Source organism: Mus caroli, unplaced genomic scaffold (genome assembly GCF_978045245.1).
Source record: "Mus caroli unplaced genomic scaffold, Mus_caroli_1 scaffold_18, whole genome shotgun sequence".
Taxonomy (NCBI): domain Eukaryota; kingdom Metazoa; phylum Chordata; class Mammalia; order Rodentia; family Muridae; genus Mus; species Mus caroli.
This window is the reverse complement of record NW_028227273.1, coordinates 125,263-197,351: the sequence shown is the minus strand read 5'-3', so window position 1 is coordinate 197,351 and position 72,089 is coordinate 125,263. Positions and strand designations below refer to the sequence as shown.

General features: G+C 39.9%; 1 protein-coding gene and 1 pseudogene across 6 annotated transcripts; one reads left to right on the top strand and one right to left on the bottom strand.

Moving 5' to 3' along the window:
• The first annotated feature begins 24,640 nt into the window (after positions 1–24,640).
• Positions 24,641–25,115, top strand: LOC147000343 (large ribosomal subunit protein eL29 pseudogene; annotated as a pseudogene).
• A 19,081-nt stretch (positions 25,116–44,196) lies between these two features.
• On the bottom strand, positions 44,197–70,972 carry Mettl4 (methyltransferase 4, N6-adenosine). Of its 6 annotated transcripts, none has more exons than XM_021149996.3 (10): positions 70,617–70,970; positions 69,208–69,416; positions 68,626–68,871; positions 65,072–65,134; positions 61,495–61,864; positions 60,593–60,662; positions 56,299–56,473; positions 54,506–54,612; positions 54,057–54,148; positions 44,197–48,832 (listed from the first exon to the last, which is right to left on the bottom strand). In XM_021149996.3, the coding sequence occupies exons 3-10, from the start codon at positions 68,836–68,838 to the stop codon at positions 48,687–48,689; spliced, it is 1,236 nt and encodes a 411-aa protein (XP_021005655.1). In that variant the 5' UTR covers positions 68,839–68,871; positions 69,208–69,416; positions 70,617–70,970; the 3' UTR covers positions 44,197–48,686. The 6 variants fall into 6 exon arrangements, with proteins under 6 accessions (XP_021005655.1, XP_021005650.1, XP_021005651.1 ...); XM_029471507.2 differs by adding an exon at positions 53,431–53,498 and having other exon boundaries at positions 48,690–48,832; positions 68,626–69,416; positions 70,617–70,972; XM_029471509.2 differs by adding an exon at positions 50,154–50,208 and having other exon boundaries at positions 48,727–48,832; positions 68,626–69,416; positions 70,617–70,971.
• Positions 70,973–72,089: the final 1,117 nt, after the last annotated feature.

The following is a 72,089-nucleotide window of genomic DNA, read 5'->3' as shown; positions in this document are numbered from 1 at the left end:
GCATCTATAAGGATGTTGCTGGGTGAAGTGAACATTTGAGTCAGTAAACTGAGCAAAACAGACTAATCTTTGTAGTTTTAATGAGCTTTATCCAGTCCTTTGAGAGAGTTCACAGACAGAAAGGCAGAGTGTGGTAGAATTTATTCTTTCTGCATACTACCTAAAAGCTAGGACATCGACTCTTTTCTAAAAATATATTTTATTTCTATTTTATGAATATGAAGTCTTTGCCTACCTATGTGTCTATGTACCACATGAATGCACTGCCTATGGAGGCCAGAAGAGGGTGACAGATACCATGAAATGGAAGTTACAGGTAGTTATGAGTCCCTATATGGGTGCTTATAACTGAACTTGGGTCCTCCTTGAGAGTAAAGAGTACTCAACAGCTGAGTCATCATCTCTCTAGTGCCTTTTTCTCTTTTTTACAGCTCTTGTGTATTCTGTAGTTAGTCCCTTTCATACAGTAGATATTTATTAAATTCTTCTCTGTGAGATTGGGGGGGGCACAGAGGAATGAAATAATGTTTATTACCTCACCCCTAATAACTACTTCATATAAATGTCATTGATGCAAACAAAAGAGATGATACCGAAATTAAATCGTAAACACCGGGGCCAAAAAACAAAAAAACAAAAAACAGATCTTACAGTATTCATGGCTCTGTGTGACATGGTCCCCTTCTCTATTCCTTCCAGTTTCTGCTTTGGGCTTTCATTTTAGTCTGCTGTTCATCTGTGCCATCAGGGCTTGGGGTCAAATTCAGGATTGCTGCTGTAAAATGGAGCTTTTTCTCCTCATTTATCTCCTAGGAAAGATAGTTCCTCTTTCACTGAGTCAAATAGTACACTCTGCCTAGACATTGGTCTCTGAAGGTTTGGGCTCTGGAAAGTGGAAGGGTCACATTTGTCTTCTCTGAAAAGGTTAAACCGCATGCTACTGGGGAGTGATTTATTAGAGACTTTGATTCTGGATGAAACAAAGTCAGGAAGTCAAGCCTGGGGATCCTGGGAAAAGGGCAGGATAGGGCAGAATCTCCTTCAAGGCTCATTCTGATTCCTAAAAAAAAGATGTCAAATGAACGGAGCAGAAGAAACACCAGATGTGTGCACAGTGCCCAAGGACCAGATGTGTGCACAGTACCCAGGCACCAGATGTGTGCACTGTGCCCAGGCACCAGATTTGTGCACAGTGCCCAACGACCAGATGCATGTGCTATGTTCTGGCACCAGATGTGTGCACTTTGCCCAGGCACCAGATTTGTGTACTGTGCCCAAGCAACACTGCATTACATCACCTCCAGGGTCTTTCACCATATCACAAAGACACTCTGTCACATTCTCCAAATACAACAGCACAGGGGCAAATTAAAGTCAGTAGTGAAAACAGGGAAAGAACACAGAAGGATCCTTGATTTATCTGTGAGTAGATACAAATGGCATCTTTTCCAGTGAGGGGTGTTTATGAAATTGATTTTTTAATGAGAACAAACCTTTTATTCTTCTACCAAAAAAAAAAAAAAACAAAAAAAAAAACCTTAAAAGTAAATATGACCCAACCATGGTGGGGCAGCCCTTTAATCCTAGCACTTCAGAGTCCAAAGCAGTGGATCCCTCTGTGAATTGGAGACTAACCAGGGATTAAAAAGCCTGACTCAAAAATGTCAATATTCAAACAGAAATAAGTCCATGTGTTATGAGTAGATGTTAATGATATTCTTTCCTAGTGGCAAGGATATATATTTTTTTCTTTGTGTGTTTCTGTTTGGTTCTTTCTTTGTTGGTTTCATTTGGCTTGAGTTTCCTGGGGATGTTGTTTGTTTGGTTGGGTTTGTGTGTGTGTGTGTGTGTGTGTGTGTGTGTGTGTGTGTGTAATGTTGCCAGAATTGGTCTTAGACTCCTTATTTCAAGTAATTCTCATGCCTCAGCTTCCCATGCAGCTGGGACTACAGGTGTACTCCATACCACCTGCCTCAAGAGCAGGCCTGGATTAGGGTTCCCAGAAGGCATGGGTTATTAATGAAAATCTAAGTGCCAGGCACAGGCTATCTCCTTATGAATTATTTCTCAGTGAAGTCCAGCACCTCTACAGGTTATCACCATTGCTCTTAGTTTCCCACATTAACTGTGTGGTAAGACTCTATTGTTTCCATTCCTCTGTTGAGGGGCATCTGGGTTCTTTCCAGCTTCTGGCTATTATAAATAAGGCTGCTATGAACATAGTGGAGCATGTGTCCTTCTTACTGGTTAGGACATCTTCTAGATATATGCCCAGGAGAGGTATTGCGGGATCCTCCGGTAGTACTATGTCCAATTTTCTGAGGAACAGCCAGACTGATTTCCAGAGTGGTTGTACAAGTTTGCAATCCCACCAACAATGGAGGAGTGTTCCTCTTTCTCCACATCCTTGCCAGCATCTGGTGTCACCTGAATTTTTTATCTTAGCCATTCTGACTGGTGTGAGGTGGAATCTCAGGGTTGTTTTGATTTGCATTTTCCTGATGATTAAGGATGCTGAACATTTTTCAGGTGCTTCTCAGCCATTCAGTATTCCTCAGGTGAGAATTCTTTGTTTAGCGCTGATCCCCATTTTTAATGGGGTTATTTGATTTTCTGGAGTCCACCTTCTTGAGTTCTTTATATATTTTGGATATTATTCCCCTATCTGATTTAGGATAGGTAAAGATCCTTTTCCAATCTATTGGTGTCCTTTTTGTCTTATTGACGGTGTCTTTTGCTTTACAGAAGCTTTGCAATGTGGTACATTTACACAATGGAGTACTACTCAGCTGTTTAAAAGAATGAATTTATGAAATTCCTAGGCAAAATGGATGGACCTGGAGGGCATCATCATGAGTGAGGTAACCTAATCACAAAAAAACTTACACAATATGTACTCACTGATAAGTGGATATTAGCCCAGACACTTAGAATACCCAAGATATAAGATACAATTTGCGAAACACATGAAACTCAAGAAGAACGAAGACCAAAGTGTGGACACTTTGCCCCTTCTTAGAATTGGGAACAAAACACCCATGGAAGGAGTTACAGAGACAAAGTTTGGAGCTGAGACAAAAGGATGGACCATCTAGAGACTGCCATATCCGGGGATCCATCCCATAATCAGCTCCAAACGCTGACACCATTGCATACACTAGCAAGATTTTGCTGAAAGGACCCTAATATACCTGTCTCTTGTGAGACTCTACCAGGGCCTAGCAAACACAGAAGTGGATGCTCACAGTCAGCTACTGGATGGATCACAGGGCCCCCAATGGGGGGCTAGAGAAAGTACCCAAGGAGCTGGGGGGATCTGCAACCCTATAGGTGGAACAACAATATGAACTAACCAGTACCCCCGGAGCTTGTGTCTCTAGCTGCATATGTATCAGAAGATGGCCTAGTCGGCCATCAGTGGAAAGAGAGGCCCATTGGTTGTACAAACTTTATATGCCTCAGTACAGGGGAACACCAGGGCCAAGAAGTGGGAGTGGGTGGGTGGGGGAGTGTGTGGGGAAGCGTGTGGGGGACTTTTGGGATAGCATTGGAAATGTAAATGAAATAAATACCTAATTTTAAAAAAAGACTCTATTGTTAAAGACACCACACATTTTAGTTATTGGATACAGGGAAATAAATCTTGAACTGACCCCACTGAATATCCCAGTGGCAGAAGGTGCTGCCATGCAGGTTCTTTGAGGACAAAAGACATCAATAGTTTTATCCAGCACTTTAATACCAACCCATAATACCCTATGCACTTTAATACCAACCCACCAGGCAAGAGCTGCCCACTGGTATGATAGTCACATGACTATGTAACCACCTGTTTTCTTTATTGGATTTGAGTCACACTCGTAGGGCAAGAGTTTATGCATAATATTATAAGCAAAGTCAAAACTCATGGCTAGGCCCTAAAGAAGAACCTATTGAAGTTCTTTTCTAAGTCACCGTATTATCAAACTACCTCCTAAATACATACGTGCATGGATTTGTGACTTTCCTAGTTTGAGAAGCTTCTATTGAAGTGATTAATGCAGAGACTCTTACTGTTGAAAGTCCTGGGAAAACATGACAAGTGAATGTTCAGCCTATAACATGCTGTCCCCTTGATATAACATAACTGCTGTACACATGAACTCACAACACTATGGTTATCTACACAAGATAAAGCCAGTTAAAATTCCAGCACAGAATGGAAAAGAAATTTCTAAGACATGACTCCTAGTTGAGAATCTATTTGCAGTTGATGGTTGCTGAGGAAGGGAGAGTCATTTTTCTTTGGGGGTGTGTCCACTGCTATGTTCTTCAAAACCCCCCTTATAACTCCTCACCCATAAGCATACAGACATCACTAATGAGACTCAATAGATTAATTAATTTGTTAAATTTTTGAAGATGATTTTTGTTTCATTGATAATATTGTTTTTGCCTGCATGTATGTAAGTGCACTACATGTATGCAGTGCCCATTGAAGCCAGAGGAGGATCCCTGAATTCTTGGAACTGAAGTTCCAAATGGGGTAACATGTCTACTCCTAGTTAATGTTAAGACGATATGAAGTTTGGACAGAGATGAAACAGCAGGACAGGAAATTCCTAGAAGGATTTAGGAACAAGTGAACAGTGGATATGATCAAGATTCATCTTGTAATGATACAAGATTATATACTGTATAACATTTTCAAGAATTAAAAGAGAGCATGTGGCCTGTCCTAGGTATAAAAAAATCACCTTTACTCTTTTGGAAAAAATAGAAGAAATGAGAAAAAAAACTGATAGACTGCAACAATATATGAAAAGGTTTCCTTACAGCAGGGAATGTGCTTGGTGATCAGTAGTCCAGAGTGTTTGGATTTCATGCTGAATTAGTCCATGGAGACGAAGAAGCAGCTGGTACTCAGTACATGCAGGGAGCAGGTGCTGATGAGGCTGATGATGCTGTGAGTAAAATGGCATCCCAAAGGATGCAGGCAAGACAGGTATTACATAGACAGCCATGCAATTCTGGACACACACACTTCATATAATGATGAGAACCAACTAATGGTGAAAAGGATGTCGGATAGCGAAGAGGACTGAGAAGAAAATGGAGCCATTGGGCCATTCTTCTTGATGAAAAATTCTTTTTACTGTGGAAGATTTAGATGAACTAGAAGAAGAATTTATCTCACTGGAGTTAGAAGAATAGCACAAATTCAACATGAGTAGAAACTAAACATTAATCTCTTCCCCACCAAGAATGAACAGGATGCTTTTGTCTTGTGCCAATTGTGGGACTATTGCTCTCCTCTAAAATAGAAATCATTTCCCTAGGTCTTCCTTCTTGAATCTGGATACATCTCATAGTAAGCCCAGGGTAGTTCGTGATCAATTAAAAAATGGCCATAACAGAAAATGACTGATTATTGTGATTGTCAGTCGTTGAAGACTGTAACTGCTTTTCTGGCTTTTGGTTTTCAGTAGGCATGTGCTGTTAGGAACAACATACAGGAATATGAAAATTCTGTTTTAATGTTCTTTTCTTTTAGTTTTATAACTCACTGAGTCCAGTTGTGCTGCCCATAAGCACACACGTGTAGATTCATTCACTAGAGCATGGGCAACCTGTCAGTGGTCACAGTGGTCATACCCCTGAAGAAAAATTACTCCACCTCCCCAGCATCCATTTAACTTCCACTAGCTCCTTAGCTAGAAAGGAGTCCCATTAAGCCCTCTCCAATTCATTAATACCAAAAGATCCAACTAACTTTTGACAAGAGCAAAGTCAATTCATTCAAGCCATTAGTGATTTTCAACAAATAGTTCTAGAATAATTTGACTTTCACATGAAAAAAATCTACACACAGACTTTATGCTAAACAAAATTAACTCAAACCCTTCATATATTGAAGTCAGCCTGAACTACTTTAATGAGTTCCAGGCCACCCTAGACTACACAGCAAAATTCTGTATTTTATTTTAATTATAACTGTTATGACTTCTAGAATAAAGCATAAGAGAAAAGCAGGGCAAGCTGAAGTTTATCAATGAAATTTTTGTTGTTGTTGGATATTTAATAACTATTGTTTTTATTATGACCCAATCACCCCCCCCCAATAATCAAACAGAGGCCTATCTGTTTCTTTAATCAGCTTTAACACAATTACTGGACAATTGCCCCTAAACTATGCCAGCCTGGCTCTTTCCCAGCTGCGTTCCCCTGGTTTCTTGCCAATAGCCACCATATCTGTGCTGGATTCACTCCATCAGGTCATTTCCTGGTTCTCCATTCTCTTTTTCCCTCTCTCCCTCTCTCTCCCACTCCCCAGCCTCAAGGTCCCTACATGAGTCCCACAGCCCAGTAACTGAAGCCCTGTCTATATTTATTCACCTCAGGAATTGGCTGTCAGACACTTTAACCAGTCAGAGAAATTGGCAAAAGTTTACCCAATATCATTTGGTGTGCGTGAGAATGTGTTCATTGAGACGGCAAGTCTATCTTGGGGCCAGTGTTTAGCATGTGAATATACAGCAGCACCAGACCAAACACAATGGTTTTTAGTACAGTGAAACTACAATGAGAGAGATGTCTCAGTGGCTATGAGCATTTGCTGCTCTTGTAGAGGACCCAAGATTGGTTCCCAGCACCTACATTGGGTGATTCACACCTGCCTATAACTCTGGCTTCATGGGTTTAGTGCCTCCCTCTTCATCCAGGGATACACACACAATGAAAATATTAGACAGACTTTGTTGAAATTACAAACTTCTCTATAAGAGAAGCAGAAAGGGGCAAGGGGCTAAAGTTTGCTCACCTCATAGCAGCTGGAAGCAGATAGGGGCAAGGAGCTGAAGCCCCAAGAGCCTTCTCAAAAAGCTAACTTCCTTCTGCTAGGCTATACCATGTGAATACCCCACCTCATCCCACCAGCTTAACTATACATGGACTGGGGGGGGGGGCATTTAAAATCTAAGAAGAATAGCCCATATACAAGGAGAAACTCTTGTGAAATGAATAATTGATAAAAAGCCTGGAGTCTAAAACACATGGGGGATTCCTAAAATGTAGCATAAATAATTCGATGTTGCAAGTGTTTCAGATGGGCAAAACAAGCTGAACACGTGTAAACACATGAAAAACTGCCCTGCATTGTAATAAAATGTCACAAGTATTTCAGATGAGCATGAGAACTGAATAGGTATAAACCTATGAAAAACTGTCCCGCACTGAACACCATTAAGAAAACTCAAACCAATCTTAAGGTGTCACAACATGTCTCTAAGAGACATGAGACCATCAAGTGCTACACTTGACATGAAGCAACTGGTCAGCAGAAAGAAGAAACAAAATGTCAGGCCCTGAGAAATGGAAAATCCTTCAAGGCACCAAGTGAAAGAAGCCAAGCTGAGAAGGACTCACCATGTATGATTACAACCAATCATACTCCTTATGATTCCATACTCCCAGATGGAATTCTGGGAAGGCAAAACTAAGTAGGGAAAGAGCAAAAAGACTCTTGGCTGTCATGGGCTGAGGTGAACAGAGGGATAAATACATAAAAAGCAGGGTATTTTAGAACAGTGAGAGCATGCTATGGAACTGTAACAGAAGGAATGTGTCATGCATTTGCCAAAATTTATAAAACACAGTGAAAGACTAAACCATGGAGACTTAATTAATAGTAAGACAACAATATTGGGCCAGCAAGATGGCTTAGCACAGTAAAGGTGCTTGTTGCACAAGACTGCTGGCCTGAATTAGTTCCCAAGAAGAAGGGGGAGAACCAAAAATGACTGGCTCCCAAAAGATATCTCCTATCCTCCTCATCAGTGCCATAGCACAGACACATTCAGGATTGCAATAAATAACTTTAAAAGAAAAATACTGCATCAGTACTTGTGGAGCAATTTTAATCCAGCATCATGGCTGCTCTGACCATATCCAAAGACCTTCTAGGTCTCCGAGATCTGGGTAGAAGACAAACATGCCCTTAGAAGACACCTTCAATCCCAAACAATGAAGGTAAAGTTAGTTTGTAGACGGAAGCACCCATATTTGAAAGTAATGTCTAATTGAAAGGTAGACAAAGTGACAAATCAAAGAACAATTTGACAGAATAGGATATCCCCAACTCTCATGAAATCAGAGAAGAAAGAAAGGCAACAAAGGGGAGCAGCACAGAGGGAGAGAAGGAGGCAGTTTTACTGGAACAGTTGTTCAGAGACAGGGTGCAGAGACAACAAACTAGACAAAGATGAAAGCAGAACAAGCCAGAAATGAGAAGGAGCCAGAAGATTAGAGCATATTGCCAAAGTTAGTATGAGGCCAAGCAGAGCAATTCAATCAAAAGCCAAAAGAAGCCAGGTTGAAACAGTCAGCTTGGAGAGGAGTTTGAACTATAACAGCTGAACTGACCAGCCAACAGATTTCAAAAAGGACAAGAAAGAGTGCCATATTCAGCATTAAGTCTCAAAGGCTGAAAACATGCTAGGCCTAGATATGATTGCATGGAGGCTAGAAGATTCCAGGACTTGTTCTAGGTGAGCAGAGGCTTGGGGAGCTTAAGTCTGGAGGTGACAATTACATCAAGCAAATAAAAGTTACTTTAACAAACTGGCTCACAGGTTGTAACAATGTATCACAGCAATGCAACATTGCTCTAGAGGGAGACAACCAGGCAAGGAGGAGGCCTATGGCAAATACATAATTTCTGTGAAATTTTTCTAAAAAACAAGTAACTCTAAAAAAAATCGATTAATTTTTTAAATCTCTGATAAAGGCAGTGCTCTTATGTTGAGTCTCAGAGCAAAACCATTGATCAAGCCAAAGGGTGTCTATGTGTAATTTCCCAGCAGTGGGTTTCACTGAATAGCGGTAAACACTAAATAGTGTTTTCTCGGACTGGAGTAAGTAAATAAGTCGACTTTGGGCTGTGGGCTGTGTTTCATCCTGGCCTATTTTCCTTAGAAGAAAAATCTCCCTGCCAGCTCCTTCTCTGTGTCGTTTCTATGTCTCCACATCCCCAGAGTCCTCGGAACCAGATGCTTTCAAGCTGTATCTGCCTGGCATTCATCCCTCCACTATCCTTGTTTTGTTAGCACAGTGTTTTTCTCCTGAAAAACCCAGCTCCCAGTCTCTTGAGCCCTGGGTGTCCCTGTGTGTTCCTAGGATAGCCCTAAAAAATTTCATGCTCCATATCTTCCTTACTGTCTTGCTACTCTAGTTTCCAGAAATCACTTCTCCTTTCAAATCTTTTCCTAAATCCTTTCTCTCTTTTATGGACTCTCAAACGAGTCAGCTCATTGAGCAAGGATCAGACATCCAATTTGGGATATTACTAACAAAGAATATAGACCCAAAATTTACTGCTGGGTTATGTAATTCTTGTTTTAATATTATTTGGTTATTTATTACATTTTACTTAGTGTGTGTGTGTGTGTGTGTGTACGCACGCGTGCGGAACACACATGTGTTTGGATGGTCTCTAGGAACAACCCCCTCCCCAAGAGGATATATATATATATATGTATATATATATATATATATATATATATATATATATATACATAAAAAGCATCTGGTTCCGATATATATATCACACAATGTGTGCTTTGGTTTGGGGTCAGGACCCCCAAGAGCTTGTCCTAACACTCTCAGTAACTAAATGAAGAGATAAAAACTACTTAGTTTGCCTCTAGCTGTTCATCTATAAAGTATACCTGTGGGTATATTTTTATCTGCATAAATGTGTATGTGCATGAGTGTATTGAAATGAGAAGAATTAGCATTCTCTAAAGCCCTGTCTATATCTAAAACAAAAGTGTTCCACTATCCAACACTTTTATTTTGGAGTCATTAAAAAACCATCCTGCAGAAAAGACAGACCAAGGCCAAACAGCACAGCTGTTCTGTACAGCTCCCTTAGTTACAAGAAGCTATACCACCATTTAATGATGTCATTAAAAATACATTGTCACCATAGTAACCACAACACTATAGATACCAAATCTCTCCCTGCAATGCACACACTGCATGGCTTACCTTTGCACATTTCCTTTCTTATTCATCATGCATACTGCTTCCTCCTCCAACCCCCAACTTTTCTATAATAAAAAAAAAATCATCAAGAGTCTGCTTTTAAAAAGTAAAGAAACTGCCTGACACCTGGAAACGTGCATCCTCAGTGGTTAAAATGCCGCTCTTTATGGACTGAGAGGCAGAAATGATCCCACCGAAAACAGAACTGCTGTCATTCTGCTATGACCTGTTCAGACCTTTCTCCCTTCCTGGTATTTTCTCTCCGAGGTGACCCTTTGGCTCTGTTGTATCACTCACCCACTTATGACACCAAACTGCTTTACATATTCTGTATCTTTCTTTGAGAAATAAATTCAAAGGACTATTTGCACTTCAGGTGGGGGACCTTGGAAGCTACACATTTTACAAGACTTGAAAATGCCAATGTTCTAAGTCATGGTGTGGGAACTAGGATTAGCAAATAGAAGCAATTTGCAGTACATACAGCAGCTCAGGCCCAGGCTCTCCTCAACTCGCTTCAGACAAACTTTTCTCAATACAATCTAGTTTGCAGGTCTCTCTGTTATCCATTATGCAGAGTTTGCTAGGTGTGTACTAAATTTTGCCTTAGGCATAGAAGATATATTAGCGAATGATTTTTAAAAAAAATTAAGCACCCATCCCCTTGTCTAGTTCAAAGTGTTTTGTTGTTGTTCTAGAACAAGAACAACAACAAAAAGTATGGAAGGAAGAGGAAATTCTCACAGTCACCAACCTGCCTTCTGAGAATTGGAAAGAGCTTTCCATGCACAGGAACTTTCCTGTACCAAGTTCTGAGATAGTGAAGATTTTCACAAACTTTTGAAACAACAAAAAGCCATGTGTCTGGTAGGCAGTGCCTTAAGTAGAAAAGTGTTCAGAGAAGGAAATTATATATGGGCCAGTTCAAGTAAGATCTTGAAGAGAAAAATGGGGAATTTGGATTTCACTCTCAATGTAATTGAGTTACAAGCCAAAGTAAAAACTGTATTCCTTAAGATGCATTCTTTAAAGAGCTGTCTTCGTGCTATATGGTGAATCACTATAGAACAAAAGGAAGAAGGAGATGGTGAAGTCTGCTACAGTGAAGGTTGAGTTGCATCAGAAAGAGTGGTCACTCGGGCGCTGGAAATGTCTTCACTATTGCAAAGAGCCTTTTGCTGGGACATTTTAAATTTTTATTTGCTTTTATAGCTCTCCAAAATACCATTGTAGCTGCTGTTATTATACCCAGTTCTGACAACAGATGAAAGGAATACAGTCCTTCCTCTTCTACTCCATGGCTTCTGGTCAGGCTCTGCTTTAGCCAAATATTCAAGTGAAGCACAAATTGTGAAGTATCTCAGAACTTTTAACAAGCCACAGGAAAAGCAATAAATATGATATTACACAACAGGGTTAGGGCAGGAGCAGAAACCCAGCATTCTCTCCTCCCACTTACGGTTTCACCTGCTAGCCCATAGTGCCAGGATTCCAGATTTGTTTCATTTTATCTCTTAATACTTCCTCTAAAAGTACTGATCCGTGTAGCAGTCATCCAGAAAGAATGCAACAAACAAGTGAGGGAAATAATTAGTGGCTAATTAGCCTTAAGAGGTTGTAAGAAACCTTAGCAGAAGTTTTCCTGAATATTTTGTGCTAATTGAACCTGTCCCTCATTAGTGTCTGTGTTGCCTGCTACTTCTGTGATGAATCATGGGGAGCAGACAATGGAATCTTAGTGTAAGACATTGGTAGAAACATATGATTTATTCTAATCTAACTCTCCAATTGTATAAGATACATATTTAGGTAATTCTCCCCCACACACACATAACTTAACAGTATCTGATACAAAGGAAGACACCTGGGTTACCTTACTTCACAAGGCTAACTGGGGTGCACTTGTCTGACAACTGTCTCCAACTCCTCATCTCCTCAATGTCAGCACCCCACACACACTTCAGGGGTTCTTATTCTTGCAGTCAGTGATTGTCTATTGCAACCACTCCCCTGCATGGGTGCTCAACTACCTTGATCTATTATAATTTACAGTCTCTATCATGAGTAAACAACCTTCTATCTCTACCATGCCTCTACTCTAATTATGAATGAGGAAAAGCATATGATTGACAAGCTCCATTAAGTGTGAAAACACTGACTTCCAAGACCTCTGGTTCTTTCCTGTAATGCTGCTAAATTGCTTTCTCACTCTTGAACTGCCTTCACCTTTAGCATCTACCTCTGCAGGTCCATAACACTATAGTATCCTCATACTAAGGAAACAGAAGCCACTGGAAGAAAATTACAGAACTTCCCACCAAATCTCCTCTCCCACCTTCCAAAATATCTGTAGAATACACAACACTGGCAATTCTCTATTTAGACTTGTTGAAAGTGGATTCTGGGAGCAACAAGGCCCTCCCCAGTCTCAGCCTAGCGGATGTTTATGTCAAGTGCCCTCTAAAATCCACAGTCCTGGATCAGACTGGCCATTGCCTCTGTAACAGAGAGAAAAGAAGTTAGATGTCCTTGAGAACAACCAGAAGACACCCCATCTTTAACAGACATAACTGTAGTTTACCCCTGGTATAAAAACGCCCATATGGGAACAGGAAGCACAAAGCTCTTGATCGGGAAATCAAGCTGACCGCCTCAATGCAACTTCCCTGGTTAATTTTTGAAGGATGTTATACATCTTGGTGACATCATCTCTGTTTGCTCTCTCAGTCAGACCACCCCATCCCTTGGTTCATGATTTGACTATGTTGACAGGACCACCTACCTGCTACTTGCTAACTTCTTTTATATTTGTTTGCTGCATGCTTAACAAATTCATCTGAAACTGTACACATATCTTAGATCATTCTCCAGGCCACACAAAGCAATGCCACACACACCTTACTTACATGCTTCCCTGCTATGAAATAGTTCCCTCCCTGTGTTCCTTTATGGGGTAGACTTCTCCAGCATTTCTTTCCTATTGTGGAGTATGGTTCTTACATGGGCCCTATACCCTCTAGTATCTATCTTCTCCTCCTGGTAAGTAGCAGAGAAATTTTGTTGATGATGCTGGGATCTGAGCTGATTTCAGTGGGCAGTTTTTCACATTCTCTCTCTCTCTCTCTCTCTCTCTCTCTCTCTCTCTCTCTCTCTCTCTCTGTCACTCTTATGGATGCTACCATCTGACAGTTCATTCAGCTTCACTTGTGGTAACCAAAGCTACTGGCTAGAGTTACTCTGTCTTCTTCTGTACAGGATTTATGACCGGGAAGATCCAAAGTTAAGCATAGTAAAGACCATTCCAATTGGGAATGAGCAGAAACTACAAGATCTGTGGAGACATTGTGGAGAAACTGCATCATCACTTTTGATGCAAGATACAAAGCCAGCTCAGATTTAGGAGATGGAAAAGAGACTCCAAATCCTTTTTAGAGAGGCTGCAAAGAATTTGTGGCCATGCTGTGTATGCTTAAAGTCTACTATATCATCTAATAAGTTTACATATTTAGGGAGCATATCCATTATCTTACTTTGACACCTTGGTGATCTTTGATATGACAACAATCAAGAGAAATTGAGAACAAGTAATGTCTTATTTGCTGAAAATCCAAAGAAGCCTACTTAAACTCTATACTGATTAGTTCATGGTGCTCCTGTGTCCATGTCAAGTGTTCTGAGTAAGAGCTGGGCCTCTTGCTGTATTGTCTATTCTAACCAACGCTCTTCAGAGTTCTCCTCATGTAACACTGGAAATCATCTAAGAAAGATTCTTCCTCCTAGCTTCTCACATCTCAATTTTGACAGCAAAGTCATTCCTGAGAATATCTGTGAAGGGTGAGGAAGAGGGGAGTGAGAGAGGGATGGCTGAGCACTGAGCGCCTGCAAGAAGGACATTTATTCTGAGCAAGATCACACATCATTTCAAACACTCATTCAACTAAATTATAAAGTATGTGGAAGTGGCAGGGTTTCAAAAATTCTTCAGTGGATATAAAGGAGGATTTAGATTATATTAGTCAGCTTTAGAAGTAACTGGGAGAATCTGAAGGGAGGTATCTCTAGGTTTACCTAGGAAATTGGGTAGAAAAAGAAAGTATTAGATAACAAATTAGCTATTTAGAAGAAAAGGTGCTGAGATGGGGGCTTTGGAAATGTCAGAAGGCGGCTTAGCTAATGAGGGGAAAGATCTAAAATAATGTACATATTCTAATGTGGAGAAAATTGTCTTCTCTTACTGGTCTGCTAAAAAATGTCTTTGTAGAGAGAGCATTGCCTTCAAGATTCCATTGTAAACTTGTTAACTGTAGGAACAGGTTAACTGGGCTTAGGTTTGTTTGAGGAAACATATTTTGTTTCAGCATATTTTTTTTGAAATGAAAAATGTTTTATATGAACAAAAGAAAAGCAGAGGAGACTTGGTATATCTAAGGAAGACACTAGACTCCTAAGGAAGGGAAAACAATGGTTGAAAAAACTGCATATTGGTCTGAAGAGATGACTCAGCAGTTAAGACCACTGACTGCTCTTCCAGATATCCTGAGTTCAATTCCCAGCAACCATATGGTGGCTCATAACCATCTGTAATTGTGTGTCTGAAGACACAGCTACAGTATACTTATGTAAATAATATAGATAATTTTTTAAAAAAATAAAGTATAAAAAACTGCATGAGGGCAGCCCCATGCATACATGTACACATACATCTATACACACATGTATACAAAGAGAGCCATGCATAAAAACACATACATACATACATACCTATATGTATGCTTATGAACATATGCTCACAAAAATCTGCCTAAGTGTACCAAAATTCATGAAATCTTGAATACAAATGAACCTTCCTTATAAATTCCTCCTTATATGTGGGGGAAAAAAATCAAGTAATGTCAGAAAAATAAGGAAGCATTCCAGAAAAAGGGTTGGAACCAAGAATCATAAGGTCTCTGTGCTCTCTGTTTCTCTGTTACTAAACACTGTCCTTGGCACCTCAACTTGCTTGCTGGTGGCATAGAACTTGGCACCCAACACTTCCAGGCCTCACAACCCTTATCTCTACCACACACTGAGCCAAAAAAGACCCTGCTGCTGAGTCAGCATGAGCCACATGGCCACTCTCCCACAAGAGGTAGTCATCAAAGAGATGGTACCTCTCATTACATGAGAGAGAATGGTCCAAATGAAAAGGGGAAGGATTCTGACAAATAAGCAATCAGTGTCAGAAGATGGAATGTTTGAATCCCTCTACTGAAACATCACTCACACACGAAAGTATTTGAAGGCAAGGAAGACTCAGCCCTCAGGAATGGGGTTAGTACTAGATGTGGCACCTTAATCTTGGACTTCTCAACCTCCAAAAGCAATATATTGCTGTTGTTTTAGTAATTTACCCAAATTAAGGTATCTTATTATAGCAGCAGAAACATGCTAAGAAAATGTACATTACAAGTTGTGTGAGGAAAATACTAAGGGGCCTATCTCTGCAGGCCAATTAGAGACAGAGTAAAATCAAGTCACCCACCATTCCAGTTACAGAGCCAAAAATACAGCTACATTTTTTTTTCTGGTGCTATGAATTGAACCCAAGGCTTCACATTAGCTAGGCAAGAGCTCTACCACAGAGCTGCCCTGCCTCCATCTCCAGTAACTTTTGAGAAACAATTTAACCACATAATCACTACTTTCTCCTTTGTCACCAAGTACGTTATATCATTTGTTTCATTTTGTTTGTCTGTTTTCTGAGGCAGAGCTCATTATATTGCCTAGGATGCCCTTAACCCTGAGAGCCTCCTACTAAGCCCATGAAGTACTAGAATCACAGTCTTTTTCTCCCAGAAGGGTTTTTAGCAAACAGATTAGGGTTCCATATGAGTAAATATTAACCAATAAATTTGAAAAATTAATTCATTTTCATTTCTTTTCTATTTATATGTTCACTTTACATCCCAATGACAGCCCCACCTCCATCCTCTCCTCTCAGTTCTACCCTCAAATGTCCCTCCTGCATTACCCCTTCCCTTCTCAGAGAAGGGGAAGCCCCTCTCAATGGGAAATCAAGTCTCAGCCAGATTAACCTCATCCTCTCCCACTGAGGCCAGACAAGGGACCTCAGCTAAGGGAAGGGGATCCAAAGGCAGGCAGCAGAGTCAGAGACAGTCCTCTCTCCAATTGTTAGGAGACCCACATGAAGACCAAGCTGCACATCTGCTACAAATATGTAGGGGCCTAGGTCCAACCAGTGCATGTTTTGTTACTAGTTTAGTCTCTATGAACCCCCATGAGCCCAAGTTAGTTGGTTCTGTAGGTGTCCTTGAGTCCCTCTCCAGGTCCTTCAGTCCTTCCCACACTCTTCCACAAGACTATCCAGGCTTTGCCTAATGTTTGGCTGTGGGTATCTGCATCTGTTTCTATCAGCTGCTGGATAAAGCCTCTCAGAAGACAGTTATGCTAGGCTCCTGTCTGCAAGCACACCAGAGTGTCAGGGGTTGGCTCTCTCCCATGGAATGGGTCTCAAGTTGGACCAGTCATTAGTTGTTCATTCCCCCAGTCTCTGTTCCATCTTTATCCCTGCATATCTGTCTTAGTTAGGGTTTTACTGCTGTGAACAGACACCATGACCAAGGCAAGTCTTATAAAAAACAACATTTAATTGGGGCTGGCTTACAGGTTCAGAGGTTCAGTCCATTATCATCAAGGTGGGAGCATGGCAGTATCCAGGCAGGCATGGTGCAGCAGGAGCTGAGAGTTCTATGTCTTCATCCAAAGGCTGCTAGTGGAAGACTGACTTCCAGGCAACTAGGGTGAGGATCTTATACCCACACCCACAGTGACACACCCATTCCAACCAGGTCACACCTATTCCAACAAGGCCACACCTTCAGATGGTGCCACTCCCTGGTCCAAGGATATACAAACCATCACATTCCACTCCCTGGTCCCCATAGACTTCTTCAAAAACATGAGTCTATGGGGGCCATACTTAAACATTGCATAATGCAAAATGCATTTAGTGCAACTTTCAAAGTCCTCATAGTCTATAGCAGTTGCAACAATGTTAAAAGTCCAAAGTTCAAGGTCTCTTCTGAGATTCATTCAACTTAATTAACTGTAATCCCCAAAGCAAGGCAGGAAAACAGCTGGGCAAACTCCAAACTCTGCATCTCCATGGCTGATGTATGTCAAAGTGGTCTTCAGATCTCCACTCCTTTTTCATCTTTTTTGACTGCAACAAACTGCTTCCTCCTGGGCTGGTTCCACTCCCTGTTAGCAGCTTTCCTCTGCATGTATCCCATGGCTCTGGCATCTTTAACATCTTTGAGTCTCCAAGGCAAGTTCAATGTTACAGCTTCTTCTTTCAGTGTCTGGGATTCCACTTGATCTTTTGGACTCCTCCTAAGGGCTGGCATCACTTCTCCATCTCTGTCCTCTGTAGCACTCTATGCTCAGGTTGATCCACTCCACTACGGCTGATGTTCTTGGTGATCATCCCATGGTACTGACATCTCCAATACACTGTGGTGTTCCACTCCAATTAGGTTTCACCAATAGCCTCTCATAGGCTCTCTTCAGGGTGCCAAGCCTCAAATCCTTTGCATGACCCCTTCAATCCTGGGCCATCAACTACAGCTGAGGCTTCACCTTCTCCAATGGGCTTCCCTGGCCTCTCACAGTGCTAAGCCTCAGCTTCTTTCCATGATCCCTTCATTCCTTCAGAAGCAGTACCACCTGAGTGACTCTTACACATTACCAAGTTCAGCCGCAGCATGAGCTACAACCTTATCTTTGTGCTCCCAGAAAACAATTTCCAGAAGATTTCACCTCAACGATGCTGGTCTCTTCTTAATCACCGCTAATTCCTTAGCTCCAGCTAACCAGCATCAATTTTCCCAGTAGTTCCTTCCATTCTTAACTCTAGAGCCAGAGGCACAATGGCTGAAGCTGCCGAGTTCTGCTGCTTACAGGAACTAGAACATGATCCCCTTGTATTATTACATTATCACTAGCTTTATGTTTTCTAAATCCTTCATTGCCTAAGCTTGGCTATCCTGGTTCTTGCTCTGTAGATTGACCCTGAATATAGAGATCAGCATGCTTGTCTCATGGGATTAAAGGTGTGTACCACCATGCCTGGATCTAATTTAGCTGGGTAGGATCTTGCCCCAAGGTCCCACTCCCTTAATCTTTATCTCCTAGAACACAAGATTTTGCTCCATTTCACTTCCTGGTACTCCTTTAATACTCAAACCATATATTTTATATTTTGCCTTTCTAAGCTTGCTATGCTTGTTCAAACTTCTCTTCATAAGACTTAACCAGAGAACAAAGTCTCTGCTGGGCTTTTTTGAAACTTCTTTTGTCAATGCAATTAATCCAAGTCTCTTCACCTTAGCCTCAGGCAAACTTTTCAGACAAGGGCAAAAAGTAGCCACATTCTTCACCAAAATACCACAAAACCAGTCTTTATGCCACATTCTGAAATTCTTCTCCTTTGAAATCTCTTGGGCCAGGTCAACACAGTTCAAATTACTCCCAGCAACAAAATCTTCCATATTCCTACTAGGATGACCCATTAAGCCCCATTTAAGGCATTCCACTGCTTTCCAAATCCAAAATCCCAAAATCCACATTCTTTCAAATAAAAGCATGGTCAGGCCTATCACAGCAATACCCCACTCCCAGTACCAACTTCTGTCTTAGTTAGGGTTTTACTGCTGTGAACAGACACCATGACCAAGGCAAGTCTTATAAAAAACAACATTTAATTGGGGCTGGCTTACAGGTTCAGAGGTTCAGTCCATTATCATCAAGGTGGGAGCATGGCAGTATCCAGGCAGGCATGGTGCAGCAGGAGCTGAGAGTTCTATGTCTTCATCCAAAGGCTGCTAGTGGAAGACTGACTTCCAGGCAACTAGGGTGAGGATCTTATACCCACACCCACAGTGACACACCCATTCCAACCAGGTCACACCTATTCCAACAAGGCCACACCTTCAGATGGTGCCACTCCCTGGTCCAAGGATATACAAACCATCACAATATCTTATAGGCAGGATGAAGTTTGGATCAAATATTTTATGAGTAGGTTGGTATCCAGCTCCATCCACTGAAAGTCCTGCTTGGCTGCAGGAGGTGGCCACTTCAGTCTCCATATCCCTAGCTACCAGGAGTCTCAGCTAGGGTCACCCCTATAGACTCCCAGGAAACTCCCCCATCCCAAGTATCCGGCTCTTCCAAGAAATGCTTCCCACTAATTTCTGTTCTATCTAAGCCTTCTCCCAACCCCCTCTTCCCACACCTGATCCCTATCCCCATTCCCCTTCCTATTCTGTCTCCAATTCAGTTCCTTCCCTCTATCTACCTCTGGTGTCTCTCTTATGTCCTACTCTGAATGAGATTCAAGCACCCTCTCTTGGGCCCACCCTTTTACTTAGCTTCTTTAGGTCTGTGGACTGTAGCATGATTATCCTGTACTTTTTGGATAGTATCCACTTATAAGTGAGTACATACCATGTGTGTCTTTCTGGGTCTGGGTTGCCTCACTCAGGATGATACTTTCTAGCTCCATCCATGTGCCTGCAAATTGCATTATGTCATTGTTTTTAATAGCTGAGTAGCAAATCATTGTGTAAATGTACTACATTTTCTTTATCTATTCTTCAGTTGAGGGACACTTAGGTTGTTTCCAATTTCTGGCTATTAAAAATAAAACTCCTATGAACATACTTGAGCAAGTGTCCTTGTTAAGGTATGTGGTCCCTGTCTTCAAGTTGTACTACAGAGCAATAATAATAATAATAATAATAAACCACTTGTTACTGACATAAAAACAGACAGGTTGAGCAATGGAATAGAATTGAAGACCCAAAAATAAACCCATACACCTGTGAACACTTGATTTTTGACAAAGAACCCAAAACCATACAATGGAAAGAAAGAAAGCATCTTCGGTAAATGGTGCTGGTCTAATGAGATGTCTGCATGTAGAAGAATGCAAATATATCCATATTTATCACCCTGTACAAACTCAAGTCCAAGTAGGTCAGGTATCTCAACAGAAAACTAGACACACTAAATCTAATAGAACAAAAAAATGGGAACTGCCTTGAGCACATTGGTACAGGAGACAAAAGAACACCAATAGCTCAGGAACTGAGATCAACAATTAATAAATTGGATGTCATGAAACTGAAACGCTTCTGTAAGGCAAAAGATACAATCAATAGAACAAAACAGCAATCTACAGAATAGAAAGAGTTCTTTACTAACCTTATGTCTAGCAGAGGTCTAATATCCAAAGTATATAAAGTACTCAAAGAGTTAGACTTCAACAACCCAAATAACCCAATTTTAAAATGAGGTACAGAGCTAAACAGAGAATTCTCAACAGAAGAACCTCTAATGGCTGAGAAGTACTTAAAGAAACGTTCAATGTTCTTAGTCATCAGGGAAATACAAATCAAAACAACTCTGAGATTCCATCTTACATCCATCAAAATGGCTAAGAACAAAAACTCAAGCAACAGCACATGCTGGTGAGGATGTGGAGCAAGGGGAACACTTCTCCATTGCTGGTGGAAATGCAAACTTGTACAACCATTGTGGAAATCAATCTGGCAGTTTCTCAGAAAATTGCCAATAGTTCTACCTAAAGACGTAGCTATACCACTCCCGGGCATATGCCCAAAATATGTTCCACCATATGTTAATTTTCTTATGGAGCCTTAATTGTATGAATGTATACATATATTTATTTCATATTGTTCATACCCATATATGTTCAAAGAAAATATTTTGGAGAAATTTATTGGCATCTGAATGAATCCCAAAAGTGTAGGAATCTTCTTTTATACAGTTAAAACAAATGCAATTAAAATGTTGCCAAATTAGTAAATTTCTGACCTAGATGGTACAAAATCATTTAAGTATTTTTCTAAGTTTATCTACTAAACCCAAGCATTTAATATTTACTTTTTTTTTTTTTTTTTTTTTTTTTTTTTTTTGGTTTTTCGAGACAGGGTTTCTCTGTATAGCCCTGGCTGTCCTGGAACTCACTTTGTAGACCAGGCTGGCCTTGAACTCAGAAATCCGCCTGCCTCTGCCTCCCGAGTCTTAAGAGAGAAACCACTTAGTTCTGGAAATCTGCTAAATATTTAAAAGAAGCAAAGTCAACCAATATCTGTCTTTGATAGTGATTCCATGTAACAACCATCACTAAAAGATATCCCTCCAGCTACGAGCTTTGTGTCCTCCATAACTCAGTATGAATTTCTACACACCATACTGTCCAGGAAGAGAGGAATCACCTGTGTCTTATATCTTGGTCTTACTGCTTAGAATAGGGAGGGCCATAATCACAGGTGGCACTTGTCGTTGCTGGAAAAGTAGCAAGGAAGACAGGTTACCTTTTTTAGACTTTCCATGTTGGGAGCAGTTAGGAACTCTTCTTGTTCTACCCTTGTTGGCTCTTAGCAAAGGAAACCAAAGTGAAAATAAAATTTTACTGTGAGAAAATGAAGAAAGACTGTTTAGATACATTTCAAACTGGGTCTGTATGCAAGTCTGCATACAGACTTGTCTTATCCCCATCACATGAGCCTATCACCCTTTCCCTGACATCTGTCAAGTGGTAGCTTTCAAGAGGCTCCAAACACAACACATATCAGCCCAGAGAGTCCTAGGAAAGAAGCCCATATGCCTGCAATACTATCCCATCAGATGGCAGCCTGAAGATCCGAAACAATGTTTCCTACACGTCTGATGTCATCTGGCCTTGTCCTATGTGATCTTCATTCTCAAGCTCAGGCACTGTTGAACACCAGTTCAACATGAATTAGGGGACAACTATTTGCTAAATAAATCAATCCTGTTCAATGATGATACCCATTATATGCCAAGGCTCTTCTTTAATTTGAAACTTTTTAAACTTCAGGACTAGAAAATAGAGAATAGTAAACCGTATACATCCAGTGCCTGTAATTAGATAAACATAACATATTTTATATGATTTGACTTAGACACACATTTTCAGGACAATGTCTACTAAATGTGATGGGGTGTGATTAGGCTGATGTCTCTGAAGAGATACACTGCTCTGTTAAACTCTTCTAAATTCTACACAACTTGGGGAAATTAGTTGTTATTTAATTTCTCAGTGTTTTGATGATGAAGCTGCTAAAGGATTATAATCTGCAATTTTTGTATTTTTCTACTAGTGTCATTTCCTCGAGTTTCCTTTAGAGATTCTACTGATGTTAGCAGGGATTCAGCACATGTTTGCTCATAAGCCACCCAAGAGGGAGAAAACAGAGGCCTCTGTCTTCCCCCTTCACCACAGCTTGTGATGATTTACCTAGTGGGTTACCTTGGCCATTCTTCACACCCATTATTTCTGAGAACAGTTAAGCTAGAAAAGCTTCCAGAACCTAAATTTTAAAATAAAAAAGGACATCTTCCAAGAAGAGGCATTTGAAAGCAGTACTTTGATTGCAAATCCCTATCAGTGGCCGAGGGAAACATGAAAACTTCTGGATTCATTTTATAAATTCCATTTTTCAAAAGGTTTTGGAACCTTCTCTTTACAAAGGAAGTGTGGCCCCTGCTATATACAGTTAAGGCTTTATATTGTTCATGAAAATAGTTTATTTCTTTCCTTGAAGTTCTTGTTGCTCTTTTTAACCTTCACTTTCTAAAAACACCAGACCACCTAAAAAACATAGTCATTTTTATGTTAATGTTGACTATACTACCTCAAAAATCAAAACTTGATTCACAACTATGTACTATGTCATTTAACAATACTGGCAAGTGATGGAGCTGTATGTAGCTCAGGGATATAGAGCATTTGATTGGCTGAGCCAAGGCCCTTCATTTGATCTTAAAAAAAAAAAAAAAAAAGGCAGCAAGGAACACTATCTTTTGTCTCCAACAATGACACTTAGCTAGCACAAGATGCACAAAAACTGAGTACCAAAGGATGAAGATCAAGTTATCAAGCTTACAGTACCTCTAAGAAGATGTGGCTATTCTTATATCTGATGTATCCCTCAAAACTAATCAGAAGAGATGAAGAGAGCAGCATATCTTTAAAACGAGGACAAGACAACAAAAAGACATAACAAGTGTGAACATTTATGCACCAAATATGAGAGCCCCCAATTGTGTAAACAAACACTAAAATCCATAAAAGATTACATAGGTCCTGACATAATAATAATTGAAGATTTCAATTTCCCAGTTTTATGTGAGAGTCTATCTTTCAAGCTAAAAGTCAGCAAAGAAACTTCAAAGTTAAATTACACTGTAAACCAACTAGACTTAACATCTATATACATAACACTCTAACCAACACATAAAGCACACACATGTTTCTCAGAAGCGCATAGAACTTTCTCCAAAATTGATCTCATGGGTCACAAAGGAAATCCTAACAAGTGAAAAAAGAAAATAAAAAAGAAAGTCAAGATAATTCCTTGCATCCTATCAGATTATAACATAAAACATTAAAAATCAACAGTAAAGAAACTATTACAATACAGAGATGAGTGGAGACAGGACAGCACACTTTTGAATGAATAGTGTGTCACTTAAAAACACTATGGAAGAAAATTTAAAAATTCGTAGAGTCAAGTGAAAATGAGAGTAAATCTACCAGAACCTCAGGGATACAGTCAAGATAGCCCAAAGAGTACAGTTTCTATCAAGTGCTCATATTCACAAAGAAAGAGAGATTTCAAGTAAACAACCTAATAATGTACCTCATAGCAGATGACGAGAAGTAACTGGCTAGGGTAGAAGTTAATGAAACAGAAACTGAAAGAAAAGTATATAGGAACAAACACAGAGTAAGTAATTTGAAAAAAATAACAATATTAACAAATCTTTACCCCCAAAGGAAAAGACCCAAATAAAATATAATATAAAACAAATAAAAAACAAAAGATAAAGATAAAAGGGGGTGTTAGTATAATGAATGCCAACGAAATCCAGAACATCATTACTTTGGGAAACACTTTGAAAACTTATATTTCAAAAAAGTTGGAAAACCTAGAAAAAAATGGGTGAGTTTCTAAATGCCTGTGACCCGCCAAAATTAAAGGCATCAGAAATAAATAACTTATACATAATCATTAGAAGCAATGAGGTTTGAGTCTACAGAGGCTCAACAGGTAAAGGTCACATATGTTTAATGACCTGAGTTCAATCCCTAGAACTTACCTAAAGTGGGAAGGAAGGAACCAACCTGATGGAGTTGTCTTTTGATCTCCACATGTGTCCTGGCATACACACACACACACACACACACACACACACACACACACACACATTAAAAAAAAAAAAAAAAAAAACTGAATACAGTCAGCTAGGTCTACCCACATGACTAAAGAGAGCTTCCAGGATTTGCTGCTTGTACCTAGCAGCAGATGTATCTGAGGTTTTTAATCAACCCAAAGGACTCAAAGCAGAAAAACAAATTGTATCACTGGTTATCATGAGCTCTGTTCTCTTGTTTGAATCCCCAAGACTTAGGTATAGTATGAAGAATTAAGACACTCACCCTGGCAGGAGCTGAGGGTTACCGTGCAGACATGACCAAGTCTAAGAACCACACCACACACAACCAGTCCCGCAAATGGCACAGAAATGGCATCAGTCGCAAAGATACGAATCTCTTAAGGGGGTTGACCCCAAGTTCCTGAGGAACATGCGCATTGCCAAGAAGCACAACAAGAAAGGCCTGAAGAAGATGCAGGCCAACAATGCAAAGGAAGTGAGTGCACGCGCAGAGGCCATCAAGGCAACTGGTGAAGCCTCAGGCCATCAAGCCTGAGATGCCAAAAGGCCCCAAATTCAAGCTGCTGGCTTTCATTGCTTACACTAAGCTTGGTAAGCGGATTCGAAGCTATATGGCCAAGGGGCAGAGGCTCTGCAAACCGAAGCCTAGGGTTCAAACCAAGGCAGGGCCCAAAGCTCCAGCTAAGGCCCAGGCTTCAGCTCCAGCCCAGGCTCCCAAAGGTGCTCAGGCCCCCAAAGGTGCCCAGGCCCCTGTGAAGGCCCTTAGAAAAGGCTCCTGCCAGTGTGAAGACAGATGAACTGCTGTGACACACCTTCCCACACACTATTTGCAGATGACCAGTGTCCTATGCTGTTCTTACAAATAAACTCAGGCAAGATCTGTTAAAAAAAAAAAAAAAAGACACTCACCCCAGACTCAGGACTAGCCTCACCACTATTGAATACTTTACCAGATATTTTTCTTTTTCTTTGAAATGGAGTGTAGTACCTAGCACAGAAGGTACTGTAATGATTAAATCAGTATAGCAAACACCCATTGTGCCTCAGCCCACATTCTTTTGGAACATTTTGGATTTTTTGCTCTGGCCATTACATGATAACCAACTTCCTGCAATAGAATCTTATAGCCCAGTTCCATAACTTGGAAAATCTAGTGAAAATAAAAAGCCAGTCTCCAGTAATAAAATCATTTGAAATTTCAAGACACAGAACCTTGTGAGGTTGTACAGGTTGTGTATCTGACACAAGCCTCTCCCCTTTGCTGTGCCAAAATCATCTCCCTATTTCTGTTTCAGGGTTTCTTTGAGAACATGAGTGATTTTGACCTATGAGTCAAGGTTGGTGCAACAGAGGAAGGAAGTCAGTGAATAAATATCACTGTCTGCTCTCATATGGATGGACAATTTAGAGGAGTTATATAGGAGTTCTCAGTCAAGTAGGGTTGAGCTTCAGCTGTCCACAGCCACAATGAGCCTGCTGATGTCAGGAGTCAATTTCCCTTCTCTCTCTGACCCGCACTCAGGTTTTGGTCTTAAACACTGTCTCAGGCTTAAGTAGCATACTATGGCAAACGATGTGGTACTATGTGGTACTTCTCATCAACCTCATCAACATGATTTTTATCTCCTTCTGTATTGCAAGAGCCAGTGACCAGAGAAGAGAAGTAGGGATCTAATTCTCACCATAAGAGTGAAGAAGAAAACAAGATGTTCACCCTCTCTTCAGGTATACATGCCTTTTGCTTCAAAGTCATTTACTCATTTTGTCTTTACACTCTCTGATAGAGATTGCAGACATTCCATTTATTGAAGTTCTGTTCTCTCTGACATCCAGTTGGCCTTGATCCTATAATAATCTCACTGGAAAAGAAAGGATGATCATGACTCAGGCTCTGAATAGGGCAGGAGAGCAAGATTCATGATCTTACCAATAACACAGAAAACTAATTTAAAGGAAGTAAAGTACTCTCAAGACATCACTTTAAAAGAATAAAGGACAATTGGATACTTGACCAGCTGAGAGCCTCATTCTGATAGCTATTAAAAATTTATAAATCCTACTAGCTTTATATCCTGTGTTACAGGATTGTACTTTTCTTTCTCAAAATAGAATCTTTTATCTTGTGTCTTTAATTCATCAGCATGCTTATCCAACAAGGTATCTCAGAAATGACATTAAAGCAAGAAAACTACATCAAACTCATTTGCTAGTTCAGATCTTGCTACCTGCTGGATGTCTACCCTCAGACTTTAAAAGTTCAGTTCAGAGAGTCTAACCTGAGTTCCCACTAAATCATTAGGTTTTTCTGCACCACTGGTCATCAGGCCAATCACTTTGGGCTTGGGAAATTGATCACAAGGCTTGACCCTGAAGAAAACTGACTTTTGATCCCATAGCAGCTCTTTAGCTGGAGTACGGTCCTTATGAGCTCTTCCAAGATCTTCACTGGAATGTTGATTGGGGTGGCCTTGTATGGGTCTTGTGCAGGCAACCCTAATGTTGAGAGTTCATGGCTACAGCATCCCTGTCATGTCAAGAAAACATTACACATTTTTAACACATAAAAATGGATTATTTACTTTTGCTGAACTATATAACACGTATGTGGTAGAAATTTATACAGGACAAGAGAGATACATATTAAAGCAATACTAACCATCAGTTTACACACTAGCTGGACAATAATCAAGAAGTTCTGGAACACTCTGTTAGTATATGTAGAAATATATAACTAAATAAATCTTCCTGCAGTAAAATTTTGCAATAATATATACCATATAACCTACCTTTAAACAGAAAGTTCCTTGTCTGGGAACTTATCTTTTATATACATTCAAACAACTACTCTGTGTTGAATGAATTACCTAGGGATCCATCCCATATACAGTTACCAAACCCAGACACTATTGTGGATGCCAAGAAGTGCATGCTGACAGGAGCCTATTATGGCTGTCTCCTGAGAGGCCCTGCCAGAGCTTGACAAATACAGAGGCAGATGTTTGCAGCCAACTAGGGGACTGAGCACTGGTCCCCAATAGAAGAGTTAGAGAAAGGACTGAAAGAATTGAAGGGGTTTGCAACCCCATAGGAAGAACAACAATATCAACCAACCAGATCCCCCAGAACTCCCAGGGACTAAACCATCAACAAAGGAGTACACATGGCTCCAGCTGCATATGTAGCGGAGGATGGCCTTGTCGCACATCAATGGAAGGAGAGGTCCTTGGTCCTATGAAGGCTCGATTGATGCCCCAGTGTAGGGGAATCGAAGGCAGGGAGTTGGGAGTGTGTGAGTGGATGGAGGAACACTCTCATAGAAGCAGTGGGAGGGATGATGTGATAAGGTGTTTCAGGGAGGGAGGGAAACCAGGAAAGGGGATAACATTTGAAATGTAAATAAAGAAAATATCCAATAAAAAAAAGAAAAGAAAGGTATTTACTACAGCACTATTTGACTTAGCAAACTTTTGAAAACAACCTATATGTCAATAGATGACTAACTCAGTTTTAATATATCTATCCAATGAAATATTCTGTAACCATAAAATTTGGTGAGTTTTTTTTTGTAACAATATGTAATAGTTTTAAAGGTTAAGTGTTTTTAATCCACAAGGTGTTTTAAGGGGTGAGTATTTTTTTTAGTTTTTTTGTAACTATATGTAATAGTTTTAAAAGTTAAGTGTTTTTAATCCACAAGGAGTGAGTATTTTATCATGTGCCTGAAGAAGATGAGTATATCCACACACACATATTTGTTTGTACATAATTAGATAATTCCGGAAGCATATTATCAAAGCTAATAGCAAAGTTTGTTTCTGAGGAGGAAGGCTAGATGTTCAAGAACAAAATGGAATGTAGATTTTCACTACATGCTTTTTGTAGCTTTTGAAGCATGTGAAGCATTATATGCTCTAATTCAAAATAAAAACTGGAGGTGCTGGAGAGACAGCTTAGCAATTTAGAGCACTGACTGCTCTTCCAGAGGTCCTGAGTTCAATTCTCAGCAACCACATGGTGGCTCACAACATCTGTAATAGGATCCAATGCCCTCTTCTTGTGTGTCCGAAGACAGTGATAGTGTACTCATATAAATTAAAAAAATAAACCTTTAAAAAAAATAAAACAGGGCTAAGGAGATGACTCAGTGCACATGAGCACTTTCTGTGGAAACAGAAAGACCAGAGTTCAAATCCCCAGTCCTGGCCTCTATGTGCACAAATGCCCATATATACAACACATACACACAAAAATAACCACACATGCACATACATTCTTTTAAAGACAGAGTCACACTATATAGTCCTAGCTGGCCTCAAATTCAAAAAATTACCTGTCAATATTTTTTCTTATTTTAATAAGGAAGATGGGTTAACAAATCTTTAATGTCTTACTTTTAGATTTGGGGGGGGCATAGAAAACAATCATGATTTTTTTTTACATTTTGCATAAAAAATTGAAGAGAATAAAGGCTGAAAGGGCCAGAAAAGGTTTAGGCAACAGGGCTTCAGGGAGGAATCAGGAATCATGTAAAATGGGCGCCATATGCTCCTGAGGAACCATGAGAAAACAATAAATGAGACTGGTAAGTAAGTTGTTTTCTAAACAGCTCTAGCAAGAAGGCACTTCTGTGTGGTTCTCTTTAAAATGTCCTTGGAACTGAGGGCACATTTGCCAGTGGCTCCTCGAATATTCTTTCCTCTCCCTGTTCCTTTCATCCTCCATCCCTGACCTTTGAACTTGGCCCTGTCAAAGCTTAATGGTGGCCTTGGTCCATACAGTTGACTTTGCAATCATATAGCAAAAGTCTGAGCTCTGAGACAGTTTAATTTGCTCTCACAAGCTCACAACATTAACACTGTCTTTATAAAACTAGACATAAGCATGCATGATGCTATGATCACATGCCAAGCAAAGAAATCCCTTCAATTCTCTACTTCAGAACTCCTGAAGACAATTAGTTCTCTTACCACACTTAAGCAGTGTTAAAGACCCTAAGACCTCTCAATGCAGAGAAAAATCTGCCTCATTCATATAAAAGTATCTGAGAATGGGGCTGGAGAGATGGCTCAGCACTGGAGGCTCTTCCAGCGCACCTGAGTTCAATTCCTAGCACCCACCTGGAAGCTCACAGACTTCTGTAATGCCTGCCGCAAGAGACTGAAGATCCAGAGGTTCTAATGTGCTCTTCTGGCCTCCATGGGCACTACATGTATGTAGTACACTAACATACATGCAGGTAAAATACACACACATACAACATAAATAAAAATTAAGGCTTAAAATTTTTAAAGAATAAATAAATAATGTGCTGTGTTTTATCTTTGTATGTAAATTTTTGTGGTACACATGTAACTTTTTCAGGAGGTGGTGTTCCTACATCTTGAGGCTACTTGTATGTAATGAAAATGGCCAAAAATATAGGTTTTGTACATAATACTAGGATATAGACACTAGAAATTTGAACCCAACAACTCACAACAGTTCAACATTCATTTATAATTATAAAGCAGAGGGTAGGTAGGAAGCCAGGCATGGTGACTCATGTCTTTAATCCCAGCACTCAGGAAGCAGAGACAGGTTGATCTCCATGAGTTTGAGGCCAGCCTGGTCTACAAGGAGAGTTCAAGACCAGCCAGGGCTGTTACACAATGAAATTCTGTCCCAAAAACAATAAACAAACAAATAAATAAAGCAGAGGTTCAATGACAGAATAAAGCATAAATAATGTTTTAGGTATTTAAGATTAAAATTTGGGATATCTATTCTCCTTGAATTTGGCAGAACTGCATTGATTTCACATGTGAATGAGCATAATAAAGGCTTTTGCATGCTTGCTAAGAACTGTGCAGTATGCAGCCCAACCAAAGTTGCCAAAGTCTGCAATCACAATTATACTAATATGGAAATCTAGTGAGCTAATTTTCAATTATGAAAATCCAGCTTTAGTTAACCTTAAGACTTAAAAAACATAAGTAATAGTTCATTTGTAATATAATAATATTTATTCTTACTCCATAGGTCCTTTTGAAGATCAGATGATAAAACGCACTGTTGCAAAATTTTACGAACTACAAACTAATCTGTAGTGTCTCCTCCCCCAGCCTGAAACCTGCTTGCTCAGGGGTGAAGCTTCCTGCTCATTCGTTCTGCCACGCCCACTGCTGGATCGTGCTGCTTTGCTGTTTGGAGCCACACATGTGCTCACCCTGCTACTGGACCCTGAGATTATTTGGCGGGAATCGGGTCCCCTCCCCCTTCCTTCATAACTGAGTGTCGGAACAAGTAAAATGGAGCTTTGATCAGAGTGACCATTGACTTGGCTCCGTTTCTTTCTTCTGCCCCGTCTAGTTCCTCTCTTGGAGCCCAAGTTGCCATCTCAGTTGAACAGTTCGTTGCGAGCTGCTGGTCGGCCGCAACACTAATCTATACATTTTTCAAATGTTCCTTCTTTGAGGACCTTTCTCTAATAGTCATGTAACTTTGAACAGCCATGGCCAAAACTGTTGAACTGTAAAAGACCACAAAGGACCCTCCTAATAAGACTGGGAAACTGGGCAAACCTAAGCTTTTAGTCTAGTAAACAAAAGTAAAGCTATCAAAAAACACGGTTTAGAAATTAATATATTTCAGATCTGCTGATAGGTCTATACAGTGTGCCTATGTTCAATCAACACAAACAAATTTCCTGAAAAAAATGAAGGGTTTGTTGGTACACCCAAACCTCTAGCATCTGATAAGCAACTATTGAAGTAAAATAAGCCAAATTTCAGATTCTCCCCACCCCCAGGAAATATGCCCCACAGATACTTAATAACACACTCTGTTTCTTTTCAATCATTATATTAGTATATGCAAACTCACCTTCAGGATCTGTTTTAATTACAAATGTCATACATAAAACATGGGGAGTCATTTCAACCTGCTCATTATCCTGTGTTGCATTGTTCAATTTGCAAGGCAAGTGTACTTCTAGTACATTTGTTAATTCTTAGTCTTAAGATTTCTACAGGTGTTGGTTCAGCTGCAGCCAGAAGCAGGTGCCCCTTTCTGGGAGGTGGTATAAAATCTTGTGAACACCAAGGCCACACTAGTCTATGCTCCATCCAGCTAGACTCCAATTATGGACATAGATTCGCATATTTTGATTATAGTAGTAGCTCCTGTTCTTTCTCAAATGAAGCCTAACATGTCTGTGCAGGTGAGGGCTAATCTAACACTTCAAAACTTTCTTTTATATCAGGCAGAGAAATAGACTGCCATCTCACTGTATGTTCTCAAAACTTTGCTAAGGTAGAACTATGTTTAATTTGATATATTGAGGCTATTTAAACCTTCAAAACCTCAGCTTCTGCGAATTAAATGATTTCAGAAGAAACACTTTCAAAGCCTTTTTTTCTTTTAATTCAAAAGCAATTTAAGAAATCCCAAGTTACCCAAGGTCACAGGTATTAAAATGTAATTACTTGATAGATACACTATTGTTTTAGACGTTGCTTCTCAGATGAGAAGCCAAGTAAAATGTCAGTGTGGAAATAAAGAAACAAACGTTCAAATAAAGCTGGAGGACTTCAGAAGACAAAACAATAGGAAGTTATTAGAATTGGGTAGTGGAATTAATCATCAAGGGAAACGTAGGTCATTTTCTATATATATAATAAAAGTTACATATCCTGAGGAGAGAAAATCTGATTGAATTGGTATGCAGGTATCTGGAAGTAAAGCAATTTTGATCAGCCACCCAAAAATAGATTTGAACCCCAAACCAAAAAAAATTAAAAAATAAAAAATAAAAATAAAAGACTTTCAAGTTGAGGAAAAATGTGAGACCAGACATAACCAGGATGTCTTCATTTAAGTCACATGTGATTGCTTGGCACAGTTCATCCACTATGAAATTCTGATGTACAACTGGACTATCTTAGCAAGACAGGCTTTCTTTTTCTTCTTCTTTTTCTTTTTCTTTTTCCTTTTCTTTTTCTTTTCTTTTCTTTTTTTTTTTTTGTTGTTGTTGCTGTTGCTTTTGTTTTTGTTTTGTTGTTGTCTCATTTTGTTTTGTTTTGAGAAGGGTTTTTCTGTGTAGCCCTGGCTGCCTTGGAACTTGCTCGGTAGATCAGGCTGGCCTCACACTCAGAGATTTTGATAACTCTGATTCAAAAATTTAGAGGTGGGCGGGTGGCCCCATCCCTCAAATGGAGTCCATGTCTATCTACTGGAGGTGTTCTCTTCAGGTTCTATCTCCCCACTGATGGGCATTTTGGCTAAGGTCATCCCTATTAGGTTCTGGGAGCCTCTCACATTCCTGGTATCTGGGATTTTCTATTGGTTTACACACACCCCATGCCCCACCCCACATTGCTGCATATTTCTATTCATGCTCCTGGCCCTCTAGGCCTCTCTCCTGTCCACCCACCCCCTCCTCCACCTAATCCTGCTCCTTTTTATTCCTTCTCCTTCCCTCTCCCACCCAGATCCCTCCCTTTCTCTGCCTTCCATGATTATTTTATTCCTCCTTCTAAGTGGAACTGAAGCCCAGTGTGAGTAAAGTTAATTGTTTCTCACTTGGATTATACCTCACAAATATTTAGACAACTCAAGTTGTTTCCATACTCTAAGGGAGGCAGGTCAAGTTAGAAAAGGCAACTGGAAATTTCAACAACAACAAAAGACCAAGGTGTCTCTTGGCTTGTCCCTAAGCTCATGAAATCCCAAGGATAAAAGACACAAGACATTCCCCCTAAACTGAATGTCCTTCCCTTCTTCCTGTGTATCTCTGTGTCAGGCTTCCTGACTTTCTCTTATTCCCTATGTTCATTCCCTGTCAACTGGTTACTTGCTCTGCCTCTTGACTTACGGTTGACTTTATTTAGCACTGTTTGCAATAAACAGAAAGCTCTTGGGCAGGATTATATACTAGGGTTGAGCCACACCACAACTTAGAAATAACACAATCGGTTCACAGTGTGATCAAATATCCTGCAACATTTCTTTCCTATGTGATCCTACATTTGTAACATTGACAATATCACATATTGCTGAACATAGAAACTCAGGAAGCTCTGAACAACCCCAAAGCTTGTGCCTTACCCCTGAGAGATTCTCCTTTTCCTGGGAAGTTTCTAGTTATCTGTCATTCTTTAAGCTCTCTAGAAGAATACATTATATATTCAGAGTTGAGAAGTATTTGGTTAAATGGTGAAAACTATAAATATGATCACTAGAACATGCTCAGATTTTGCTTCTGTGTTTGTACTAGTTTGTCATTCTTTATGTAAACTTCAATATTAACACCTACAGTACACAAGTCTATAAAGTCCCATTGAGAGTCATCTGTCAAACTTATACTGTGTCATCAGAGCCAAAATTATAAACACTGTGTCAAGAACGACAGATCTTTCATTTTCTGCACCTCCTTGGACTCTTAATCAATCTGAAACAACAGAACCTTAGTAAGAAAATGCCTCCATAAGATAAGGATGTAAGCAAGCCTGTAAGGCATTTCTTAATCAGTGATTGATGGGGGAGGGCGCCCATTGTGGGTGGAGCCATTCCTAGCTGGTGGTCCTGGGTTCTAAAAGAAAGCAGGTTGACCAAGCCATGAGTAGCAAACCAGTAAACAGCATCCCTCCATGGCCTCTGCATCAGCTCCTGTCTGGAGGTTCCTGCCCTGTTTGAGTTCTTTTTTTTTTTTTTAATTGAATATTTTCTTTATTTACAATTCAAATGTTTTCCCCTTTCCAGGTCTCTCCCCTCTGGAAACCCCCTATCCAATCTTTCCTCCCTCTATGAGGGTGCTCTCCCACCCACCCTCCAACTCCCCACTTCCTGCCCTGGCATTCCCCTACACTGTGGAATGGAACATTCTCAGGCCCAAGGGCTGCTCCTCCCACTGATGTCCAACAAGGCCATCCTCTGCCACATATGCGGCCAGAGCCATAGGTCCCTCCATGTGTATTCGTTGGTTGGTGGTCCAGTCCCCGGGAGCTCCAGAGGGTCTAGCCTGTTGACACTCTTGCTCTCTCCATGGGGCTGCAAACCCACTCAGCTCCTTCAGTCCCTTCTCCAACTTCTTCATCGGGGACCCTGAGCTCAGTCCAATGGTTGGCTGCAAGAGCATCCACCTCCTTATTTGTCAGGCTCTGGCAGAGCCTCTCTGGAGATAGCCATATTGGGCTCCCCTCAAGCAAGCACTTCCAGGCATCCACAATAGCATCCGGGTTTGGTGGCTATATATCGGATGGAACCCGAGATGGGGCAGTCTCTGAATGGCCTTTCCTTCAGACTCTGCTTCACACTTTGTCTCCATTTTCCTTCCTGTGAGTAATTCGTTCACTCTTTTAAGAAGCACTGAAGTATTCACACTTTGGTCTTCCTTCTTCTTGGGCTACATATGGTCTGTAAATTGAACCTTGAGTATTCCTTGTCCTTACTTCCTTCGATGATGAACAGTGATATAGAAGTTCAAGCCAAATAAACCCTTTCCTCCCCAACCTGCTTTTTGGTCATGGTCGTTCATTGCACCAAATAAAAATCCTAACTAAGACACACACAAATCAAACACTTACTGAAAATAAATCATAAAGAAGTTTATTTTAAAATAATTCTTTGGTATACATATACTTTTACTATATAATAAAGATTAAAACTTTTTGTATAATAATGTGGGTTTTTTAACAAAAATAATTAAATCTAGGATGATGATTTAATGCCAGATCATACAGAACATCTTCAATATTTTTTCAAGGTTGATAAATAATCTGGTTTTATAATTGTTGATATTGAGAGTGAAATTTTATGTAAATATGTGATATAAAATTGTAAAATACATGTAGGATAACTTCAGAAATTGTTGAAAATTCTGTCCCAGTCTCGTTCAGTGTCTGTTCTCCAATAAATTCAAGTCAGTATCTCAAACAATAACTTTTTGTGTGAGGCACACCTGTGTGGTTTATGTATGTGTTCACATGCATGTGTTCATGCATGTGTGTGACAGTGTTGTGTGTAAACCAAAGATGTCTTCAATTGCTCTCCTCTTTATCTTTGATACAAAGTCTCTTAATTAACCTGGAACTTGTTGCTTTGGCTAGGCTTTCTGGCTAATGAGACTAACCCTCTCTCAGCATCCCTACTGCCAGCACAATGGATTTTTTTAACATGGCTATAAAAATAATACTATAAAAACTTCAGGGAAATTTATGGCTCTGATAAGTATGATGAGGGAGGGAGTGTGGTTGTTTGAATGAGAATGGCCCACAGAGGCTCATATGTTTGAATGATTGGTTCAGAGTTGATGGTACTAATTCCATATGGCTTTGTTGGAGGAGGTGTGTCACAAAGAGTAGACTTTGAGGTTTCAATAGCCCATACATCCAAATGATAATCTCTATCTCCTCTATCTTTTGCATATGGATCAAGATGTAGGCTGTCAGCTACTGCTGCAGTACCATCCCTGCCTGTCTGCTGCCATGCTCCCCACAAGGATGGCCATGGTCATATCCCTCTGATACTGTAAACCAGCCCCCGAAGCTCTTTCTTCTATATGTTGCCTTGGTCATGGTGTCTAACCACAACAATAGACAAGTGACAAGAGGTGACCTAAATTCAAAAGGAGAAAAAACATGAGTTCTATCTCATATTTGGATCCTAGCCTGTAATGTTTATGTATATAAAAGAGTGCAAACTGGGGTAAACCCTAAAAACACTAGAAAGGAGATCAAAGAGATAAAAGAGATACTGAAGAGGAGGGGAGAGGCAAAAGGACACATGTCATGTGAAGGCAGAAAGGAGACTAGGGAAGAACACAAAGAGAGAAAGGAGTGTTCAAGATGAGGGGAGAAACACTCTACTAAATTACACTTCGTTTGAAAGTTACAACATTGAGTAGCATGGATTAAATTTCCATTACTCTCACCAGCATGTTGTACACAGTAATGTTTGACATTCTTATCACCTAAGGCTTTCCTCCTCATTTTTCTCTTTGTATTCTTTTACTTATTAAGTTTCATGAATGCCAAGGGAGCAAACATGTTTCCATTTACTGAAATGGCCATGGAACACTGTGTGCTCAGACACAAAAATCTTCCTGCTTATCAGCCCATTTAAAGATTTAGCATGATATAATGGCAAATTTTATTTCTTACTCTTGAATGGAAAAGTTAGCATACTCTTAGACCCTAATTCTTCCATTAACTACATAGCTCCATCCCTACCAACAAGAGGCTGGCCCTGGCTTAAATCCCTAAGATCCCTAGGAGCACCTATTATAATGGGACTAAAGCACAATGTATGTAAAAGCAAAGCTTCTTTGCCTAGGCTAGGGTTATATTCTGTGCATTCTTTGGATTCCTCCATATTGTCTGATGGGCTTTCCAAGGATCTCCTTCCCAAATTAAAGGGTAGATAGAGCTGGTCCTTTTTTTCCTAGTTATGTTGGAGAAAGATGACAGTAGAAAGCAAGGAAAAGAAACAAAGTAGTACAGGGAGCTGTCCAATATAGGTCTCCATCTCAAAGAGCCATCATATGAAATGGTTGCTTCCAATCTCCTTAGTGGTACAGGAATCCAACCAACATAGATTAACACCTCAGAAGCCATCGTGTGAAATGGTCACTTCTGATCTCTTTGTAGTCCTCTGAAACTTGTCCCATCATTCTGGGTTTAGCCTTGTGGTCTAGTTCATGTCCCTGATGACTACACTGGAGATTGATTCCTTTTTTGTGGAATAATAGAAGTACAGATATGAGTTTCCTGAGCCACAGTCTAATATTCTCTATCCATGAGATTTGAACAGGTCAGGCTGCCTCATTTGATCGCAAGTTTCCTTATTTGTAATATAAAGAGGAGTGAATTGTTAGTCAGCTTCCCATTACTATGAAAATAAAATAACTGAGAAAATCAACTTAAATGAGGAAGGATTTTGTATCCATGTTTCAAGGATTTCAGTACAATGGTCCCTTGGTCCCATCACTTGGGGCCTGAGATGAGGCCAAGCATTATGGTAGAAAGCAAATGGTTAACTAAATATGCTTATATCATGCCAGGGGGAGGAATAAATGATGAGCCTATCAGTAACTTTATCTACTGATAAGACAAAGACTCCTCATAAATCTATCACTTCCCAAGGGTCTAATCCCTAACCACTGCCATATTAAGGAATATGCTTTCAACACATAAACCTGCTATAACAGTTGAATTGAATGGTCCCAACATTCCTCTTCATTCTAAAATAATATGTTTTCAAAACATCCTGAATTAAGTTTTACAGTTTCAATGCCATTAAAAACTGGTAAATTGTTTTCAAAAATCACTGATAAAAATTATGTATGGTCAATCTTCTTTTATCATTATGTTTCAGGAGCCAATTCCCAGCCAGAGCTAGGCTGCATGCCAGGATCAATGATGTGTGGAGAAAGGGCTTCTCCGTGGGAAGTATGACTGTACTTGTACAAGATGGAATGGATAGATTCTATGATTCATTTAAAAACTGTTCACAAAAATGTATTTTCTCTTCATAAGAGAGTACCATATGACATCTCTTGTCATACAGGGCATTCTTCCCATTGCACTGGCACTGAACTTGGCTATCTGGCTCGTTTAGTCAACAGTATATGTAAACATATAACTTAGTTCAAATCTGAGTGAAAACACTGATTTTATTTGATCCAGCCAGGTCTCTTTCTGCTATGACCTTGTGCCACAAGAAGGGCACATCTCATTAATGGCCATTTCTTCAGTCAGAGTCACAGAATCAAATGACACCTGTGGTGGCTGATTTTGACATGCAATCTGAACCAGAACCGTAATTACGAAGCCACAGCTACAAACATGTAAAGTAAGAAATAAATCTTGTTAGTATAAGCAGGAAATATTGAGGTGGCTTACTGTTATCCAATAGCATACAACAGCATCTGCTACAGCTCCAATAATAAAGAACATTAAAAATGTGCTGCCTGCTGATTGGTAGCTGACCTATTCACCCATTAGCTCTGTTTCTAGCCTTACTTCTCTGCTGTTCCTTACAAAACGTTCTGTTAAAAAGTTACTTGGTTACCCTCTCTACCTTCTCCCCCTTCACCGAGCCTGTAACTTGCTCCTGTCAGACTTTTGTACCACTCTTATTAAATACAGCAGTAAATTCTCTTTGCCAAATATGATGAGCAATCATCTCATTTCACATCCGTGCAGCATCAATGTGGTTGACAATCTCTTTCTTTAGCCTTTCTTTCTTAATCCTTCACATTCTCCCTAGTGAGTCCATTATTGACCCTGGAACTTGCAACTCTGACCACGCCCTTCCACGTGCTGGGATTCCATGTGTGCTCCACCGTGCCTGCCACCAGCAGAGAAGTGAGGCTAGAAACAGAGCTAATGGGTGAATAGGTCAGCTACCAATCAGCAGGCAGCACATTTTTAATGTTCTTTATTATTGGAGCTGTAGCAGATGCTGTTGTATGCTATTGGATAACAGCATTTTCTCGACGTGGCTTTGGAAATTTCATCCTCTTTTTCTTCCCATATTCCCTTTTCCATCCTCCTGTTTTCCTTCTGTCTTTCTTTCTACCCTCCTCCTAAGGTGGAAAAACTTACAGCAGGCAGAGATGGGAGTGAGACACGTGAATCATCATAGCACGTCTACTGGCACCCAAGATGGGACATGTGGATGAGAAGAGGTATTTTAGTCAAGCCTTCAGCATACTTAGCAGTGCCCAGTGGTTAGGTGTCTTTAGGAGGGAAGGGGGAAAGCTGCACAGCAACTGCCTGGATAAGGGGACTGATTCTATTTCTTCCCAATCAAAACCCAATAGGTTTTTTTTTTTTAATGAGAATTGAAGACCTGAAACCAAAACTTATGAAAAGTTCAAAGTCTTAGGAGGGAAAGGAAGACGAGAGGTAATGGAAAGAAGGAATACGAGAAGAAAGAGGAAGAGGAGAAGATATAGCAAAGCAAAATGTTATGGTTTTACAAGTAAAGATATTTGCTACCAAAACTGCCAACCTCAGTTCAGTTGCTAGAACCCATGAAGGAGAAAACAAAGCTGGCCTCTGACCTCCAGATGCCCACTGTGGCATGTATGCAAACACACATACATACAAATACGTGGTAAATAAATAATATGTTTTTTTAAAGAATCAGATCTGTAGACCAATTTAAGGCCTACAAAACTGCAGTAGTCAACACTATGGAACTGGTAAAAAATGTAATTTGATGAGACAGAACTGAGTACAAATATGTTGTGTCCGGCCAGCAGATCACAGGTCTGGATTCTAGCCTGGAAAGGCATTTTGGAAACCTGGAAGAGAAGAGGGACCAGGCTGTGCGAGATAAGGACAGAACCAAGACAAGGCTCTGCTCAAGGTTCAATTGTAATGTCAGCAAACATGCTTTATAAAGAAAAGGGGAGGCCCGTCCCTGGCCAAGCAAAATTCCTTTGAAGTAGATAGGTCAAGCCTTTTAGTGGGAACTCGTGCGTTCAAACTCCGGAAGATTCTTGGAAGAGAACCGGTTAGGCCTCAGGCAGGTTGGGCCTCAGGCAGGTAGTGGCACATCAAAGGAGCAGCACAGCAGGTGGCTCTGCTTAAGCTGTGGATGGTCACAGCCAACCTTGCTAGGCTGGAAGGAGGTAACACAAATAGACTCAGGTGTCATTTTCAGTAGTTTTGTTTTGTTTTGTTATCAAAAGAAATGGTTTATCAATAATTAGTGCTATTATCAACCGGTTAACACTTGAAAGAATGAACATGCCCAAGGCCCTGGGTCTCATCTCAAGCACAGCAAACAAAGAAAAGGAGAGAAGGAGAATGAGGAAGGGAGGTCTGTTCTTCTAAACCACAAATTATCAAAATGTTAAAAAAAAAAAAAAAACAGAAAACGGAATGAACCACTTAACTACTAAATTGAATATGTCATTTAAGAACTTCCAAACACTTCATTGTATAAGCACAGATTACCCTAACAAATTCCACCAAATACTGAAAGCTTGATAGACACCAACTTTACATGAGCTGTTCAAGAAACCTGAACAGAAAGGAACATTTTTCAACTCATGGTATGAGGCAGTATTACTCCAGCACCAAAAACAGACAGTGAGTGCAGAAACAGGGAACTAGAAGCTTATGTGTCTCACAAACCAAAATACAAAAATTGTCAACCAGTTAGATATGTGAAGGTGAGGACCACCAAGCCTGATGACCTAAGTCTGATCCTCAGGACCCATGTGGTAGAAGGAGACAAACTGTCCTCTGACCATGCACAGTCTGTCATACACACACACACACACACACACACACACACACACACACACACACATTACATAAATAAGTAAATAAATACAATTTCTAAAATCTTCAACAAAGAGGAAACTCTTATATGCTGCCATTTTGGAAATAAGTCTGGAGGTGTCTCAAAAACTAGATATAGAAATGCTATATGACCCAGTTGAGTACATAGCATGGCACTACTGAGTATAGAGCAAACAGACTTTGTATCCTACTTGTCTTAGTTAGAGTTACTACTGCTGTGATGAAACACCATGACCAAAAGTAGCTTGAGGAGGAAAGGGTTTATTTCACTCACAGATCCTTATTACTGTTCATCATCAAAAGTATCAAGGGCAGAAACTCAAGAAGAGCAGGGACCTGAGGCAGGAGCTGATGCACAGAAGGGTGCTGCTTACTTGCTTGATCCCCATGGCTTGTTTAGTCTGCTTTCTAATAGAACCCAGAGCTACCAGCCCAGGGATGGCCCCACCAACAACGGACTTGGCTCTTCTTCTCAATCACTAATTAAGAAAATACCCTACAAGCTTGCCTTGCAGCCTGATCTTATGGAGACATTTTCTTAATTGAGGCTTCCTCCTTTCAGATAACTCTAGCTTGTGTCAAGTTGACATAAAACTATCCAGCACACTATTACAGAGGTACTGACACATGCATGCTCTCACTTCTGCTCTATTCATAGGAGATAAGATGTGGAAACAACGTGATGCTCATGGACAGATGAATGAATGAGAAAATGTGGTACATGTACACAAAGGGTTATTCCTCCACTCAATATGAATCTGAAGAAAAATAAATCACGAAATTTTTAGGTAAAAGGATAGAACTGGAAAAAATTATTTTGAGTGGGGTAACTCAGGCCCAGAAAGGCAAATACTGACACCGTATGTTATCTCTCTTATATGGATCACAGCTCAAAATCTTTTGTTTGCCTTTAACATGGAACACAAGGGAAGCCAGGAAAGTAGAAATGGGCCTTTTACCAAACCTTGACATTACTACCGATGCCATGTTTTGCTTGCAGAAAGGAGCCTAGCATGGCTGTACTCTGAGAGGCTCTACCAGCAGCTGAATAAGACAGATGCAGATACAGCCAAGCATTGGACTGAGGTCAGGACCCCTATGGAAGAATTAGAGGAAGGACTGAAGGAGCTGAAGGGGATGAAAACTCCATAGGAAGATTAAAAGTATCAACTAACCCAGACCCCTGGGAGCTCCCAGAGACTAAGCCATCAACCAAAGAGCATACATGGGCTGGTCTGTAACTCCATCCCCAACCCCACCCCCACTCCCACCCCCCACCCCTGCATATACAGAGGATTGCCTTGTCTGGTCTCATTGAGAGAGGATGTGGCTAATCCTGTAGAAACTTGATGCCCCAGGGAAGGGGGGATACTGGGGATTAGGAATGAGATGAGAAGGAGCATCCTCTCAGAGGCAAAGGGGATAGGGGATGAGGTGAGGAACTCTGGGAGGGAGGACTGGGAAGGAGGGCAACATTCAGAATGTAAATAAATAAAATAATTTAATATTAATAATAAAGAAAGAAATGGGCCTTTTGAGTTGGAGACAGTATTAAGGAGGGGAAATAATAAATTACACATCAATATGGATCCCAGCAGCAACACAGCTTACAGTAGACATCAACATGGCTTCAGGCTGAAACACAAACTATGGCCATTGGCATTGTCCTCAGTAGTTAAACATGTGCCTCAGACGTCAACCCAGCCTCCAGAGCCCAGTAGAGCATGGGCCTGGCTACCTTTTTTGCTGCATGCCCACCCACAAGGTCAGGGTGCAGGCTACCAAAGTAGTGAATTTTTTATGGTAACATAAGTGAATATCAAATTCAAACAACAAAACATTAACTTCTGCTACTTAGAAGGCTGAGGCAGGAGGATCAAAAGATCCAGGACCTGGGCAACTCAGTGAAACTGAGTTAAAATTCTCCTTTTTTTTAAGGATTGGGTGTGGCTCAGTGGTAGAGCTTGCCTATCAAGTTCAAACCCCAGTTTTGGAGGGGTTTGTTTGTTTGTTTGTTTGTTTGTTTTAAAGTAAGAAGGACTATATACTATCGAGGCTTTGAAGCTGGAGGGCCAAGTGCAAAGACTAGACAGTGGCTCTTAGGTACTATGAGAGAACTCCATACAATGGCCAGAGTAACAGGCATCATGAAGCAGTGCTAACTTTTGCTTCACCAGTGTGAGCTTTTTTTTTTTTTTTTTTTTTTTTGGTTTTTCGAGACAGGGTTTCTCTGTGTAGCCCTGGCTGTCCTGGCACTCACTTTGTAGACCAGGCTGGCCTCGAACTCAGAAATCTGCCTGCCTCTGCCTCCTGAGTGCTGGGATTAAAGGCGTGCGCCACCACGCCCGGCTCAGTGTGAGCTTTTTAAAAAGGCATCCCTCCGATGTTTATTTCCCCTTCTGTGTGAGATTCAGACATCCTCCCTTGAATCTCCCTACTATTTAGCTTCTTTGGGTCTGTGGATTGTTAGCATGATGTGGTAGTTTGAATATGCTTGGCCCACAGGAAGTAGCCTATTAGGAAGTGTGGCCTTATTGAAGAGGGCGTGGCCTTGTTAGAGTAAGTGTGTCACTGTGGAGGCAGGGCTTTAGGTTTCATTCATATGTGTGTGTGTGTCTGTGTGTGTGTATGTATACACTCAAGTCTGACCAGTGTGATCCAGAGCTTCTTCCTGACTGCCTGTGGAATCCAGTTCTCTTCTGCTGCCTACAGAACAAGATGTAGAGCTCACAACTCCTTCTCCATCACCATGTCTGCCTGCCTGGGCTCTGCCATGCTTCCCATCATGATGATAATGGACTGAACCTCTAAAACTGTAAACCAGCCCTAATTAAATGTTTCCCTTTTAAGAGTTGCCTTAGTCATGGTGTTTCTTCACAGTAATAAAACCCAAACTAAGAGATATGGTTATCCTGTACTTTATGGCTAATATTCACTTACAAGTGAGAACATACCATATATCTCCTTTTGGGTCTGAGTTACATCACAGTTGAATAGTATAGTATTCCATTGTGTAAATGTACCAAATCTTCTCTATCCATTCTTCAGTTGAAGAACATCTAGGTTATTTCTCGAAGGGGACTATGAACATAGTTGAGCAAGTGTCCTTATGGGATGCTGGAGCATCTTTTGAGTATATGCCCAAGGGTGGTATAGCTAAGTCTTAATGTAGACTTTGTCTCATGTCATAAAACACAGACCACAAGACCTTTTCCAAGCAACTTGCATTAAAATAGCAGGAACACTCCATTCTTTAGCATTCTTATCTATGAACCCTTTTAGAGGCATACACAAATTGCACCTTTTCAGGACAGACCTAACTGCATCTTACATCTATTTAAGCTTTTACAACTTGCTCACATTTACTTTTTCTATTTACAGTAATCAAATATCCTATAATACAGATTCATGGTCTATGGGTGGGTTATAAAGGTCTATGAGAAAATTCAGGTTGTAATGAATATTATATAACTAAATTAAGTTGTTTATTATCTTATAAAATGGTGACTTCATGTAAATACACATAAATTAAAAACTCAAAAACTGCATGTTTTAAATACTGTAATTTATTTTAAATGGGTAATGTAGAAAAACAAGTCTTTAATTCATCAGTAAATTTAATATCATTTTATTAAATTGACGAAATCATGTACATTCATCATATCTATTTTTTTTAAGTTTACAATCTAGAGGACAATGTGTCTTTGTAACTCTTCTGAAATAGCACGTTCTGTTGCCTATTGTCTCTTAACAACATTACAACCACTAGCCTGAGTTAGGAAATAGAATGAAATTTAATCAATGTGCCCCTTCATTTTCCCTCTTAGTGATCCCTAAGCTCCTGCCCCACTCCACAGTGGCAGTCTGCTAATTTCTTACACAAGTCATGTCTATTCATTTAAGTCCACAGATATATTAAGGTAAGAGTGTGCTCATTCAGTCATTATAGATTGGCAGTTTCAATGTGGTATGTATGAGGGAGGGGAAAATGTTCCCTCTATCTGTATAAATTCTTTGCTGGGGCCTCTGCTATAAAAGACAGATTAACAAGAGAAAAACAAACAGAAGCTTATTAACATGTGTATTTCAAACCCACACAGGAGTTACCCAGGGAATAAGAAATTCCCACAAGTGGCTTAGCAGTCTGGTTTAGAACAATATCTTCAACAGAGAATAATAAACCAGAGAAGAGCTAAAACAAAGGGAAAGGATCTGAATCTCTTACCTTATGAGATGTGGAGAAGCCAGTGCTGGTGATAGAAAGGTATTGTCCCCAGGATGATAAGGACATAGAATTCCTTCAAGCTAATGATACACTTCAGTCCTCAGTCTTTCCTTATAGAGAAAGGACAGCCATCTTTATAAACTCATATCCTGCTTTCTAACAAATGAGGTCAAGGCAGGGATTTTTTTCTTTTTTCTGATAATCAACCTCAGTCCAAAGCATATTTTGGCACATGCTTTGGTATGTTTGGTCTGCCATGCATTGGTATGCTACCTCATATAACCTTATAAACAAGAAGAGAGAAATTATCTGAGCCACACTGAAAGGCTCCAAAAGCAGCCCAGCTGTGGCCTGACAGTTGCCCCTCTGCTGTTGAGCTCAGCTTTCTCCTGGTTTTGCAGCAGTGTACAACAAACGCAAATCTTAACAGACTCTGGATGCAAATCCCATCCAGAAGTGAGCCAGTACCAGGTACATCGATACTAACCAGTGCTGGGAAAGGTGGAGGAGACAGATGCTTAAAAGGAGAAACAGGATTTCCTAATGCTGCTGCTTCTCCATGGCAGAAGTGCACACCTGTGTTCTGTTGCTGCTGCTGTCACAGTCATGAGTAACAACTGGGAGAGTAAGCTGCAATCTGCTCAAAGTACCAGGAAACCATTTTAGCTTCCTCATCCCTGGGTCAGCACACCTGACATAAACAACTTAAGGGAAGGAAAGCTCAGTTTTGCTCAGTTTTCAGTTTAGTCCATTATAGTGGGGTAGGATAGGGAAGGGAGAGCATGGCAAAGCTGTGCGGTTTACATGACAGCCAGAGAGCAAAAGTATGGTCATGCCAGCTGTTTTTTGTTTTTTTGTTTTTGTTTTTTTTTTTTTCCTCTTTCTCCTGTTATTTCACATGGACCCCTAGCAAATCATATGGAGCCTCACAAATGCAGCAGGAGTTTCTTCCCTGGTGAATACTCCCTGAGAACATTCTCAGGCACACTAGATGTGGTTTGTGACTCTCTTAAGGCACTTTCAATCAATGAAGTATGATATCAAAAATAACCATCACATGGAACCCAAGGGGCTTTGCCTTTTGGATTATATATCTGAGATGGTGCTGGTATCTATATATTGTGTTGCATAAGTTTGTATGTTTCTCTAGTAAAGATGATTTTTAGGCCAGGTTTATTGGGTAAAAGTACGAGCCTTAATTACATAGCAAGTTCAAAACCAGCCTGTGTTAAATGACAAAACATCTGGATGCTATATTGTTTTTAACAACAAAGAATAAAACAATTCTCATACTGCCACCCACCATTTGCTTCCCTGAGCTGTCACTGTAGGTAGCCTGCTGTCAACACTGAATACTAGGCCTGTCAAACCTGAAAGACCAGTGTGGACAATGTTGCTTCTCTGTTCTCCAGTCCTACAAGTCATCTGTTCTTACCTGGTCCAAGAATTTGGATTGATCTTGGGGGGAAAATCTGTGGATCTAACTCAAGTTCACAGGAACTGGGAGATCTAGATTAGCTCTAAAAATATTTACACAGAAAAGGTTGGCTGTGTGATTCAACACCATACAGTTCTGACTTGTCATCAAACTCAAGTAGATTAGTAACTGAACTCGTAATTAAGACTGTAGAATTTTGGGTTGGTCATACAGCCAAACAGAGATTAACAGACAACATGAGTTGGGTTGTGGAATCTCGCCCTTTTAATACCTGTACTCAAGTGTGTTGTAGAACTTCCTTAAAATGTGACTGAGTAGATAAACCCAATGGCTTAGTCAAAGTTGTTACCAGCCCATTAGATCTTAAACCTCTCTCAGGCTATCAATTTACCTATAAAATCTCTAACAGGAAACACTGTATCACGAACTTAAGGAAACAAATGCTATGTGATGCTGAAGTACACTGAAAAGGGTATATGTTTCCATGATAATGTAAGAAATATTCTAAACATACACACAATGAGCCCTTTGAGTAGGAGCTAATACAACTGTTAAGATCTCAGGTTCAGGGATAGAGAGACAGCTCTATGGTTAAAAGTACTTGCTGTTCAAATTCCTAGCACACCTGTGGCAGCTCATAACCACCTGTAACTACAGTTCTAGAGTATCCAACATCATCTTCTGACATTTACTAACACAAGGCACACATTTAGCACACATACATACATGCAAACAAGACACTATAAGCATAAAATTTTTAAAAATGAAAATGAATAAACATCTCAGGTCCATTAGCAAATGGTACAACACAAATTACCGAGGATGTGACAAGTTGTAGAGAAAATCTCTTATGTACTGTGTAGAAGCATCACCTGTCAATAAAAACCTAATGGCCTATTAGCTGAGGCAGGAAATAGAAGGTGGGATATCTAGCAGAGAAATAAAGAAATCTGGGAAAGATCCAAGAGCAGTAAGATCGGCCACCTGGACTAAGAGGAGACGGGCATATGAAACTGATGAGAGGTAACCAACCATGTGGCAGACACAAACTAGAACAAACAGATTATATAAGTTACAAGTTAGTTGGGAAATGAGCCAAAACTTATGGCCTAGGAATTTATTCATAAACAATTAATTCTCAGAGACATTTCAGAAACGGGTGCAAGTGGGAAACCCCAAGCCCACAACAAGTTGGTGGTACATGACTGGAAAGGTGAGGGGACATAGAAACTCCTTCAAAGAATGTGAGGCCCAGGGCTGAGGGTGGTTTAGCAGTTTAGAACACCGGTTGCTCTTCTAAAGGACATGGTGGCTCACAATCATCCCTCCAGGGGATCTAATGATTCTTTTGGCCTATGCAGGCATCAGGCACATACATAGTGCACATACATATATACAAACACCCAAATACATAAAAATAGTACTTTTTTTAAAAATTAAAGAAGAAGAAAAAAAGAAAAACATAGACTAGCCCTTTGAAATCGTTACAGTCTTTTGAATCATATGAGTAGAAAAGCCTTAACCTCATGTGTTCTTAAAACTAAAAATTTTTTCAGGGTTTACATCTAGGGCCTGGTATGATGATGCATGCCTGGAACCCAATGTAAGAAGATTAAAGTTGAAGGCCAACCTGGGCTACATTGTGAGTGTCCATCCCAATAGATGAACTGTCTCTAGAGTTGGGAGCTTGAAAAGGGAGACTTGGGACCCCAGGGAAGATGAGTTTGAGAACTGGAATGGACACAGTAGGTAAATCCCACATGGAGGGCAGAGCAAGGGCAACAACTAAGCTAGTCTCAAGCTAGGTGTGCCCTTGGTTTTATTTTTAAGGCAGAAAGTCAGGTGCAGGTCAGGATATCTGGTGCGTGGAAACAAATCAAAAAATTTAGACAGGAAAACTCCATAGAAAGCTTAAAGGAATATACTTAATAATTCAATGAGCCTTGTATTCAACTGGCAGTTTAAAGGAATAATAAAAGATATTAGTCTTATGCCCTCAAAAGATGAACAAACCTCAAAATTAATGTCTGATGAAATTAGTGGGTAGGTGAAGCAAGCTTGTCCAAGTACTTTCAGTCTAACAATCACCTTAGTAAGCAGCGAGTAGTTTATATACAGTGTCAGTGGTTTTCCTGAATGCTCAGTGGAAGAAGCCAGACACAACGTTAGGAAATACTAACGTAAGAAAACAAACCACTGTTGGCCAGAGATCCTGGAAGGAAGGAAGAGACTCACTATAAAGGGCTGTGGGAGATGTATGTATATTTCTATGCACATTGATTGGTATAAAATTTATATTTCTGGGTACACTGAATGGTGTAAAAGTTCATATGTCTAAGCACACTGACTGGTACAAGGAGAAATAAGTTTGAAGGAAGGAGCTGAGGTAAAGACAGCACAACTTTTACAGTCAGCATCCGGACTCCAGAGCAATGAAATAATCCATGTGCTGAAACTTGAGGACTTCGTTGCCCCAACTCATCCAACCTGGCTGTAAATTCCTAGCAAACAATTCCAAGCACTGGCCACCTGGCTTGATGTAGTCTCTCAGAACTTCTGTCAGGGGGAAAAAAAAAATCAATATTAAGAAACAGATTTTTCTTTTAAAAAGCAGGGAAGAGTAGAACAGGTGAATATTTCAGTTTTTAAAACAGATAGCAAATGAGAGTCAAACATGTCATGGCTGCTCTGCTATTCATGTCAGGAGCCAGAGGACCAAGCATCTGCAGCCTCAGGAGCCTGCACTGGCTCTGATTTAATGCTTTTCATTTGCAGATGAGACGCAAGGGCTGGCTGCAATGCCCACATACTGACTCTCCAGTTTTCCAATACTCTTACACATCTCCTGAGAACTAATTTACTTTATGTTTTAACAAATGCAATCCATTCATTTAAAAAAAAAAACACACAAAAACAATATAGAGACAACCTGCTTTAAAACAGAATATAAGCTGTAAGTTTAGTTTTAACACATACATTAGTGAAAGAATTAAGCAAAGAGCTGTACACAGACACCAAGTATTGGAAAATATCAAGGACAGCCCCACAGCAGTAACCTGCAAGTACTGAGACTCTCTCTTGCTTTCACACTGTAGCTCTTTGCCTAAATTCCACCATGCCATTCAAATAAGGAGTCCTTATCTAAATATCCATAACTACTACATTGAAAAACCATCTTTGGTTGAAGAAAACATTATATAACTGTGGTCCACACTGCCTGAGAGAAAGGAAGGCCACAGCAACTTGTTTTAAAAGCCCGTACACTTAGAGGACAAACAACTAAATCACTATAACCCCGATCATGTTCTGGCTGCTCTACTAACCACATAACAGGAATTGGACATAAAAATAGTTCCAGGAAGAAAGTACTTTAGCACATAGAACACAGTTCAAGGTTGCTATGTTAGGTTGGTCTTAGAAGCCTATCAAATTCTAAGAACGACAGGCAGGCTTCAGCAGGTTTTCTTTTCTCCTTAGGAAGTAAGGATCCAGCCCAAGACTCTGCAAAAGCTACCCAAGCACTCCACCCCTGACAGATACTTCCAGTCCTGTGGCTTCTCTAGAAATAACGGAAAGATTTAAGAGATAACACTGTAAAATTTAAAACACAATATAGCAGGAGTGGACCTAGGAGAAGCTGGGGAGAGAGAGGAAGTAAATAGGATAAAATTATATCTTATGAAACTCTCAAATAATTAATAAAATTATTACACTATTATTAAAAACATTTTGAATTTCAGAATGTTCTTTGTCTGAGAGTAATATTATTACTTATCAAAAATCAAAGAGAAATTAAAAGCTGTTATTGCCTGCAATTGAATTAACTCAAATTTAGGTTTTGATAAGTTTCAATGTTGATATAAAAGATTCTACTTACATAAATATGGAATTAAACACTGGGCAACTTGAAACAGGAAGATTTCCCTAGAGACCTAAAGGACAAAACCCAAAATCTCCCTTTTAATTTCTAGAAGTTAATATGGTCTGTCTTAGTTAGGGTTTTACTGCTGTGAACAGACACCATGACCAAGGCAAGTCTTATAAAACACAACATTTAATTGGGGCTGGCTTACAGATTCAGAGGTTCAGTACATTATCATCAAGGTGGGAGCATGGCAGCATCCAGGCTGTCATGGCGCAGGCAGAGCTGAGAGTTCTATGTCTTCATCCAAAGGCTGCTAGTGGAAGACTGACTTCCAGGAAACTAGGGTGAGGCTCTTAAGCCCACACCCACAGTGACACACCCATTCCAACCAGGTCACACCTATTCCAACAAGGCCACACCTCCAGATGGTGCCACTCCCCGGTCTAAGGATATACAAACCATCACATGGTCTAAGGTATAGTAATGGAAGAGTTTACTTCAGTTCCTCAGTCTTTTGGCATAAAGATGTTCTCTTAATGATAGGGATGGAGAGATGGCTCAGTGGTTAGGAACACTTGCTTCAACTGTGAGAGTGGGTCTCTGACTGTTGCCTGCTCTTAGGACTCTTCCTCCTGTTGGGCTGCCATGTCCAGCTTTGATGTAATAGTTTTTGCTTAATATTATTATATTTTACTTTGTCATGTTTGGTTGTTGTCTCTTTGAGACCTGTTCTTTTTCGATGAGAAATGGAAGGGGAAGGGATCAAGAGGGGATAGGAGAGGAGGAACTGAGAAAAGTGGGAAGAATGGGGGGTTGGGAGGGCTGGTATGTGACACTATGATCCAGATGTATGAGAAAGGGAGGTTTTCAATAAAAACAAAACAAGCAAACAAAATAAACACTAGCTGCTCTTATAAAAGAACAGGATTTAATTCCTGGCACCCATATGGTAATTCACAACCATCTGTAACTCTAGTAGGGGATGCAATGCCCTCTTCTGGCCTCTGGATGCATCTGGGATATATAAAGTATACAGATAAACATATAAACAAAACACCCTATACATATAAAAAGTATTTTACAATTTAAAAAAAAATATATTGTATACTTGTATTTTACTTTTATGTTCTAAAATATTTATAATTTAATTTAAAAGATACATTTTGAGGTTTTGAAGCAAAAGAGAACAGTTCATGTTTTGAGTATACATAAATCAGTTTATTAAGATTCATATGAAAAATTCTAAGTACTATGTACAAATTATGTATCATGTAAACCCCTAGGATTTTAATTTCACTGTAAAATGCACCACAAGAATCTTTGAGTTATTTTCTAATAGCTTTAACTTGTACCTGTCTAAGTTAAAATACATACACTAAACTTACATGAACTCAAAAACAAAAAGTACTACAAATATTTGTTGTATATTACTACATAATCAAAGCTTGAGAATTAACTATATTGAGTCATTCAGATTTTCCCCACAAATACAACTTGGGGTTGATATGTTTTGATTCTAAAAATGTGTTTGTGCTGCCCTCTACTGGCACTACAGCCAAACTGCAATCTATATACTAGGGCAAGACTAAATCTTCTCTTGCAAAACATGTGAAACTCAAGAAGAACGAAGACCAAAGTGTGGACACTTTGCCCCTTCTTAGAATTGGGAACAAAACACCCATGGAAGGAGTTGCAGAGACAAAGTTTGGAGCTGAGACGAAAGGATGGATCATCTAGAGACTGCCATACCCGGGTATCCATCCCATAATCAGCCTCCAAACGCTGACACCATTGCATACACCAGCAAGATTTTGCTGAAAGGACCCTGATATAGCTGTCTCTTGTGAGGCTATGCCAGGGCCTGGCAAACACAGAAGTGGATGCTCACCGTCAGCTATTGGATGGATCACAGGGCCCCCAATGGAAGAGCTAGAGAAAGTACCCAAGGAGCTGAAGGGGTCTGCAACCCTATAGGTGGAACAACATTATGAACTAACCAGTAACCGGAGCTCATGTCTCTAGCTGCATATGTATCAGAAGATGGCCTAGTCGGCCATCATTGAGAAGAGAGGCCCCTTGGTCTTACAAACTTTATATGCCTCAGTACAGGGGAATGCCAGGGCCAAGAAGTGGGAGTGGGGGGTGGGGGGCGGGGAGGGTATGGGGGACTTTTGGGATAGCATTTGAAATGTAAATGAAGAAAATACCTAATTAATAAATAAATATTGTTTTTAAAAAGAGTAATCTTTAAACATTCTATTTTAAATGAAATGACAAATAGATAAAAATTTATTTCAGAATAAAGGCTTGAGGCATTAGATATTGTGTAAATCTTTAACAGCAAACTATAAACCCTAAGACAATGGCTTATAAATTAAGCTTTGGTCCATACCAAATGATAAACAAAATTCAAGTATACAAAATTAAATTTCCTTAAAGTACAACTGATATTGAATTTTTTTTTTCTCAAGGAGCAGTAAAGTTCACGTTCATCCAGGTCACAGACTAATGCATTAGTAGCATTTATGCAGTCCCAAAGGTGAGGTTTCAGAGGATCCTTCTAGGCCAAAAAATGGGCAAACACATATGGATATTTCTCACATTAAAGGTACTGTAAGGACTCCTTTGAAAAGTTATCCAAGTAACAGAAACCTTGAGTATACTTCCGTTTGTTTGTGGTGTGTCTGCATGTGTATCTGTGTTCTACAGTCTGATATAAGCACAGAGAATGTAAATACCATAGTGTGCTTGCCAAGGTCGGAGCAGGTATCCTCTTTCATGGCTCTCTGCCGTACTCCCTTCAGACAAGGTATCTCACTGAACCAGAAGCACACCATTTGGCTGGCCAGTGGGCTCTCTAGGAAATGCTTCTCTCTGCTCCTAATGAAGGGCTTACTGGCTTTGTACATGAAAATGAATGACTCAAAGCACTCTTACCCACTAAGCCATCATACCAGCTCCCTTAAGTTTACTTTCTTATGTTTTCTTTTCCTAGCTTGTGAATTATATCCTGCAAAAGTAATAATTATAAGCAGATCATAGTTCTCTTGAGGGATAGCTTATAAATCTTTTCTTGCTGTTTGGTGGTTTTGCTTGTTTTATATTTGCCTTCCTTTTAAAGTAGTAATGATCAAATTAATAAAGTATTTTCCTGAAGAAGTTATCTAAAAACTAAACCTTGAATATCAAATTCAGAATCTCAAGGACTTCCATGACTAAACTCGAATTTGAAAACTTGAGCATTGGTTGATTTTTTAAATACACTCTATGCAATGAAAGCAGTCCTTACCACTCTGCAGTACTCCATATTGTTACTCACTCTTGGAATGAGGGTGGCAGAGGAAGAATTCAGATAACCTGCCAGAGCAGCAAGGCCAAGACTCACACATGGGAGCTGATGCCCAAGGCCAACCCTCCCCAGTGATCCCTGCTGCTCAGTTACACCGAATGAGGAGTGTAACCCTGAGCACTTAGCTGGAGGGAACTGTAGCAACAGCAGCTGACTACCCCATGTTACAAAATGGCAGTCTGTCTTCAGAAGAAATAAAATACCACATGCAGGGGATCCTAGACACCTCCATTATTTGCTGAGTTGCTGGTTTTAGAACAAGCAAGGGATTTTCTGGCTCTGAATCCTGAACCTGAGTACAAAACAAGGCCACTCGCTGAACTGCAGGCCCTAACGGCTTTCACCTGTCAAGGCCACAACTGGAGGGACGCAGATAGTCAAGAAAATCTAAGGTGATATAAACTAACCTGTGCTCTATTTCACAAATTCTGCTCTGAATTTTCTACAACATTTCAGAATATTAAAACAAACATCCAATTCATAAGCCTACAGAGTATTCAAATGCTAAATTCAATCCTTCTCTGAATAGTTTCAAATTCTAACAGTTCTGTTTCACAGAAACATACCGGTAAGAGGCGGTTTATGTGAGTGAAGAACACAGGGCACACTGACAATCAACTTCTGATCTGGAACTGGGGGTACTCTTACATCTGGATTCCTAATTACAACACAACAAAATAACCAACTATTACTTAAAGGGTAATTTTTAATTATATTCTACAGTTGCATTGATTTTTTTTTCAAACAGTAATTAATTCTAGTAAATATAAAAACAGAATCAATGAGAGAAATCAATTTAAAAATTCAAACATTTTTAGAATGTCATTTTTTATATTAACTACTATATCCTTGATAAAACAAAAGCTAATATAAATTTTTATTTATTATGTAACATACTTTTCAGCTCTGGGTCACTTTCAGATTTCAAAAGTATAAAAATTAAAGAAAATCAATGATCACTGTATTAATTTTAAAAGCCCATATTTATATAATTTTGAAAAATTGCTTTTCTTACCTTAATGCTAAAGCAGTTTTTTCTTTAACTCTCCCCAGTACAAGACATTCATAAGGCTTTTTGTGTGGAGAATCCAACGGGAACACAAACTCTCCTGAATTTGTGATCTGAAAGGAAGGAACCAAGGAAAGCCATTATTTTTTACCATCATTATAGTTTCCAGCAAAAAGAGAAGTTATTAAACCTCTAGGCTAGTATTGTCCAATAAAAAATATTGTATGAGCCACAAATGCAAGCCACCTATATAATTTTAAATTCTCTAGTAGTAACATTAGGAAGAAGTTAAAAAAAAATAGAATGCAAGGTAATTTACCTTAACTGCACTTAATCTAGCATGTCTGAAACAGAATTTCCACATGCAATCAGTTTTAAAAGGTATCATGTTGTATGACTTTTTTTCCTCCATAGTGGGTCTTTCAAGTCCAGCACATATTTAACACTCAACAGTACCTCTCTATCTGAAGGGCACAAGTCAAGTACTAGAGAGCTACAAGTCACAGCAGCTACCATACTGGACAATGTAGCTATAAGGTGTGTTTGAACACTCACATAGCATGGATACTTTAAATATATTGTATTGTCATCTCACACATAAACAATCTCTACTTTTTATGATTACTTGTTCCTGGAAACCAGGTCATCATTAATTCAGTCATTAATTCAACCAGCCATGTGACCAAGTAGTTAAAAATAAATCCTTCCACAGTTTAGATAGCAGAATGTCAGAGTCACAGTTTAGTCAGGGAAGAAAGTGGGATAGGTGATGAGGTAGAAAGGACCTGGTGCGGAGGCTGGCTCTTGGTGCTATAAATTCTAGCCTGGCAACTTAGCAGGATCCTATCTCCAAAATAAAATAAACCTAGAAGGAACCTGGGAGCCTAAAAGGCAGCTAACCATGGTTACATAGGTTCATGGTCATCCTTGGCTAGATAGCAAGTTCAAGACAGTGTGGGTTACAGAAGACCCTGTATCAAGGTGAAAAAAGCCGAGAATGACAGATTCTTGGTCCCTGCACCTTCCTGTCCTCTCCACAATGCTCTTGCTGATCTTTGTCCTCATCCCCATAAATAGGGAGAAACTATGGGTAATGCAAAGGGTAATGAGATTCTGGTGTACGGAGGAGAGAATGAAGGCAAGGCAGCCCTAACTTCCTATTCATTCAACTACAGTTGTAGGATATTCCACCACAGGATCACAGGGTGAACCCCAAGACTGTGTTATTTACTGGAAAAATAATCTATTAATCCAAGAGCTTTCTACTTGAATATTGTATACAGAGTTAAATAAAGTCAACCATAGGTCAAGAGGCAGACCAAGCAATCAGTTAATAGGAAGTGAACATAGAATTATTAAGGAAAAAACCATAGAGAGTAAGAGAGAGTCAGGAGGACAGATAGACACACAGTTTGAAAGAGGTTTTTTGAGATGGTGTGAGAGAGGGGATTTCTTGTAGGATGACCGCTAAGGAGGAAGGTCAGCTGGGTGCTTTCTCTGTCTCTTTAAGCTAGCAGACCTTCACCCTAGCATCTGGCTCCCAAGTCTTCATTAGTAAAATTGACCGGTTAAGATTTTGTTTAAAAAAAACAACAGGCCAGCAGTTTGGGAGCCCACTACAGAGACAAGGGATAAACACCTTGAGAGCAGGAAGACTAGTGTTCATATACAAAGCATGAACAGTTCTTGTCAGAGCCTGAGGAGGACAGCAGTGCCGCGGACACACTGAGAACAGTCAGCATATTCCTGGAAGTGAAAAGTGATGCTGAGATAACAGACAAGCTAACTTCTGAACTCACTTTTACCCAGTACCACTCTGCAACAACTTCCACAGACCACGAAGGATATAGTTCCTCCTTCACAAAACACAGATGTTTCTGCCTGTTGGTCACCCAAGTAACAATGAGACAGTCAGCAGCAGCCAGTTTAGGGATAGGCATTCGCTTTATCTGCTGTGGTGATAAACTACTGTACCTAAAAATGAAAAAAAAAAAAAAACACTGTAATAAAATCACCGCAAGAAAGACATATAAGCAGGGAAAAGACCCCACAAATACAAAGGTCTAGGAGCTGCTCACATGCAGCTAAATAAGGAGTCACACTGACACCTGGTGGACTCACTGGCACTTACACATGTACCAACTTTTCTACCTTCCTAGTTTTAAATTGTCAAGCTGTATGGCTTTTGTTTTTTTAATTTCATATGATTTGTATTTCGGTAATTTTACAACATCTAATATGCCTTTTCTCTCATTCAGAATTAAACAAATACTGTCTGGATTTCATCATCCTGTGTGTCACAGGAGCCCCATCAGAGTGAGCTCTAAACTAACTGATGTCCCAATAACCAAATGACACAAAAGAAGGACTGACTCTGAGGCCAGGGATGCAAGAGTGGGATGACTTCAACAAGGAGCCTTGCCCCACTGTAAACCTCAAGTGTGTAAGCCTCAAGCATGTAACCCTCAAGTGTGTAAGTCTTAAATGTGTAAGCCTCAATATGTAAGCCTCATATCTTGCACACACTGCTGACCCCTAGGTCACCTATGACCTCACACAACCTCATGTTCCCTTTACAGTTTCAAGGCCCTGTCTACCACTGCACTCCTATCTTCCTGTTCAATCAGTTCCACTGGACTCTCTCAAGCCTTCATACTCCGTCTCATCTTATAGGTCCATTGTCTTATGCCTCCTGGCCATTAATAATATAAAAGAAACTTGTTTGGCTAAACCACATAACTTGCTCTATAAATATCCAAACAAATACAACTCTTTCTCCAACATTCCCCATACAAGTGGAGATGACAAACTGTATTCTAATGTCCCATTATTGCTTCTAGACTCTTTCAACTTTGGCAAAACCTCCTCTTCTCTTTAAGAAGTACATTACCCAGCCACACTAGCACCAAACCTTCTTCAATGAACACATTTTGTCCTCACTCTCAATATTCAGTGTGCTGAATCTCTGAGATCCCTCTACCTCGAAAAGGAAAACTTTGACACTATTCTGAGCAACTTCAAAGCACAGCCCATATAATGTACACTCAACTGTTAATCTGCCTACACAAACAACTACACTCAGCCTTCAACACCCCATTCCAATTACATAAGCTAGGCCTTGTCATCATGCATGCATGTGATATGTGCATGTACATATATATGCACACAATAGGAACTGAATGCAGGGCCCTGTGCATGCAAAGCACAATCTCCATCACTGAAGTACCCCCTTATACATACCAATACCACAGTGGAATTCAATTTCTTCATACATATAAATGAAATGAAGGAAAACACAGAGCAAAAGAAACTTTGAATCTATTCTCAAGTTCTTAAAACAATCATAGATTCTTTTATCTATCCATGGTTAAATACTGTAAAATCCTTACCGCTTTTCAGGTCCTCTGCCCATGCCTTGGCAGATGAAGTTATCTCAGACTTTAGTTAAAATAAAAGCCACCAAGTTTCTTCACCTACCAAATTATCTCTTCCCTCTTTATATACTTCATCTATCTACATCAACACACCTTCTCTACAGGGAAATATGTGACATTCTCTAATAAAGTTTATCCTTCCAACACTGTCTTCTCATTTATATATTCTGACATCCTGTAATGCCAATCACTCACCTGCTTCTGCATCTTTAACCCCTGTGGTAGTTCACTATAAACTTGTAAGCATTCTTGGATTATACAAAAGAAAAGAAGACAAGGGAAATGAAAGACATGAAGAAAGGAGGGAGAAGAGAAGATGTATCTGGCTTTTTAAAATTATTTGTTTGTTTGTTCATTGATATAGATGTGTGCCTATTGTAGGATGTGTGTGGAGGTCAGAGAACAATTTGAAGGAGTCAGTTCTTTGCTTCCATCATGTGAATTTCAGGAACTAAAGTCAGATCATCAGGCTTGGTGGAGATTGTGATTTGCCAGTGAGTCATCTTGCAAGCCCAAGTATTGTTTTAACCCTGGACAGTCTCCCACCAATGATGAGACAGCACCTCTGCTGGCTCATTGTTGAATGTTCAGTCTGGATTGTGGTGCTATTCTAAAGACAAGAGAACCTTAAGGATGGAGACTGGCTGGCTGAGATAGATTAATAGGAGGGATGAGGGATCTTGGAAGGCTAAGCCCATCCCAGGGTCCCAACCTAGTGCTGTCTACTTCCTGTCTGCTGCTACATGCTCCTAAAGCTGGGAAAAGAGATGCCAGCCTTTCCTAATATGATGGACTGAGATCTCTAGAAGCATGAGGCAAACTCACCTTTCCTTCTGTAAGCCGAGTCTAATGGGGATTTTGTCAATTTCCTCCCATCAGTAACTAGGCTAGGGACGCATGGACTTAAGTCTTCCCATTTCCTCCACTTTGTTTCATTCCTCAACACGTTTCTGAAGAAACGTGTGCAACTCTACTCACTTAGAAAAAAAGAATGAGTCTCCCAGAGTGCAGGCTCAAGCATCTGGTTTCTGATGTAGGTAATACTACATTAAAGGAGTCAGGAACAGCTAACAACCCTTTCTTATTAAGCAGATAAATGAAAGAACCCAGACTGTGTGTTCCCTGGGCTCCTGACTTCCACCATCACACTCCCAGCACAGCAGCTAGCCCTTTCTCACAGGAAGATTTTCAGAGACTATTCTGTCACTGTAGGAAAAGTGTTAGGTCAAAACTCTGCACTGACATATTCTCAATAGCTTCATATTCCTTAACTTTGCTAAACTGGACTGTTTGGAACTAAGGAAATTTTCACACTCCCTCTGGTATCTCAAATTTTTAAGGATAGATTCATCACAGGGCACAGCAACTTTATACCTAGGTTTAAGGGTCCAAGAGAACTGAAATGTATTTCTATAGCTAGCTGAACTACAAGGTTTGAACCCACTTTTAAACCAACTATTCCTCTCTAAAATCACCTTAGACTCAACAATCTGTCAGAAAGTTTCACGTAACTTACTACCTGTTATTATAGTGCAGTTATGAGTCACAGAGGAACCACTGGACCCTGAGGGCATACATCTCAGCCAAGAACATGATCACAGTTTCTGTGTGCTACAAAGGCTTTCTATCACAACTGATGAACTCTAAATAAACACACAGATGACAATAATGTGTCCATAGGAGCTTCATATTAATGTCAGTTATCTACTTGACAACCACATTATGATGAAGATGTGCAGCACTTCTGCTTTTTCTAAATTTACACCAAAATTTAAAGAGTAACTTTCTTTTATTTGGGGGCTGGAGAGATTGCTAAGTGGCTTAGAGTACTGACTGCTCTTCCAGAGGATGTGGGTTCAATTTCCAGCACCCATATGGTGATTCACAACTTTCTCTTATTTCAAGAATTTACATTTCAGTCCATACTTCAAGTCTATATATTTCATAAAAATATATAGACATATAGAGAGAAACAAAGATATACATACTCAGAATAGATACATGAATTCTTTGCACAACTCTTACAACTTAAAAAGAGAACTATCACACACATTATAAGCATATTCCTAAGTAAGCTAAAGATAACCATTGAAGAAGAACTTCAGTCTAATTTTACAACAAAATAGGAATTATGATGTCTGGTAAACTGAAAGCTAAGGAGAAATGTAACTGGAAGCATTCATTAGAAATGGGAGGGAAAGTGTTGTCAAGTTATAAAGGTGTTACTAAAAGTAAATGCCATCCTAGTATCTAACCGAGCTCATCCTATCAGGTTACCTAAACTAAACTAAACAGAAGATGGACTAGATGAACTCACTCCCAGCACGAGGTTATAAACTACAAGTATGGCACATATCTAAGTTTCAAACTGTGACAACAGCAAAGGCAAATGGAAGCCTTGGTGTTACTGAGTCAGCCTTGAATAGTTCAGGCCTCAGTGACAGCTTCAGACACTGTTACATCAGTTATAGATAACTAATATATAGAGACACACAGATCACCTCCAGTTCAAGGACCTAGAAATGAGGAAAATGATTTTTTGATGAGAGCATGTTAGTAGCATCAGATAACAGATATCATGTTTAAAGTGTACTAAACCAGAATGTACAAGAAACTGCAGTTCTAGAATATAATCTGACAAGTAAGTGATCCCACACACCTGTTACTTCTTTTAACCGATTTGTTCTCCCATGGTGGATCAATCACAATTGCATCAAATGTCTTACCACCTGAAATCAAAAGCACAATTTCATAAACACCCTCTGTAATGTGATGAGGCTAAGAGCTAACCATGGAGACTAAGGATATCCTATAGAGCCCACATTCTCATAAGCAAAGCTCTCAACTGAATACACAGAATTCTTCAAAAACAAAAACTAAATATGTTCCCCAAAATTAAAGCACACACGTACACAAACACGCATAAGTGCTCGCGCATACACACGTGTATGTAACACACACACACACACACAAATATTGTTAAGACAAAAAAGTTTAAAGAGCAAGATCATCAGCAGGTAAAGGCTACCAAATGTGCTAATCTGGGCTGGTTCTCCAGAATGCACTTAAGGGTGGAAGGAGAGAAGAGACTCCAAAAGACTGTCCTCTGACACACATAATAGACACACACAATCACAATAAGAAATTAATGCACAGCAAAAGCACAGTATTTTTTTTTTTGAACCTGGGGCCTTGGGTATGCTCCGCTGAGCTTCAGACCCAGCCCAAGAAAGGACTTTCATAATAAACATAAATACAATGAAATACAACTGAATAGTTTATATGGGGTTTATTCAAAGACAATGTAACTCTGAACCTCTCAGTTCTGAACCTGTAACCCTAGCACCTAGAAAGCTAAGGCAAAAATGAGATGCCAAGACCATCCTGGGATGAACAGCAAGTTCAATGCCAGTCTGGGCTTCTTAACAAGACTTCTGTCTCAAAGATAAACAACAGAGCAAAAGTCAGCATTTTAAAACTGAACTGACATTAAAGTTCATACTGTTTAACTTCTGAGACAACAGAAAAATTATCTTGTTCTAAAACACATTAATTACTTACAGTTAAGAAGTGGCTGCATACAAGAAATGTCAGACAAAAGAAAGCTGCTTTGTGGTGGCAGCAGGTATTTTTGTCCCATTAAAGTAATCATTTTGGAAAAGCTGGAGTTGTTTTCAATGATCTGTGAGGATAAATCCAGCTCTATAACAGACATATCATCTCCCATCAACTGTAGCGTTTGAAGCTCCATTTCATTTAAGGAAGGCAAATGTTTTGCCATCTCACATAACTCTGATAAATTGCAGGCATCAAGTGGTAAAGTGATGCACCCGCTACTTCCATCCTGTTTTTCAACAAGTGGGTAAAGAAAACCACTTCTGAGACCTTCTTGGATTAACTTTGAAGATCCATCCAAAATCAGCTCTCTGATCTGTTAAAAAAAAAAAATATTTGAAGTACATTAAAATGATATTGGTTTTAAAATCATTTTCCAGGGGCTAGAGAGATAGACTAGCCGTTTAAGAGTATTGGCTGCTATTGAAGAGAATCTGAGTTCAATTCCCAACTCCCACATAGTCGTGCACAACCACCTGTTAATCCAGTTTCAAGAGACCTGTCACCTTCTCTGGTCTCCAAAGGCACCAGGCATATACATATAGTACGCAGACAAAATATCCATATACAAAAAATAAAATTTAATTTTATTTAAATTTAAATTATTTTTCAAATAATTAAATTTCTACTGTGCTTTGATTATCTTAATATATTCAAATCCACCTTTATTAAGAGTAGAGTGATTTTATAATATAATGAGACTATAAGACTGACAGCATACTTTTGAAGTCTACAGAATGAGGAACACTGCATAAACTCACTATTAAGTAGTGTGACAATCAGTATATGAAATGCTGAAACTTGGAGCCAAAAATGTTTTTTCCTTGCTTGAGTTGTTTCTGTCAGATATCTGGATATGGTGAGGAGAAAAATAACTACGACATATGCTCTGCACAGAAAAGTCTCACAACATTCTTGTAGGATATGGGGAACAAAGGGCACCTGTGAACATAAAGCAGAACCACAGAGTTCTCTGTCCTGGCCCAGACACTCCATATCTTCTGCCACCATCTGTGAAACACCATGGTTGACTAACTCGTTCACTTCCTAAAATCTTATTCTTCAAAGGAGTGCTGGGAACCACATCTCACATCTCTCAGTATGGGAGAAATACTGACCATACATACTGTTCGAAACCCATCTTTTAAAACCTACTGTTGGGACATCCAGGGAGAAAAAGAATTCTGGGATAGAGCTAGGCAGGAGATCTGCCTGGGAAGATGTGAGCAGACAGACACTTGGTACCTGAGCACAGGGAACCAGCCACATAACATAATGTAGATTAAAATATATCGTAAGTTATGATTCTAGTCTGAGAAGAGTCTAGCTATATGGCAAAGGTATATGTAAATATACTTTGAGGCTGAGTCTTATTTCTGGGCACGTGGGACTAGGAGGTAGAAGCAAGACCTAACATCAACATGAATGTCCCTCCCTTCTACTTCCTGTGTATCTCTCTATCCATCCTCCTGACTTTCTCTTACGCTCTATGGTATTTTCCTATGTTGACTCTTTGTTAAATGTTTGCTTGTTCCACCTCTTGACATATGGATGACTTTATTTAATCCTGATAACAATAAACAGAAAGCTCTTGGATTAAAAGTCTGTGCTAGGGCTAAGCCACACCACAATTAGAAACAGGTTTTCCAGTAAACAGCACAGTCTCAGGATTCACAGTGTGATCAAACATCCTGCAACACTACCCAGTAAGAGTAGAACAATTAACACAAAAACACAATTAACAACACAAAAATTGCACAGATACCAAAGTCCTCAATACTATACATAGGAGCACTGCATCCAGCAGTTACAGAACATACATCCTTTTTAACCCCACAGAGTACAATTCAAGATAATTCATATACTGGCCAACGAAACAACGTTCTTTAAAGAACTAGAATTTAGTTTTATACTCCAAATGACTTAAGTTGGAAATCAGGAAAGAAAAAAAAAAAAAAAAAAAAACCATAAGATCAACCACAAATGCAACTGAAATAGTTCTCTTCTAAATAATTCATGCAGGTCAAAGATGAAATCACAGGAGACATTAGAAAACATTTTTCTCTGCAGAGGCAGGTGGATTTTGAGTTCAAGGCCAGCCTGGTCTACAAAGTAAGTTCCAGGACAGCCAGGGCTACACAGAGAAACCCTGTCTCAAAACACCAAAAAAAAAAAAAAAAAAAGAAAGAAAGAAAGAAAGAAAGAAAGAAAGAAAGAAAACATTTTTCTCACAATGGAAGTAAAAGTATAAAATATCAAGATACACAAAATTGTCACAACAAGATCACATTCATATCCATTAGGATGGCAATTTCAAAACAAAACAGAATGCTTTGGTGAAAACACTGGAACCTTTATGCACTGTTAGTGGCAGCTTTAAAGAGCACAATGGTAGTTTCTGGGGGAAAAAAATTCAATATATAATCTAACAATTCCATGACTTCTATAGTAACAATCTGAATATATCTGGCAAATGTTCAAACCAAGAGACGAAAATTGGGGTAAAGGGGAACAAAATAATGCATGCTTTTTCTTATGCAGAGTATAGATTTGATGATATATGTATGCATATCGTTGTTTAATTGTGTGTGTGTTTGTGTGTCTGTGTGTTTGTGTGTATGCATCATGAAAGAAGAAGGGGGACAACTTGGAGGGAGGAGGGGACTAGCAAGAAGGGTTAAAAAGGTGATAGTTAGTGGGGGTGAAATATGAGCAATGACACATATGTATGAAATGTCATGATAAGTCATTTTCTAGGCTAACTAAAATAATTCAAAAAAATTCAACAACTCATCATGATACAAGGCACCAAATATGATGATGGGAACCGGCCCTCTGCAGACTGCCTCTACACAGCTTTCCATCTATTGCTATAGTATATTTACTCTGGTGTTTAATATTTTGGAAGTTTTCTTGTTATTTTCAGGGATTTTTTTCCTACTGTAAATTGTCAGCATTCTTTTCATAATTCCCCACTTTATCCTCACACCATTTCCAATACTGAAAATACAAATTGTGCAGACTTTTTAAAAGCTCTAGTTCAGTCTATACAATCTTTAGCAGATCTGGCTCTGCAAAAGCACATTACCCTGCTGACCTCATATATAAAACAACCTCATTCCACTCTCCTGGCACTGGTCCCCTTCTTACCCCCAAATAACCCTCTGTTTTCATGTCATATATACAAATATACACTTGGATAAGAGTCTACACTCAGCTGCTTGTTGTTAAATTCAACACATGAATGGAAACATGAGAAAGTAAGAACACTGATACATCTTCCATGAACTCAACCAACAACACAAGGTCATAGACATCAACCACCTGAGCTGATAGAAGCACGTGTAGTGTTAATAAAACTGGCTTAACATGTTCATTACAAAGAAAAAAACAATAAAGCTCTATCAAATTCTAACTCCGACCAAAACAAATGCTTTATTTCTAAGATACTGTTGTATTTATTTAGGTCTTTTTAATGCTACTTCACACTAATCTTCCTGCATGATGAATAATTTTGTCCTACCTTTGTATGATACTCCATGGCATCCAATTCACCTTGATTGAAAGCAATACATCTTTTACGCTTCTAAAGAGAGGGTGATGAGAAAAAAAATAAGGTTGTAGTCTATCACAAAACTGACATTTTGAAACCTGCTAGATTTTATTTTTTATACTACATTTTTAAATTTTGTATCTATTTTTTAAAGGTAAGAAGTTCCATTGAGATCAAAATCAATGCAAAGGGTACTAGTGCCCATGGAATAAGAACTGTGGTTCTTCATAAGCAGTTGCCATAGTTACCCATCAGTTTATATGCATATGACATAATTACTCTCAACTTTCTTCATTCTTGACATGAACTATCTACAAGCTATCAAAGAAAATCTAGGGCTGTAGCAAAAGACCAGTAGTTAAAAGCATTGCTCTTGCAAAAGATCCAGGTTTAGTTCCCAGTACCCACTTGGTGGCTCATGGCTATGATTCCAGTTGCAGTGGATCTGAGGCCTTCTCCTGGCCTCTGCAGGCACCAGACATACACACGGTACACAGAGGTTCATACAGGTAAAATACTTATACACATTAATAAATCAAGAAACTAGAATGAAAGAGAATGGAAGGGAGGGAGGTGAAGAGGGAGGGAGGAAGGAAAGAAGGAAGCAAGCAAGCAAATAAGTAAGCAGGCAAGAAAGAAATCTTAAAACCAAGTATGGCATCTCAAGGCTGCAATACCAGGAAATGAATGGTAGGGGGCATGAAGGGTAGGGGTTCAAGGTCATCCTCTGCTACACAGTGGATTCCAGAACAGCCTGGGCTACCTGGACCCTGTTCAAAAAAACAGTGCAGAGGCGCCAGGGGGGGGGGGGGGGGGACAGTATAGCTATAATCCCAGCAGCCAGGAGGTAGGAAGGTCAAGTTCAAAACTAACATTAGCAACATATCAAAAGAGCCTCAGGAAAAAAAAAATGTCAATTTTAATGTATTTTAAATGGTATTTAGAATGCTGGCAAGATGACACTTATCACCATATCCACCATTGTGCGAGAACAGAGCTCCTGAAAACTGTCCTCTGACCTGCAGGCACAAACCACTGCACAAGCGCACCTATGCACACAATAAATAAATGAAGATGTTTAAAGTCCTTCAAAATTGATCTGAGGGTTACAGATAAGCCAGTGTTACTAGCAATATTCTGCACCTGACTACACCACAAAACAGAGCATGAAAGCAGGAACATAGAGCTATAACTTCTTTTCATTGCTGATTGCTATTAATATAGTATCAAATTCTCAACAGGCTAAAATACATGTTGACTAATTACATAAAAAGATGTAAGATTACGCTAGCTATGTAACTTCGTTAGCATATCAGAAATGATCAATTTCATTATGATAGTATTAATTACATAGGCTGATCTGTATCTTCCACATTAAAATGGGAAGTTTGTCAGGCATGGTGGCATGCACCTATCATCACAGCACTGCAGAGGCAGGGACGTGAGTTTAAAACAGCCTGGTCTACACAGTGAGTCCAAGACAGCCTGAACTACAGTCAGATGTCTCATTAAAAACAAACAAACAAAAAACCCAACCATGCTAAAGTCAAATGCTTGGTGGTCTGAATTAGTGACAGTGATACATCTGAGGTTTTCTTTTCTGTGCTTCACATGTAGATGAATCAATATATACTTGTTGAAAAGGAAACACATGTCCAAAAAAAGAAAAGAAAACCATGCATTTCTGACTGCATTTCAGGTACCTCCAATAGCAGAAGAGGTTACTACAAGTAACTTCCTTACTGTAACTCTTAGTATTCTTCCCTAATTTTTTAACCAATTATAAGGTACAATAAAGGCACTGTGCTTATCTTGCTTCATCATTATGCACAAAAATAGATGGAAGGAGCTTGCACATTTGCTAAATGAACAATCATTCATTCCTATCCCTAACAAGACAATATCTACATTGAGTTTGTATGATCACCTCTGGACTACTGGAACACACCCAAAAGATTAAAGCATATACTGAAGGTGCTTGCTGCTGAGCCTGACAACTTCAGTTCAATCCCCAGGGCCAATGGTCAACATGGTAGAAGGAAAGAAAAACTCTACTCCCACATTTAATCTTGTACAATATACTCAAATTATCTATTTTTGGTGGGGGAGAAGAGATTGTTGTCTGCAGGGGGCGGGGGTTGTTGTTTGGGAGGGGTGGTTTTTTTTGGGAGAGAATCTCATATAGCCTAAACTGACCATGAACTCACTGTGCAGCCAAGGGTGGCTTGTACTCCTGTTCCTCCTGCTCGAATTACAACGGTGTGCCACTATATCAGACTCAAACTTCTGCAAAACTGCCCCAAAGTATATACTCAAACACAAGTACCTTATAAATATGTATATTCCATAGCTTTCCTATTATCACTAGAAAACTTTACAAAAATACCCTTCTCTCAAGCTTTTATTATACAAGCCTATTCCCAAAACACAGGCCTTTAAAATTCCCTAAAATCCACTGAATAATTGGAAATTTTTTCATAGAAATTTTAAAAGCAAAAACAGGTGTAAAAACATTCAGTACTATTTACCACTCTTGCTGGCAGTGAGACCTAGGAGAATGAAGCGAACAGATGAGGCAGATTAATGTCTCATGCGATAGGCCAAGTTTATCAGTTTATCAGAGTATAGGACAATTTATATTCTGAGGGTTAAGAAGAGTCATGTGAGTAACAGGTACAATCACAAAGGCAAGCCAAATGAGGTTGACAGGTAGGGTATGGTAAAAACATGATTTTCCATAAAGGCATATAAACAAGTAACAAAATCCAGTCGTAATGAATAAATTCACTTTTACATCCCAAGAACAATTTCATGATTTTGAAGAATCTGAGGCCACAAGACTCTTGCTTTCTTTCAGGTTTTCTCACAAACATTTAGAATACATTTATTTATTCATGCATTCATTGTGCATTGTGGGGAGGGGTGCATAGCCATGGCACCCAGGCAGAGAGAGGTTAGAGGACAACTTCTGGGAGGCAGCTCTCTCCTTCCACCAAGTGGGCCCTTGCGATCAAACTCAGACCCTGAGTTTCAGCAGCAGGCACCTCTGTTTATCTGCGGGGCCACCTCTCCTGACCTCTATTTACTTTTTGAAACATGCAATGTGTTGTTCTAAAATAGTAGGATGTTAGAAAGTATAATTAAAGATGTCTGACAGCACCTGCTGAGAACCCCAGCACTTGGGAAGTGGAGACAGGAGGATAAGAAACCTGTGATCCTCAGCTAGGCAATGAGTTGGAGGGCAACCCACAACTGCTCTTGGACATGCTAACACCGTCTGCATTATTAACTCTTTTTTATACTTAGAAAATGGGAAGGTGGGGGTGGGGTGGGGTATAGGGAACTTTCGGGATGACATTTGAAATGTAAATGAAGTAAATACCTAATAAAAACATTGGAAAAAAACTATAAAAAAATAAAAAATCTTAGAACCTTTAAAAAAAAAATGGGAAGATGTTTGAGATACTTAATGAGATTTTTTGTTTCATGTTAAAAAAAAAAAAAAGACAATTAAAACTTCCTACCTTCCCAACAGAAACAGAGACCTCTTGTTTATAGTCAGTCACTAGATTTTCGTTTTTGTTACTTTGTTGGCGCTCTTTGCGAACAGCTGGAACTATGTAAGGTTTGGCGACATTAAATAGCTCAGATCGGAAAACATATTTTTCGGTGATCACTTCACAACTTCCTTCATCGTCATTGCCCGACACAGTAGTGAAGTCAGGAGCAAAGCACATAGCAGGAGCTCCAAAAGGCGACCCGGGATCCAGCTGAAGAGAATCCATATAGACAGAAGTAGGGTTGTTTTTACTACAAAAAGACTCTTGATGCTGGCGAAGTTGATAGTTTGCTTTGTTAATGAAAGAAAGATGATCCAGTAACCACCCAGGAGACAAATGATGCACCACAGACATTCTCACAAAAAACAAAAAACAAAAACAAAAAACTGATAATCAAGAATCAGAACTAGGACTGAGAGTATAGCTCAGTGTGGGGGTCCTGGGTTTGATACCAATGTTGCAATTAAGTTCTTAATGTCCTGTATATCAATGATGTACACACAAGAAGGTTTTATATTTAAACATACAAGGTGAGTGTGTACATACCACCTCTAAGGAAAAATGTGAAACTTTAAGTGTCTTTTAATTTCAGAATTGGTCATTCAAAATTTTCAGCCAAAGTAGTCAAAGACGCTTCTTAGTTTGATTCTCCTTTCTTCGGGTGCCCTCTGTGGTCCTGTTTTGGTCCTTGAATCAAGGCACGAGTCCACATGGTCCAAGTATTCAAGTCAATAAATCCTTAAAAAGTGAGTGCCCTGTCAAGTCAAAGGATAGTAATTACCTGCAAGAATTTACCCTTTTTTAAATGATATAAATCTATTTAGAGAGGGCCACAGAAATTAAAGGAAAAAGAACTGTTGTGTTTTCAAACTACAATTGCCACAGGAAGTCACTCCATTACTCAGATCCCTGCCCTACCTAATCGTTATCAGTTGTAGAGCAATAAGAATAAAAGACTGCTCCAGCCAAACCAAGTGCAGTATGAATAGTAATCAGAAGTTCACAACTAGTTTGCTAGGTCAGAACATCAAGATTTATAATCTGTTTGAGCCACACTCCAGTAGCTAGGTTTTTCAGAACTTCTTTATCTTTACTTAAAATATGTTTTACATTTCTGGCTAGAGCTTTATTATAATGTAGAAACCTTAAGAGAGCACCGAATAAAAAATAAATTAAAGGCTCAGATAGCATTTATAGTCAAATTTCTTATGCAACTGACTGTAGTGTTTGTTTTTTAAAGACAGGGTGTCACTAGGTTGCCCTGGTGTATGCCTCGAATTCAAGACTCAAGGGGTGTGGACACTGCCCCACATACAAACTAAATTACTTGATTTCACTGAGCCTCAAAATTATCTTTTAGGTTTTTGGAGTTGTTTGCATGTGTGTGTTTTGTTTGGGGTGGTTTTTCTTTGGTTTGTTTGGTTTGTTGGTTGGTTGTTTTGTTTTGAGATAGTGTCTATCTACGCTGCTCTAGCTGTCCCAGAACTCACTATGTAAACCAGGCTGGCCTCAAACTCACAGAGATTCCCCCACCCCACGCCCCACACCCACCCCTGCCTCCTGAGCGCGGACATTAAAAGCGTGTGCCACAACGCCCTACTAAAACGATCGTTTTTATGTTCTAATGCCATTATTTTGGAGAAGTAAATGAGATAATCCCCATGAATTGCTGCTCACAGAGTCTGAAATGTAATACCTGCTAATATATCTGCTGACTATTTGGTGATGGAGATCTTCGTGATACCTGAGATTTTGGGTTCCCAGCCGAGACGTGAAGTGAGGAGACACTGTGACTGCTAGGGAACCTCAAACTCTCAAAAAAAATTAAAATAAATAATAAGTAAATAAATAAATAATGCTTAGCTCAAAACTAGCTAATGGCACAATTGCGCTGAGACCCCGGAATCATCTACACTTTAGCCCAGGGACTGGCAACGCCTGCTTGTAGTTCCGACCTGGGCGGCGGTAATCCACAGCACTTGAGGCAGTCTGACGATAAATATCCCTCAGGCTCTTCCACCACCGCTCTCCACAGCCTCTCCTAACGTCAGGAAACGTCACGCCACCTCCCAGGCTCGCCCCGTGGAAACAGCACTCATCTAAAACGGGTCCTGGTCTCCATCCTTTCGGAAACAAACCCTCGCTTTCTCGTTCCAGGACGCGGCCATATTGCTGTACGGAACTCGACTCCAGGAGGGCTCCGGTCGCTCCGCCCGACAGCACTACTCGTCCTAGACGCCAGCTTCCGGGATAGGGTGGGACTCCCTTCAGGTCATCGACGCCGACGATGACCTGGGAGGAGCCCGGAGCTTGCTGCGCCGCCGATGCAGACACTTCCGGAGACGAGGGCGGGCGCTGAGCGTTTGCGCATGCGTACTCGCCGTCGCAGGCCTGACGTCAGCGCGGGCGGAAACTTTAAAATTCAAACCGCCGTGGGTTGACTGAGGCGGACGCTCTGGTTTTGGCGGCTGTGTTTTCGTGTGCAGTCGTGCCGTTTACTGAAAACTGGGCGCTGGGTCTCGTTGAGAAGCTGAGCGAAAGGAAACTGCTGAGATGGGATCAGCTCTGACTGTGTTAAAATGGTCCGCGGCGCTGGAGCTGACTGTTGCGAGGGAGCTGGGGTGGGGATCTGCCCGGCTCTGCAACGTTTGTAGTGGGAGGAGATGATGCTAACAGGTGGGGACTGACAGGGGGAAAGCTGTTTGGTGTGCTGTGTTCCCGTCCTGATGCTGCATCTTAAAAGCCTGTTACGGACAAGGACTGGAACCAGTGAAATCATGAGAGTAAAATTAGGTGGAATGCACGCCACCAAAACAAGGAGGGGTGTGGCTCAGTGCTCAGCCTAGCGTGCTGAAGGGTCTGACTCTCCACCCCTAGCTCAAGACAAAACAAAAATAAAATGCGATCAGCCTAACCCTCTATGGAAGCTAGGGCCGAGTGCATAGCGTCTGATGCTGCAGAGATGGAGACACGATCCAACGTAGACATTATTTTGATACTTGTTTTAAAAGTGGGAGCAGCCTGTGTTGTGAACCGGATTGTTTATCTTTGTTGAAAGGTGTTGCAGTAAATCTGCAACCCAAATAAGTCCAGGCAATGAAAACACAACTTTATTAATATGAATACATGCTGTGCGCCTACATTGGGCAGATCTACCACTACAGTACTATCTTCCCCATATAAGAGACCCCTTAGAACTTCTCCAGGCCAGGTGCTTCTGCTCCACTTTCCTTCTCAGGCATGTTCTCTCTCTCTCTCTCTCTCTCTCTCTCTCTCTCTCTCTCTCTCTCTCTCTCTCTCTCTCTCTCTCTCTCTCTCTCTCTCTCTCTCCCTCTCCCTCCCTCCCTCCCTCTCTCCCAAAACCTTCAGCTCCATCTTCCCCTCTTTTTTCCGCCCAATCTAGCCTTTATTTATAAATTAAGGTGGGA

What these genes read in the sequence shown, in the direction of transcription:
- Mettl4 (XM_021149991.3), bottom strand. Translation starts at nt 69,015, where the DNA reads ATGTCTGTGGTGCATCATTTGTCTCCTGGGTGGTTACTGGATCATCTT. An exon ending in TCTCTGTTTCTGTTGGGAAG is followed by an intron (nt 65,135 to 68,625) that starts GTAGGAAGTTTT and finishes CCCTCTCTTTAG; the next exon opens with AAGCGTAAAAGATGTATTGC. An exon ending in CCATGGAGTATCATACAAAG is followed by an intron (nt 61,865 to 65,071) that starts GTAGGACAAAAT and finishes TTTTTTTAACAG; the next exon opens with ATCAGAGAGCTGATTTTGGA.